Raw genomic sequence first — 69,285 nt, 5'->3', positions numbered from 1 at the left:
GTGTGGTGGTGCGTACCTGTAATCTCAGCTACTCGGAAGGCTAAGGCAGGAGGCAGGGATGCCTCCAAGTCCCTTGAACCTGGGAGGCAGAGGTTGCTGTGAACCAAGATTGCGCCATTGCACCCAGCCTGGGCAACAGAGCAAGACTCCATCTCAAAAAAAAAAAAAAAAAAAGAAGAAGGGGGGTGGCGGGAGCAGTGGCTCACACCTGTAATCCTAGCACTTTGGGAGGCCGAGGCAGGTGGACCACCTGAGGTCAGGAGTTTGAGACCAGCCTGACCAACAAGGTGAAACCCCGCCTCTAATAAAAATACAAAAATTAGCTAGGCATAATGGCTGGTGCCTGTAGTCCCAGCTACTTGGGAGGCTGAGGCAGAAGAATGGCATGAACCAATGGGAGAAGGATGGGAAAACCAATGGCGTGAAGAATGGGAGGTGGAGCTTGCAGTGAGCTGAAATTGCACCACTGCACTCGAGCCTGGACAACAGAGAGAGACTCCGTCTCAAAATAAATAAATAAATAAATAAATAAATAAATAAATATAAAAATAAGTTAGCCACGTATGGTGGCACACGCCTGTGGTTCCAGTTACTTCAGAGGCTGAGGCAAGAAGATCACTTGAGCCCAGGAGGGAGATGCTGCAGTGAGCCATGTTTGAGCCACTGCACTCCATCCTGGTCAATGGAGTGAGACCCTATCTCAAAAAAAAAAAAAAAAATTGCTGGGCATGGTGGTTCATGCCTGTAATCCTAGCACTTTGGGAGGCCAAGGCAGTCGGATCACTTGAGTCCAGGAGTTTGAGACCACCCTGGGCAATATGGTGAAACCCTGTCTCTACTAAAAATGCAAAAATTAGCCAGGCATGGTGGCACGTGCCTATGGTCCCAGCTACTCAGGAGGCTGAGGCACGAGAATCGTTTGAACCCAGGAGGTGGAGGTTGCAGTGAACCAAGGTCTCACCACTGCACTCCAGCCTGGGCAACAGAGTGAAACTCTGTCAAAAAAAAAAAAAAAGAAAGAAGAAAGGAAAGAAAGAAAGAAAGAGAGAAGGAAGGAAGGAAGGAAGGAAGGAAGGAAGGAAGGAAGGAAGGAAAGAAGCCTTATGAATTCTAACAGTATTAAAAGAAAAGTACACCTATGCCCATCAGAGTAAAATGGCCAAAAACCAAAGACAATTTTGTTTTTTGTTTTTTTTTGAGACAGAGTCTCACTCTGTTGCCCAGGCTGGAGTGCAGTGGTACAGTCGTGGCTCACTGCAGCCTCCACCTCCCAGACTCATGTGATCCTCCCACCTCAGCCTCCTGAGTAGCTGGGACTACAGGGACATGCCGCCACGCCTGGCTAATTTTTTTTTGTGCTCCACATCCGGCTAATTTTTTTTGTATTTTTTGTACAGACAGGTTTTCAACATGTTGCCCAGGCTGATCTTGAACTCCTGGGCACAAGCCATCCACCTGCCTTAGCCTCCCAAAGTGCTGAGATTACAGGCTTGAGCCACCACGCCTGGCTGGCTGAAATCTTAAAGGCAGTCAGAGAAAAGGGCAGTTTTACCTTCAAAGGAAGACTAGACTAACAGTTGATTTCTCAGGAAAAATAATGCAAGCCAGGAGACATTGAACAATATACAGTTGTCCCTCAGTATGTGTGGGGGATTTGTTTCAGAACAAATTTTATATAAGGGACTTGATCATCCATGGATACCAAAATCTTGATATGTTGCCCAGGCTGGTCTCAAACTCCTGGGCTCAAATGATTCTCCTGTCTCAGCCTCCCAGAGTGCTGGGATTATAGGCGTGAACCACTACACCCAGATTGTGTTGTGTTTTTTATTTATATTATTTTTTATTGTTGTATTGTTATTTTTTAAAATTATTTTTCCCTGAATTTTTTTTTTTTGAGATGGAGTCTTGCTCTGTTGCCCAGGCTGGAGTGCAGTGGTGCCTTTGTTCACTGCAACCTCCACCTCCCCGGTTCAAGCAATTCTCCTGCCTCAGTCTCCCAAGCAGCTAGGATTACAGGCGCCCGCCACCACCCCCAGCTAATTTTTGTATTTTTAGTAGAGACAAGGTTTCACCATGTTGGCCAGGCTGGCTGGTCTCGAACTCCTGACCTCAGGTGATCTGCCCACCTTGGCCTACCAAAGTGTTGGGATTACAGGTGTGAACCACTGTGCCTGGCCTCTCCAAATATTTTTGATCCATGGTTGGTTGAATCCATAGATGCAGAATCCTGATAGAGAGGGCCAACTGTACTCAAAGGGCTTAAAGAAAATCTCTGCCTGTCTAGAACTCTATACTCAGCAAAAATATCCTTTAAAAATTAAGGTAACATAAGGCTTTTTCAGACAAAAAATTAAAAAGATAGTTCTTTCCAGCAGCCCTATATTGAAGGAAATACCATAAGGTGCTTTTCTGTCAGAAAGAAAATAACCCCAGATGGAAGCTCAAAAATGTAAGAACAACTAAAAAACAATGAAAATGGCTGGCTGCGGTGGCTCACACCTGTAACCCCAGCACTTTGGGAAGCCTAGGTGGGTGGATCACCTGAGGCCAGGATTTCGAGACCAGCCTGGCCAACATGATGAAACCCCATCTCTACTAAAAATACAAAAATTAGCCGGGCATGGTGGTGGATGCCTATAATCCCAGTTACCCGGGAGGCTGAGGCAGGAGAATCCCTGGAACCCAGGAGGCAGAGGCTGCAGTGAGTCAAGATCATGCCACTGCACTCCAGCCTGGGTAACAGAGCGAGACTCCGTCTCAACAACAACAAAAAATAGATCTAGATGTGTATGTGTCTGAACACACACATTGATGTATTTCCTTGTTCTGTCTGCTGAGGCTGCCTGGAATCGGTGGCACTCTGGCAGCACTGAGCATCTTTGGCGCCCATTATAGATGGCATTCTCCAGTGCTGGACTAGGGCTCCTCGTCGAAATGGCTGACTGCAGGGCTGGAGCAAGAAATGTACAAGATGAACCTAGAATACCTTGCTGTGCCAGAAAATAAAGAAATACTTAAAGAATTATGAAGACACACTAAAGGGCGCAGCTGCCAACTTGAAGCATCTTCCACTGGCCAAATCTAACATAGTATGACCTTCAAAATAGATATCAAGTAATGGGTTGTAGTTCGTTGAGAAAAATAGGAATCCAGGTGTTTATATTATATAAATAGATAAATGAATAAATACATTGGGGAGAACGGAAAGCTCTATTTCGTCATAGAATAAGAATATTAACTAATAAATGTAGAAAAACGATGGAATTAGAAAACTCTTGGCCTAGAGCAGCGGTTCACACCTATTAATCTCAGCACTTTGGGAGGCCGAGATGGGTGGATCATCTGAGGTCAGGAGTTCGAGACCAGCCTGACCAATATGGTGAAACCCCGTCTCTACTAAAAATACAAAAATTAGCTGGCCGTGGTGGTGGGTGCCTGTAATCCCAGCTACTTGGGAGGCTAAGGCAGGAAGATTGCTTGAACCCGAGAGGCAGAGGTTGCAGTGAGCCGAGATTGTGCTACTGCACTCCAGCCTGGGCAACAGAGCGAGACTCTGTCTCAAAAAAATAAATATTAAAAAAAAGAAAAATCTTCACTTGGCAACCATCGTAGTAATAATTGATTTAGGTTGAAACTGAGTGAAGCAACTTTGATATGGAACAGGATATTTTTATAGTCTCAAAACATCTCCCCCATGAAATATTTATTCATTACTCATCACTTAACAAGTACTAAATACTGTTAACTTTCCAGTGGAGAAACCCGGCAGACATCATCTTAGCCAAGTGGTAAACATTAACATCAGCAGTAATGGGACAAGTTGACATTGTGTGACTCCTAATATGGTACACTGAGAAGAACATCGCATCGTTTCTGTGGGATTCCTACCAAAGATGCATAAATCATGAGGAAACAGCAGACAAATCCAAACTGAAGACAACCTACAAAGTCACTGACCTGTATTTTTCAAAAATCATGGCCGGAGAAGGGAAGCCTGAAGAATTGTTCTAGAATAAATTAGACTGAAGAGACTCCTTGGAGGAGACTGAATTGGATCCTGGGCCTGTTAAGGTAATTTGGGGGACAATTAGTGTAATTTGTTGTTGTTGTTGTTGCTTGCTTTTTGGGTTTTTTTGAGACAGGAACTCACTCTGTCACCCAGGCTGGAGTGCAGTGGTGTGATCTTGGCTCACTGCAACCTCTGCTTCCTGGGCTCAAGCGATCCTCCCATCTCAGCCTCCCAAGTAGCTGGGACTACAGGTGTGCACCACCATGTCCAGCTAATTTTTCTGTATTCTTTGTAGAGACAGTGTTTTACCATGTCTCCCAGGTTGGTCTTGAACTCCTAGGCTCAAGTGATCCGCCTGCCTTGGCCTCCCAAAGTGCTGGGCTTACAGGCATAAGTCACCACGCCCAGCCAATTGGTGTAATTTGAATGGAGTTAATGCATTAGTTTATATGGTTAACTAGTAGTATTTTATCAGTATTAATTTTCTGGTTCTGATTTTGTAAGGGTAATGTAGGAGAGTATAATTTTTTTTTGAAATACATACTGAAATATTAAGAGTAATGGGGCATAATATATACAATTTACTTTCAAATGGGTTAGAAAAATTATATATACTAATATAATATATATTATATATAAGAGATAGATAGATAGAGAGAATAAGGCAAATGGGTAATCTAAGGGAAGAGTGTATGGATGGTCTTAGAACTATTTCAAAACTTCTGCAAGTTTGAAATTATTTCAAACTAAAAAGTTTATAAGAAAGTGAATCGATAAAAAAGATATGCAAATACCAACCAAACAATGTTGTTATAACTATATTAATATCAGAAAAAGTAGACTCTAAGGCAAAAGTAATTATTAGACATAAAGAAAGCCAGGTGCAGTGGCTCACGCGTGTAATCCCAGCACTTTGGGAGGCCGAGGCAGGTGGATCACGAGGTCAGGAGTTCCAGACCAGCCTAGCCAACACAGTGAAACCCTGTCTCTGCTAAAAATACAGAAATTAGCTGGGTGTGGTGGCAGGCACCTATAATCCCAGCTACTCAAGAGGCTGAGGCAGAAGAATCACTTGAACCCGGGAGGTGGAGGATGCAGTGACCTGAGATTGCACCACTGCACTCCAGCACTCTGTTGCACTCCAGGCAACAGAGCAAGACCCCGTCTTAGAAAAAAAACCAAAAAACCAAAAAAACAAACAAAAAAAACCTTATCAAAGGATTGCTTGTTGGGGAGAAATATAACCTTATTTGCATTTGAAAACAAGTACCCCTGCAACTATCTCCTAACTCCTCTCCCTCCACACAGTCTCATCTCCTGCCAATGAATAGTGCAAAGTTCCAGAGAAGCTTGGAGGGATGGAATTCTGAGCACAGAAGGAGCATCTTTCAACAGGGGGAAGGAAAGGAGGATTAGGCAGCTATAACATTAGGTGATCTGCTGAGAGTGAGGAGCTAGAAGGGAAGCTTGAAGTCTGAGGACAGTGCAACTAAACATCAAAATGCACTGGAATTGTCTAACGGCATTGAGGCTGGTGACTGAATTTATAGTGTTACTTACACCCCCAGTAGTTCTTAAAAAATGCTTCCTGACCTGGCTATAAGCATAAAGGAGATGCATAGTTAGGTTCACCTAGAGTTTGGAGGGTTCGTTTTGTTTTGTTTCCTGAAACAGAGTCTCGCTCTGTTGCCCAGGCTGGAATGCAGTGGTGCAATCATAGCTCACTGCAGCCTCGATCTCCAGCGCTCAAGAGATCCTCCCACCTCAGCCTCCTGAGTAGCTGGGACTACAGGTTCACACCACTATATCTGGCTATTTTTTTTTTTTCCCCAGTACAGGTGAGGTCTCTTTGTGTTACTCAGGCTGGCCTCCAACTCCTGAGCTCAAGTGATCCTCCCGCGCTGGACTCGGTGCTGGGATTACAGGCGTGAGCCACCATGCCCAAACAAGTTTGGAGTTTTGATAGGTTGGTGCTGAGGACAAAGGGAGAGCCAAGGATTTTAGGATGTTTGCGAGGAAGTGATTGAAATGATGGAACATGACATTTAAGCTGGTTAAAGAGGAAAATGAAGGCAGAAATGAGTTGATGGATAGGGAGAAATTGAGGGAGGTCTTGAGGAGGCCCAGAAAGAGAAGTGGCTTGATTGGTGGAGCAAGCAAGCAGGAAGGACATGAATTTGTGGGCCCAACAGTAGTCCAGGGTTTTGACTAGTTGCAGAGGGTTGTCAGGGACATCGGGGCACGGTGAAGTGGGGAAGGATGGCATTGTGATGGGGAGATAAGGAACTGAAAAGCTGGGGGTAGGAGGGGCAGAGCCATGGACAATGGTCCTGGACCTTTCTTTGTAGATTGAAACTTTTCAGGTGATCTTGGCAGCACTTGTGTGGGGAATGCGTGGAAGAACAAGGTTTCATGTTTTGTTTATATTAAAATTTTGGAGACTCATGTTCACCTTGGAGTGGACACTTTTTTTTTTTTTTGAGACAGACCCTTGCCCAGGTTGGAGTGCAATGGCGCGATCTCGGCTCACTGCAACCTCTGCCTCCCGGGTTCAAGTGATTCTCCTGCCTCGGCCTCCCAAGTAGCTGGGATTACAGGTGTGCACTACCACACCCGGCTAATTTTTGTATTTTTAGTAGAGACAGGGTTTTGCCATGTTGGCCAGGCTGGTCTCAAACTCCTGACCTCAAGTGATCTTCCCACCTCAGCCTCCCCAAAGTGCTGGGATTACAGGCATAAGCCACTGCGCTCAGCCTATAATTTTGTATCTTATTGCCACAAAAATCTGTTCTGTCAGTCTTATGATCTCTGCTTTAACATCAATGCTGGTCAGCTGTGGTGTCTAAACTACAAAGGGGACCTCCTGTCCTGCCATGGCTGGAAACTCCATTCCTAAGTTTTTTCTAGTGTCCCCTTGCCAAGGGGGGGTCCATTCAGTCAGTGGGGGACTTAGGATTTTATTTTTCGTTTACAGTAGGTAACTTTTCGTGGAGGAGGAAGTCATAAAGAAATTTGAGAAATATTTACTTCTGGATAATGGAAAAACTACATTAAAGTTTGTTGGGCACAGCTTAGCTGGGTTTTAGCAGCACTTAGAGACAAATTTATATATTTAAATACATTTAGTGGGAAGCAATACATGTAAAAATAAACAAGCCCCCAAGAGAATGCCAATGAAAAGGAGCAAAATACTGCCACATGATACAACATAGATTAATCCTCAATAACATTAAGTGCACAAAATGCCACATATCGGGGCAAGCCAATGCCCACACCTGCCTCAGGAGGCCCTCTTCCTTTGGAAGACGGTTTTACTCATTCATTGCGTAAATCAATTTTTATGAAATGTCCAGGAAAGGCAAATCTATATATAAAGTAGATTAGTGGTTGCCTAAGGCTGGGGGCAGGAAAGGGGATAAACTGTAAATGGGTGTGGTATTTCTTTTTTGGGTGATTAAAATATTCTAAAATTATATTTTGATGATGGTTGCATAACTTTGTAACTGTACTAAAAATCATTGAATAGTACCCTCAAAGCAGGTGAATTTTATGGTGTGTAAATTATACCTCAATAAAACTGTTAAGGTGACCATTCAGTTTAAATTGGTGAAAAAAGAGCAATAAAACAAATACCTAAGCAGAAAGAAAGGACATAATAAAGTCAGAAACCAAAGAAAGAGAATAAAAGAAAGAAATATATTTTAAGCTTTTTTTTAAGAAAAATTAATAAAATACATAAGGCTGTTGAGTTTATTTATCCACAGGTGAGATAATTATCCCAGGGACTATGAGTTCATTTACAGCTGAAGTAAACAACTCTGGTTTCCAGTAACAGACATGTCATCTAAGCTTGCAGTCATTACATTCTTCACTGATGACAGGACTTGCCATCCCCATTCTAGGATCTGCCTTCTGTTGAGTGGCTAGTACCCATCCCATCCAAGCACTTTGCATGTATTATCTCCTTGCCTCCTCACAACTGCCCAAAGATGTAGGTATTATAATCATTCCTATGTAACCTATGGGAACTGGGGCTCAGAGGGATGGGTGCCTTGGCAGAGGTCACACAGTGTCGGGGTCATCTCTCCCCGGGTGCTAGGCTGCCGGTGTCCACCAGGGGGCAGAGAGAGAGGCTGGGAATTTGGAGGAGCCCCACGTTTTCCTGCGCTTCCCTTAGCCTTGGCTGTGGTTAGAGATCTTGGTGATCAAGGGGTCTGACACCCTAGTTCTCACTTTACCATAGGGTAAGCTAAGGCCCATGGAGGGACAGTGACCAGCTCAGGTGGTAGAACCAATCAGAGGCGGACGTGGGCCAGAGCCCAAGACTCTAACCCCCCAGCAGCTTAGACTCCAGCCCTGGATCAGGTCACCCCAGCACCTGGGGGGTGGCAGCGGCGACGGGGGCGATGGATTCCGACCCCAGCCTGTGAACTCCACAGACACCGCGGCTCCACACAACCCACACCCCACTGCACGCAGAAAGGACATGGCTGCCGCTTCCTGAGCAAGGCTGGTTGTCACAAAGTCACTGGTGAAACGGGGAGAGCGCCCCTGGTGAGATGGTGTGAGGATTCATGCAAAGCACGTGACAGAAGGAGTTTCCGGAAGTGAAGCTGTCCTGTGGTTGCTGCTGTTTTATTAGTAATAGCAAGCTGCCTGGGCCCACAAGAGGCAGGTGTGTCTCATGCGTGTTTTACAGGAGAGGAAGTGAGGCTCAGAGGCCCAAGCCAGGAGTGGAGGAGCTGCGACTCCAGGCTGCGGTGCCCATGCCCACATCTGCCTCGGGAGGCCCTCTTCCTTTGGAAGATGGTTTTACTCATTCATTGCGTGAGCATGGGCCCTGTGTAATGCTGTTACCCTAGCTCTCTAGGCAGGTACAATTATGATCCCATCCAACACACAAGGAGTCAGAGGCCCAGAGAGGTTCCAGGTCACACAGCCCATGTGGAGCTTTGATGTGAACCCCTGTCTGTGTGACTGCAAAGCAGGTGCTCTTTTTTTTTTTTTTTTTTCCCAGACAGAGTCTTGCTCTGTCACCCAGGCTGGAGTGCAGTGGCACCATCCACTGCAACCTCCTCCTGCTGGGTTCAAGCAATTCTCCTGCCTCACCCTCCCAAGTAGCTGGTGTTACAGGCATGCACCACCATGCCTGGCTAATTTTTGTATTTTTAGTAGAGACGGGGTTTTGCCATGTTGGCCAGGCTGGTCTTGAACTCCTGACCTCGTGATCCACCCCCCCTCGGCCTCTCAAAATGCTGGGATTACAGATGTTAGTCACCATGCCTGGCCACAGCAGGTGGTCTTGACTTAACCATTGCTTCACCCTCAACCATCCACCACCCTCTGCCACAGGAGGGGTAGAAGGAATGAACAAAGGCTTCTGGTCACTAGGATGTGTCCATGTGCATAGTTATTGGACCGTAAGATGTCAGAGGTGCACTGTACCTGCGCCTGCACTCTGCTTGGTCCATTCTAGAGAGTGATTTGAGTACAAATCAAGGCCAAGCTTGTCCAACCCGAGGCTCACAGGCCACATGCAGCCCAGGACAGCTTTGAATGTGGCCCAACACAAATTCAGAAACTTCCTTAAAGACCATGAGGTTTTTTTGCAATTTTTTTCTAAGCTCATCAGCTATCATTAGTGTTAGTGTATTTTATGTGTGGGCCAAGAAAATTCTTCTTCCAGTGTGGCCGAGGGAAGCCAAAAGATTGGACATCCCTGGTAGGCATTACTCTTGGTCTTCTTCTTTTTTTTTTTTTTTTTTTGATATAGGGTCTTGCTTTGTCACCCAGGCTGGGGGGCAGTGGCATGATCATAGCTCACCATAATCTTGAACTCCTGGGTTCAAGCGATCCTCCCAGCTCAGCCTCCCTATAGTCACGTCCCACCATGCCCAGCTAATTAAAAAAATATATATATTTTTTTGTAGAGATGGAGTTTTGCTATGTTGCCCAAGCTGTTCTCGAATTCCTGGCCTCAAGTGATCCTCCCACCTCAGGCTTCCAAAGCACCGGGATTACAGCACTTAAAAAAATTATGAGTCAAGCACAGTGGTCCATGCCTGTAATCTCAGCATTTTGGGAGGTTGAGGCAGGAGAATTGCTTGAGCTCAGGAATTCAAGACCAGCCTGAGCAACGTAGTAAGACCTCATCTCTACTAAAAATAAAATTAAAAAAAAAATTAGCCAGGCCTGGTGGCATAGCTGTAGTCCCAGCTAATCAGGAGGCTGAGGCAGGAGGATTGCTTTAGCCTTGGAGATAGAGGCTGCAATAAGCTATGATTGCACTCCAGCCTGGGTGACAGAGTGAGACTCTGTCTCAAAAAAAAATTATAGCAAAATATATAATTACAATTTTAACTATTTTGGGGTGTACAGTTCACGGCATTAAGTTCATTCACATTGTCTGCAGCCATCACCTTGTCCATCTCTAGAACTCTTTCATCTCTCCAAACTGAAACTGTGTATCTATTAAACAGTAAGTCCCCATTCTCCCCTTTCTCTAGCCACTGGCAACCACCATTCTATACTTTCTGTCTCTATGAATATAACTACTTTAAGTACCTCACGTGAGTGGAATCATACAATATTTGTCCTTTTGTGTCTGGCTTCTTTTATTTAGTATAATGTCTTCAGGGTTCATCCATGTTGTAGTGTGTCTCAGATTTTCATTTCTTTTTTAAGGCTGAATAATATTCTCTTGTATAGCCATACAATATGTATTTATCCATTCATCTGTTGATGGACATTTAGGCTGTTTCTACCTTTTGGCTACTGTCAATAGTGCTGCTATGAACATGGATGTGTAAATATTTGTTCTTTTTGATTCCCTCCCTTCCATTCTTGTAAGGCAAATCTATAAAGAAAGTATCTACTATATATAGTATACCCAATGGTGAAACTGCTGGATCTTATAGTAATTCTATATTTAATTTTTTTTTGAGACAGAGTCTCACTCTGTCGCCCAGGCTGGAGTGCAGTGGCACGATCTCAGCTCACTGCAACCACCGCCTCCCAGGTTCAAGTGATTCTCTTGCCTCAGCCTCCCAAGTAGCTGGGATTACAGGCATGTGCCACTACGCCCAGCTAGTTTTGTATTTTTAGTAGAGATGGGGTTTTGCCATGTTGGCCAGGCTGGTTTCGAACTCCTGACCTCAGGTGATCCACCCACCTCGGCCTCCCAAAGTGCTAGGATTACAAGCATGAGTCACTGCAACCGGCCCTATATTTAATTTTTTGAGGAGCTGCCATCCTGTTTTCCACAGCAGCTGCACTATTTTACGTTTCCACCAGCAATGCACAAGGGTTCCAATTTCTCCACATTCTCACCAACACTTGCTACTTTCTGTTTTTTTTTTAAAAAAAATAGCCATCCTAATGATTATGAAGAGGTATCATTGTGGTTTTCATTTGCATTTCCCTAATAATTAGTGAGATTAAACATCTTTTTATGTGCTTATTGGCCATCTGTAGATCTTTTTTGGGGGGATTTTTAAAGTATTTTGCCTATTTAAAACTGAGTTGTTTATTTTATTGTTGTTGAGTTGTATGAGGTTTTAAAATATATATTCTGAAAAAAATAAACATATATATTCTGGATATTAATCACTTATCAGATATATGATTTGCAACTATTTTCTCCCATTCTTTGGGTTGCCTTTCACTCTGTTGATAGTGTCATTCATGAGGCGGGCGGATCACAAGGTCAGGAGATTGAGACATTCCTGGCTAACTAAGTGAAATGCTGTCTCTACTAAAAATACAAAAAAAAAAAAAAAAATTAGCTGGGGGTGGTGGCAGGCACCTGTAGTCCCAGCTACTCGGGAGGCTGAGGCAGGAGAATCATTTGAACCTGGGAGGCAGAGGTTGCAGTGAGCCGAGATCATGCCACTGCACTCCAGCCTGGCGAAAGAGCGAGACTGTATCTCAAAAGAAAAAGAAAACAAAAAATGGGTCCCTAAAAACAGTGGACTATGTGTGCTTTTCTTAGGCAGCACAAGTTGGAGGAGGCCCTGCTGTTTTGGGGCCAGTTCATGGATGATTTGCAGGCCTTGGAAGACTAGTTGTACAAGTTGAAGCTGCAGCTGGCTGAGAACCAGGCTGTGTATGGGGACTTTGACCTAGGTATGAACTTCAAGGATGCCCCTACAATGAGGGGCGGACTCTGGGCTGCATGGAGGGAAGGGCTGCTTGGTTGCATACTTAAGTGTGCCTTCTGCTCTGTTAATCCTCTAGGGGATAAAGGATGCCATGAAAGATCCTGTATGCTGCTGCTCAGAGAGGAGGCTCCTTACTCTGTGTGTTTAAACAAATTGTTGCTGGGATTCTGCATTGCTCACAAAGATTTTACCAAAATTGTTTTGATTTGATTCAGATTTGGCAATGTGTAAATTTCACTTTGAGGTTCTCTCCACTCCCAGTCCTGCCCCACCACCCCTGATCTATTCTCATTTGGTTCACAAAATACATTTTTTTTTTTTTTTTTTGAGACAGAGTTTCACTCAGTCACCCAGGCTGGAGTGCAGTGGTGCAGTCTTGGCTCACTGCAACCTCTGCCTCTCGAGTTCAGGCAATTCTCCTGCCTCAGCCTCCCGAGTAGCTGGAACTACAGGCACATGCTACCATCCCCGACTAATTTTTGTATTTTTAGTAGAGACAGGGTGTCATCATGTTGACCAAGCTGGTCTCGAACTCCTGACCTCAAGTGATCTTCCTGCCTCAGCCTTCTACAGTGCTGGGATTACAGGTGCGTCACAAAATAAATTTAATTTCAGGTAGAAATCTTCAAAAAATACCCATTTCCACTGGCTTTTAAAATAAGTGTGAGAACTTTGAAACCACTTTTAAACCATACACAACAATATGTAGTGAACTCTGGGCCTGTCATGTTGTGCTACGTAATGTCCTCCTGTTTCAGTAGTATGCATTCTGATGCAATGAATCCATCTTTATCTCTGCTAATGTTCTTTATGTTGAAGTCTAGTTTACCTGATACTAATCTAGCCACTCTGGGCTTATTTCTCCTTTATTTGCATGATATATCTTTTTCAACTCATTTACTTTCAACCTATCTGTGTTTTTATATTTACAGAACATCTCTTATAGAGAGCATGTCACTTGTTCTTGCCTTTTTTTCATTACATCATCTGACAATTTCTGACTTTTAAAAAAAACCGGGTCTTGCTGTGTTGCCCAGGATGGTCTGAACACTTGGGCTCAAGTGATTCTCCCAACTCTCTCTCCCAAGGAGCTGAGATTATAGGCACATGCCACCTCATCCATCTTCTGACTTTTTTTTTTTTTTTTTTTTAAGATGGAGTCTTGCTCTGTTGCCCATGCTGGAGTGCAGTGGTGTGATCTCGGCTCACTGCAACCTCCGCCTCCTGGGTTCAAGTGATTCTCCTGTCTCAGCCTCCCCAGTAGCTGGGACTACAAATGCACGCCACCTTGCCCAGCTAATTTTTGTATTTTTGGTAGAGATGAGGTTTCAGGCTGGTCTTGAACTCTTGACTTCCGGTGATCTGGCCCCCCTTGGCTTCTCAAAGTCCTGATATTACAGCAGTGAGCCACCATGCTGGCCCGTCTTCTGACTTTTTTTTTTTTTTTTTTGAGACGGAGTCTCGCCCGGTCGCCCAGGCTGGAGGGCAGTGGCGCAATCTTGGCTCACTGCAAGCTCCGCCTCCCAGGTTCACACCATTCTCGTGCCTCAGCCTCCCGAGTAGCTGGGACTATAGGTGCCCACCACCACGCCCGGCTAATTTTTTGTATTTTAAGTAGAGACAGGGTTTCACCATGTTAGCCAGGATGGTCTCGATCTCCTGACTTCGTGATCCGCCCACCTCGGCCTCTCAAAGTGCTGGGATTACAGGCGTGAGCCACCGTGCCCGGCCCTGACTTTTAATTGAAGCATTTAGTCTACTAACAGAAGGTGACCTGACCCATTGACTAAAGACTCCCCCATGAAGACAGGACTGCCTTGTTATGTTTATTTGTTTCTTTATGACGTGTAAGCACACCCTGGGAACATGATGAACTGGAATTTTCCCAGCAGCACCCAGCCGGGAAGGCAAGTGAGACACCCTTTGGGCCCTCAGCAGTCATTTAATGAGGCGTTACAATGCACCAACCTCATGGTGGCCTCTGAAGCTGACACAGGCATGACCTAGGACCTCACTATAGGATCCTGTAATAGAATTAAAAGGTCCTCAGATCACAAATGCAAAGGTTAAATGTGTCGCTGTTAACATGAGATAATCTCCATTCCTGTAGCATGTTTCTCTTTCCTTCCTTCTTTTCTTTTCTTTTCTTGTCCCTCCCTTCCTCCCTCCCTCCCTTCCTTCCTTTTTTTTTTTTTTGAGACAGAGTTTCACTCTGTCACTCAGGCTGGAGTGCAGAGGCACGATCTCGGCTCACTGCAACCTCCGCCTTCCGAGTTCAAGCGATTCTCCTGGCTCAGCCTTCCAAGTATCTGGGATTACAGGCGCCACCACCACGCCCAGCTAGTTTTTGCATTTTTAGTAGATACGGGTTTTCACCACGTTGGCCAGGCTGGTTTCGAACTCCTGCCCTCAGGTGATCTGCCCGCCTCAGCCTCCCAAACTGCTGGGATTACAGGCGTTAGCCACTGCACTCAGCCTTTCCTGTAGTATCTTTCTTATGGAAAACTTTTCTCTGCTTTTTAAAATTGTTTCTTTCCGTATTCTATATGCAGTAGGTATTAACAGTCATAAATTTAAGCTTATGGTTTCAGTCATGAAAATTCATGGATTTGCATTTGTGGCTGGTGTGCAAGAGAGCTGGTCACACAGCGAGAAAGTGCGCCTCACTGGCCACTGACTCCTCACTTTAACACAGCTTGGTGCTTCTGTTCTTCATCCCCATGAAATAATGAGCACTTCTTAATGGAAGCACTTCTTAGTGAGTTCATGAAGGTTGCGAGATCCATTCCTTGGAACTGTTGAGAGACTATTGTTTTCAGAGGCCATTTCAGAGAAACAGAGGCTACTCTGTTTCACAGATATTTACTGAAACCCTAAATGCAAGCCTCACACTGGGATCCGAAGGTAAGTTAAGATGATGGTCCCTGCCTGCAGAAGCTCTCAGCCTAGTGCAGGGAACAAACATGTGAATACATGCCCTTCTATTTTGTAAAAGGAGTGGTTGAGAGAGTGAGGAAGGAAGAAATGGCTCTGCTCATGAAGGTGAAGAAGGCATCAGGAAAAGGAGGTGTTGCTTCAACTGCATCTTAAAGGGAGGTAACACCTGACCAGACAGGGAAAGGGGTTTCCCTTCTTGGTACAGGAAATCACATGTTCAGGTGAACAGAAGTGTCAACAGCAGGGCAGGTAGGAGGACCACAAGTATTCCCATGGGACTGCAGCCAAGTATATGGAGTTAGCAGCCAGATAAGACTGTGGAGATTGGCCAGTCGCGGTGGCTCACGCCTGTAATCCCAGCACTTTGGGAGGCCGAGGCGGGTGGATCATGAGGTCAGGAGCTCGAGACCATCCTGGCTAACACAGTGAAACTCCGTCTCTACTAAAAATGCAAAAAAAAAAAAATTAGCCAGGCATGGTGGCGGGCGCCTGTAGTCCCAGCTACTAGGGAGGCTGAGGCAGGAGAATGGTGCGAACCCGGTAGGCGGAGCTTGCAGTGAGCTGAGATCTCGCCACTGCCCTCCAGCCTGGGCAACAGAGTGAAACTCCGTCTCAAAAAAAAAAAAAAAAAAAAAGACTATGGAGATGGGTCAGCAGCAGGGGCCAGGTGATGATGCCAGACCACTGGGTCCTGGGCACTTATCACATTGTGCCTTGCTGGTCCCCAAGATGTGGTCCTCAAAAAACTAAAAAGCTATAGTCACATGCATTTGGAAGAAGCCAAGTTAAGGCTAAACAGGTTTTTATTTATTTATTTATTTAATTTACTTATTTATTTATTTTTACTGCAGGACTTCTAGAGCTTACAAAGTGCTAAGTGCATGAGGGCTCTACCAAGGGGGAAATATATAGTGCAGTGTGTACTGAACCCTTTTTGTAGGAAAGCCCTCACAATCCTCACCTGGGGAAATTCTGCTATAAGCAATTAAAGGCCACAGAAGGATTCAGATTTTCATTTGGAAATATGCATTCTGTGGAATGAGTGAGGGCTGGGTGGGGTGGGTGGTGGGATGAGAAATAAGGAGACCAGTGGGGAGGAGGTGCTGCATGAAACACCTGAGTGCAAGGGGGAGTGCACAGGCTCAGGGATTCAAGAGGCATTTGAAGGTAGAATCAACAGACTGAACTGCCCACGGGAGGGAGGGACATGTCTGCGCCAGGGTTTTGGCTTCTGGCTCTGGTCATGTCTTATCAGTCATTGGATATAGCTTCTGGCATCTAGCAGGAAGGCCTGCCCTGCTAATATATTTGGAGTTGGGTGTGACTGTATGGCGGCACTGAAGCCAGAGTGGATGAGCTCATCACCAGGCCAAATCTAAGGGGAGAATGGGACTGTGGACAGACCCAGCGGACATCCATGTTTTAGAAGTGGGCAGGGAGGAGTGGTCAGCAAGGGAGCAGACTTCCTTGAAGCCAGGGGAGGACAGGGTTTCAAAACAAGGGAGCAGTGTGTAGTAACCCTCCACACGCAAGTTACAACAGCAGAGAAGTTTTCATCTATCGAACCAGCAGAGATTGATTTATTTGTGTATTTAACAGTTATATCTAGTGTTGGTAAGGGTGATAGAAAATAAGCACCCTCATGCTATTGAGGCAACAGATAATACGTATCAAAAACCATAAAAAATGTATATGCTCTTTGATTCAAATATTCCATCTCTACACGCCTATAATCCCAACACTTTGGGAAGCTGGGGTGGATAGATCACCTGAGCCCAGGAGTTCGAGACTAGCCTGTCCAACATGGCAAAACCTGTGTATACTAAAAATACAAAAATTAGCCAAGCATGGTGGCGCACGCCTGTAATCCCAGCTACTCAGGGGGCTGAGGCACAAAGACCGCTTGAACCCGGGAGGCGGAGGCTGCAGTGAGCCAAGATCATACCATTGCACTCCAGCCTGGGTGACAGAGCAAGACTCCGTCTCAAAAAAAAAAAAAAAACAAAAATCCATCTCTAGAAATTCATCCTAAAGAAATCACCATGGATGTGCACAGATTATTCTACGAGATTGTTCATAACAACATTTTATATAATATATAAATATAAATATATTATCCCATAACATAAGCTTGATTAAATAAATTATGATAGCAATATGATGAAAAAATACCACGAAGCCAGTAAAAAAAAGTGTGCAATAATTAATGGCATAGTGAAATATTGCAATATAACGTGAAGCAAATAAAGCAAGTAAGATCCTGTTTTTTGTATTAAAAAATACACATACGTGTAAGAAAAAGAGACATCAAATATTACCAGTAGTTATCTCTGGAAACAGGGATTTGGGTGATTTTAAAATTTGTTGGGGGTAATATTTTTACTTTTCTGTACTGACCTGGTGTAAGTCCCTTAACCGCTGTGTGCCTCACTTTCCTCATTTGTTAAAAGAGGAGGTTCCAATGGTAGGTACCCCCTGACGATGTGCAAGCATCACAGAAATGACACGAGACACACACTCAGAACATGCCTTGCGCGTGGCAAGTGCTGACTGTTACCTGCCATTATTAGGCTCCCCCGCCGGGGTCTCAGGGCCTTGGCACAAACTCTTCCCTCTGCTTGGAGCACTTCCCTCCACTGACCTTTCCTGGCGCTCCAGGTCAACTCCAGGGGCCTTCCCAGTGCAGTCTAGGTGCCTTCCCCTTCTGCAGCGCCTGAACCACGCAGGAATAAGTAAGGCGACAGCGCGCCCAGGGAAGAGCAGAGTGTGCAGAAAGGGGCTGAGTTAGTCGAGGCACTTCCGCGGGGATCCTTCTCCTGCCAGGCCTGCACCGGGGCTGTGGCGACTGAGAAGATGTGCGCACACAGGTAGCTCCCGGGTGCTCCGGAAGGGCCCCAGAGCTCCTGGCCCGGCTAAAGGCAAGAGGCGGGTGCGCGTCTCCCCCGCAAAGCTGGATCAGTACTGGGGGCGCAGGGGGCGCAGGCCGCGCAGCAAGGGCTGGCGAGGGGGCCCCTCCTGGGGCGCTGCCCGGGTGCGCGCGGGAGCCAGGTGGGGGCGCAGGGAGGAGCAGCTGAGCAGGTGCCGGGAAGGAGGCGCCTGCAGCACGCCACGGCGACCCCCGCATGCCACTGCGGGGCGGCCGGGCAGCGCCGGCCGGGGCCGCACCACTAGCGGGACAGGAACGGCGCCGCGGCCCTAGGATCTCTGCGCCGAGGCCCGCGGCGGGAGCCACGACGGCCATGACCACGCTGACGCCCAGGCTGCGAGCCCCTCGCCCGGGCCGCCCGCCCACCCGCCACGCCGAGGTAGCACCTCGGGGTCTTACCACCCGCTCACCGGCCGCAGCCCCGGGCCCCCTCGCGGGCGTGGCCCCCGGGCCCAGGCCCCGCCCCTGCCCCCTCATTGGTCAGTCCCGGGGTGGGGGCGGGCGACGCCGACCGCTGGGCAAGGCAGGGACTCGCGGGAATCGCACCGCGAGGGTGGCTGCAGGAGCTCCCCCATCGCCCCTGCGCTGCTCGGACCGCGGACACAGCCGGACTGGCGGGCACGACGGCGACAGACGGATTGGCCGACAGTCCCAGTCCGCAGAGTAGCCCCGGCCTCGAGGCGGTGGCGTCCGCGTCCTCTCGTCCAGGAGCCAGGACAGGTGCCGCGCGGGAGGCGCTCCAGGGACCGCGCTGAGGCCGCAGTCGCCGCCCGCCCCGCCGAGCCCAGCCTCCTTGCCGTCCGGGCGTCCCCAGGCCCAGGGGCGGCCGCGGAGCCGATGCGCGCCCGCTGAGCGCCCCCGGCCCGCCATGGCCGCGCTCCCGGGCCCGCTCTGGCTCCTGGGCCTGGCGCTGTGCGCGCTGGGCGGGGGCGGCCCCGGCCTGCGACCCCCGCCCGGCTGTCCCCAGCGACGTCTGGGCGCGCGCGAGCGCCGGGACGTGCAGCGCGAGATCCTGGCGGTGCTCGGGCTGCCTGGGCGGCCCCGGCCCCGCGCGCCACCCGCCGCCTCCCGGCTGCCCGCGTCCGCGCCGCTCTTCATGCTGGACCTGTACCACGCCATGGCCGGCGACGACGACGACGAGGACGGCGCGTCCGCGGAGCAGCGCCTGGGCCGCGCCGACCTGGTCATGAGCTTCGTCAACATGGGTGAGTGCGGCCGCCAGCGCGGAGACCCTCGGAGTAAACTGGCTGCAGGGGAGGGGCGCGCCTCCGCGGGCGGTGCCGGGCCCTGGCAGAACGGGAAATCACAGACGGTGGACGCGAACCACAGGGGAGTGGGACCGCCGTGGTTAGGGAAGGTCTAAGGGTCATGGGGCCCCCTGGGCTGCGGGGTGGTCAAGAGCAGGGTGTGGGAGACTGTGGACTCCCAGGCGCTGCCTTCACCCTGCCCCAAACGCACCCAGGAGTAAGAATCAAATGATGTCTTTGCCCACCTGGGCTGCCCGGGGAAGACATCCTGGTCCTGGGGAGACAGGTGAGTAAACAGAGGCCAGGATGCTGTCACTGTGATAAGGGCAGTACTGAGGAGAGGGACAAAGTTCAGCGTAGAAACCTGTGGTCACATCATCAGAGTGACCAGAGCTGAGTCGCGTGCCCTGAGTCCACAGCAGGCTCTTCCCTGTGCGGAGCCTGGGTGGGGTGTGGCTGTCAGGGGAGCGGCTGGGGAAGAAGCAAACTCAGCTCGCTGGGGCAGGGACTGTGGCCTTGTCGCCCTGGGCCCAACACCTGGGATGTGATCTGGTATGGGGTGAGTGTCCGGTCCTGTGGAATGGTCCAGTGGGCAGCTGGACCCACTTTGTTCTCCCGGGCGAAGCCCAGCTTTTCCTGTCTGCAAATGTCTTGTATGAAACCCTGGAGCTATTTATTCCTTAAGATCTCAGAGATTTTTTTTCCAGTACTAAACTCTTTGGCCTATGGTCGTGTAGTTACTGTTGGTCAGGTCCCCCATCTGCTTTGCCTCCTGTCTGTGGCTAGTGACAGGCCAGGGTCTGGGGAACCAAGGACGACAGATCAGCCCAAAGTCAGGGAGCTGTGGGGCTGAGAGGAGGGAGGGGGTCCCTGGCCCCGGCCATCAGCTTCGCTCCACAGACAGCATCATTAATTCGTCATCCTCCCGACAACCCTGATAGCAGCCACGGTCTTCATCCCTATCTCCCAGATGAGGACAGTGAGGCTCAGAGAGGCAGCGCCATGCCTAGGACAGCGCAGCCTCTACGCCGCTGAGCCAGGACAGGCCCAGGAAGCCTGACTGTACATCCAGGGCTCCATGAGATGACATTTCTGTTGTCAGGTCAGGCTTTCAGGGTGCAGAGAGCTTTCTGAGGAGTCTGGGCTGAGGAACACAGGGAACTGAGCCACAGCAGGTTTTGTGGGGCCATCAGCCATTTGCTTTCTACACTAGGGTAGAAGAGGGCATGGCCAAGCCTCTGCCTCCCGAAACCCAGAGCTGGTGGTGGGGGTGAGCAGCAGGAGGCAGCCGTTCACCATCGCTGAACGCCCAGTGTCAGACACAGGACTCTGGCCGGTGGGATCTGGATGCTGCTTTTGTAGTTAGAGGACAGGGTGGGGATGTGGGACAGAGGAGACCATCTGTGAAGCTGGGGCTGGGGCTCTGTCATCAGGACAGGCTGACACTGGGCTCAGGACCAAGAAGAGTTGTCCAAGAATGTCCCCGGGGGAGTCGCCCATCAGAATGAGTCACCACCACCCAGCCCACATCCCACCTCCCCTGGCATCTCCTGGGTCAAGGCATGCACAGCCTGGTAGCGCTGTTGCTGTGAATTGGGCAGGGCCTACCCCTCTGTGTGACCTTAGGGAAGTTCCTCACCCTCTCAGCCTTGGTTGCTCCTTGTAAAATGAGGTGCCTGGTGATCTGTCCTCAGGGTTGTTGTGTGATTGGTAGAGGGGCAGGAGTAGAAAGTCTGTGCTGCTCCCCTCAGAGGGTGAACCTGGACCTGGGCACTGTTGGCCTCCCAGCTGTGGCCCAGCCTTAGTGTGGAGGTGACAGGAACATCTCCACATGTCTTGTACACATGTAAAACCTAGAAATGGATTATAAAAGCCAACCAAAAAGTGTTTGTACCTGTTTTTAGAATGAAAAGTAGCATGTGAACTTTCACAGCCTTACAATTCCTCAATTAATTCATGTGAGACTGTTTTGCCAGCCCTGTTTCATGGGCTCAGAGAGGTTAAATAGCCAGCCCAGGGCCACACAGCACATCCAAGGTGGCATCCACGGCTGTGGATTCCAAATCCCAGCTTCTTCCCGCACCAGCTCTGAGCACTTCATGAAGACTCGGGGCGTCCAGCGCTGTGGGATTAACAAGCAGATCGTTGTTAGTGGAAGCCCAGGCTGCGGGTGGGCGCAGCCAGCTGTCAGAAAGGCCTTCTTTATTCTGCTGTGCTAACTGCACTAGTAGAACTCTCTCAGAGTAGCTTTAACTGGTAATTACTGAGGCTGGGTGGGGCGGCGGGGGGGCATGGATTAGACACATACCAGGATGCTCTGCATGTTTGGAGGCCCCTGGAGGTTGGTGGCCCTTCTCCTGCCTCAGCCTCCCTAGTAGCTGAGATTATAGGCATGCAGGCAGAGGCCACCAAGGGATCTAATAGCAGGGTCGCTGTGGTGTCACCGCCCACACCCAGGCTCCCACACCTGCTCCCGCCAGCTCCACCTCTCCTATCAGCTTCATCTGACTCCTGAAAAGCCAGGCCTGGTGCCCCTAGGGCCCAACTCTTGATGGCAGCCTGTGGGACCCAGGGGGCGGGGCTGTCACAGGCCTCCCACCATGGCTCAGGCCTCTGTGCAGAGCAGGTGCTTTAGGAAGCCAAGCCTGTGTCGTGATGTTCAGAGCCTGCACTGGGAGGCCAGGGCTGGGGTCAGAGCCGGGGCCCTGCCTGGCCTGTCATCCATATCAGCCTGTAGACCTGGGCTCTCTTGGGCAGGACAGTGATGGAGCGGCTGGATTCTGTCCCTGGTCTCTCTGTGCTCAGGGAGGGGAGAGCCCTGAGCTGGGAGGCAGGACCCAGGTTCTTGTGCTGCCTGGGCCCACCATTAACTCCTGCATGTCCTGAGCCACGGCCCTTCCCTTCCCTAGACCTCTGCTTTCTCGTCCATTCTACGGTGATGGCATCAGAAAAGCAAGGTGCCTCCCAGCCCTGACCCTGTGGCTCTGTGGCAGAGGCGCCTTCCCACAACACCGCCATGCCTTGGCCCCAGTGCCTCAGGCCGGCCCGGCCCCTCCTGAGGGAGGAAGGATGGCAGGAAGGACCACCTCTGCACACTCCTTCTGAATCCTTCTCCACCCACGTCAGCAGAGAGGCAGGTGCCCATGTTCCAGATTGAGAAACTGAGGCATAAGCAGGACTAGCAGGCAGAAGTCCAGCCAGGATCAGAATGCAGGCAGCTTCGTTTTTGTCCTGATCCCTTCCTGAACCAGACAGATTTGCTCATGTGGTCTCCAGTGGCCATGGACAGGGGTGTTGATGAACAGAGCCCTCTGGATTTGGGAGAAGCAGGACTGAGTGGGAATTCAGGACCTGGCCCTGGTCCTGCTCTGCCCTTGCCAGCCATGTGACCTGGAAGGGTGGCACCATCTCCATGGGCCCCAGGGCCACTTCCTTTGGTTCTTTACTAGGGACCTCTTTCATTTTCTCATTCATTCATTCAACAAATAGTTATGAAGCACCTACCACGGACCAGGCACAGTTCTAGTCGCTGGGGATATAACAATGAGAAAAGTAAAGTCCCTGCCCTCAGGGAGATGACTTTCTAGTGCGAGAGACACATAATACATACATGAGCCCTAAAGGTAATTGTCGGGTGTGCTAGACAGCAACGCCCCATCTGGAAACAGGAGGGGCTGAACAATGGCAGGACAGACAGGGCTAGATTGGGGGTTTCTGACCTGAGACCCACACACACGGAATTTGCATCCTGACACTGACACCTGATCTCAGTGTGATCTGGGCTTTCCAGTCACCCTCCCCAAGCCTCAGTTTCCTCCTCTGTAAAATGGAGATACTCATCTTATGGGGCTGTTGCGGGCTTGTATGAGATGATACCCAGCGATGCCCACGTGCCTAGAACCTCTTCCTTCATTGGTATCTCACAATTGCCATCACATCTGTGTTTGAAAGAGAGGAGAGAGAGGCTCAGAGCAGGTAGGTGGTTTTCCTAAGGCCACACAGCAGGTTATCTCCCTGCCTCCACATCCTCTGCTCTTCTCCAAAATAGCAGCTGTCTCTCCACGCAGCCCAGGGCCTGGCCCACCGTTAAATGCAGTGTGTGCTGCTGAAGTGGACGTGTTGAATGGGAACGTGTGATGTAAACTGAGACTACTGCTTAAAAAATATGTTTTTATTTTCAGAGACAGGGTCTTGCTCTTTCACCCAGGCTGGAATGCAGCGGCATGATCATAGCTTACTGCAGCTGCAAACTCACATGATCATAGCTTACTGCAGCTGCAAACTCACATGATCATAGCTTCCTGCAGCTGCAAACTCCTGGCCTCAAGCAATGTTCTCACCTCGGCCTCCTGAATGGCTAGAACTACAGGTGGGCACCACCATGTCCAAGTAATTGCTTTAAATCTTTTGTAGAGGCGGGATCTCATTATATTGCCCAGGCTGGTCTCAAACTCCTGGCCTCAACTGATCCTCCTGCCTCAGCCTCCCAAAGTGCTGGGATTACAGGCATGAACCACTGTGCCCAGCGTTTTCTTTTCTTTCTTTTTTTTAACTGCATGCATTAATGCTCACTGTTTTGCAACTTTGTTGTTTTTCATTTAACAATAAATCTTTTATCCATCTTAAAAGTCAACTATTAGGGTGACTGTATGCCCAAAGGTATTTGTCCTTGCAATAATTGAAGGTGGATCCCTTTTCCCCAAAGTTCTGTCTGGCCACCAGAATGGTGCACCCTTTCGATCCCTAGTGACTGGTCCTACCCATTTCTGCAGTGTTTTCTCACCCCTGGAGTAAATGATTATGACTGCCCTCATTCACAGAGGAGGAAGCTGAGTCTCAAAGAGTGTAAGTGACTGGCCCCGGGTCCTGGATGCACAGACCCACAGGAGCAGATATGAAAGGTAGATCACAGCTGTAGGAGGGTAGGCCCTGGAAGTGGGGCAGCAGAGTGGTGGTTAGTGACCCTAGAGTGGGGCTCACTGGCTTTCAATTCTGGGTCTACTGCATAAGAGCTATGAGCTGTTGAACAGGTCATTTAAAGTCTCGGCATCTCAGTTTCCTCATCTTTAAAACTGGGATAATAATGCCTGTATCCGGCCAGGTGTGGTGGTGTGTGCCTGTAATCCCAGCACTTTGGGAGGCTGTGGCGGGTGGATCACTTGAGGTCAGGAGTTCAAGACCAGCCTGGCCAACATGGTGAAACCTTGTCTCTACTAAAAATACAAAAAAAATTAGCCGGGCATGGTGGCGCAGGCCTGTAGTCCCAACTACTCGGGCGGCTGAGGCAAGAGAATTGCTGGAACCCGGGAGATGGAGGTTGCCTGGGAGACAGAGCGAGACTCTGTCTAAATAATAATAATGATGCCTGTATCATAATACAATGATTAAATAGGTTAAGGCACGTAAAAACTTAGCAAGTGTCTGGCCAGGCACGGTGGCTCATGCCGATTCCAGCACTTTGGGAGGCCAAGCGGGGGTGGATCACCTGAGGTCAGGAGTTAAAGACCAGCCTGGACAACATGGTGAAACCCCGTCTCTACTAAAAATACAAAAATTAGCTGGGTGTGGTGGCGGGCGCTTGTAATCCCAGCTACTTGGGAGGCTGAGGCAGGAGAATCGCTTGAATCCAAGAGGTGGACTTTGCAGTGAGCCGAGATCGCGCCGTTGCACTCCAGCCTGAGCAACGGGAGCGAAACTCCGTCTCAAAAAAAACAAAAACAAAAACGAAACTTAGCAAGTGTCTGGCACTGCTGAATAAGTGGCTGTGGGTATTATGAGGGAAGGGCCTGTGGGATTATGCCCTACCCCCCAGTCATTTACTTAGGGACCTAGAGCAGAGCAGTAAAAAGCATAGCTCCAGGATCTGACCAGGCTGCCTGGGTGAGATCCTCATTCCACCTAGGCCTCCTTGTACTGGATGCTGTGGGGGGCTTCCCAGAGCTTCTCTTCAGCATTGAGTCCCTCATGACCCAGCTGCCTGGAGTGCTGGCTGTTGACAGCTCACAGGGGAGTCCTTCTCTAGGTTTTTTTTTTTTTTTGAGATGGAGTTTCGCTCTTGTCACCCATGCTGGAGTGCAATGGCGCGATCTTGGCTCACTGCAACCTCCTTGGGTTCAAGCAATTCTCCTGCCTCACCCTCCCAAGTAGCTGGGATTATAGGCACCCACCACCACAAACGGCTAATTTTGTATTTTTAGTAGAGATGGGGTTTCATCATGTTAGTCAGGCTGGTCTCGAACTCCTGACCTCAGGTGATCCACCCGCCTCGGCCTCCCAAAGTGCTGGGATTACAGGCGATAGCCACCGTGCCCTACCCTTCTGTAGGTATTGCTTGACTGGGCCCAAAGAACTGCCCAAGGTTAGGCACCATCCCTGGGGACACCCAACACCCAACAGCTGGTCTATGGCAGTACCAGTGCCCAGCCCCCTTGCCTTAAGGAGAGACAACTCTAAAGGGCCACCAGCCCCAGAGCTCCCCGTGCAGTCTCAGTTATCTGAGGCCTTTGTTGTGGTTGCATCCAAAACTTGCTCCCTTCATTCACTACAAAAAGCAGTAAACTTTCCAGTTTCCGCAGTAAACTTTCTGACCCAGTGTCTGTTGCCCAGAGAGCCTAACCTAAGATACAGTTTATACGATTATAGTCTAATTTATTTAATGCTCTGAGCCTCAGTTTCCTCATCTGTAAAATGGGAGAGCTACTTCATCAGATGATTAGGAGTATTAAATGAGTTAATCTGTGTAAAATTATGAACAGAGTGGCTGGTCAGTGCTCATTAAATGTCAGCTTTATTTGTTTTTAGCCCAAGGCCAGCTGGTTAGTGGCAAGACCAGAAGCAAAAGTTGGTGATTTCCTTTAACTGATGGCTCTATCTTGAGTAGCAGCAGTTCCTTCTGAATAGTCCTGGACCCTGCACACATCAGGGTTCTGGGGAAGTTGATGGCTGCAAGACCTGGGTATGGAGAAAGTTGACTCGTTCAGGGCTTTAAGAGCAGTCTATGAACACTCCTTAGCAAGCACTGCTGCAAACCTACTGTGTGCTGTTCCTTTTCCTGTTTATCTTGGGGGCTAATAAAAGCATAGCCCCAGCCCAACCCAAAGTCTGCTCATTTACTGAGAAAGAGAAGCCCAAAGACAACTCAATGTAAATGATCCCCAAATGGGAGAAATGTCCATTCACCCGCTTGGCAAACATGGGTGTGAGGGTTCAACATCGCAGAAGACCGACAAGATCCTTCTCGCGTTTTCTGGGAGACAAACAAGGCCGAAGGAGAGGAGGCATGGCTCCCGGCTGGAGATGGGGTCTCGCCGTGTCACCCAGGCTGGAGTGCAGTGGTGCGATCACAGCTTGCTGCAGCCTCAACCTCCCAGGCTCAAGTGATCCTCCCACCTCAGCCTCCCAAGTAGCTGGGGAGTGCAGGTGCCCACCACCATGCCCAGCTAATTTTTAAACATTTTTTTATAGAGACGAGGTCTCATGATGTTGCCCAGGCTGGTCTTCAGCTCCTGGGCTCAAGCCATCCACCCACATCAGCCTCCCAAAGTGCTGAGATGACAGGCATGAGCCACTGCGCCTGGCCTCTTTCATGTTCCTGAAATGCCAGTTCCTGAAGTGAGAATCCCATCACGGCTTTTCCTGCTCAGGAGCTTCTGTGTGTCCCTTCAAGCCAGAATGGAATTCACGTTTCCCCAGCCTGGCATTCAGAGTTCAGCGTTCTAGTCAACTGCACCGCTTGGTGTTCCCTTGACGTATCTGCAGCTTGGAGAGGCTGTGGATGAGGAGAAATGAATGTAGACTTTGGAGTCCAGACAGACTTAGACCCAAATCCCGCCTTGGATGCTTCCAGTTGTGGCCTTATGCAAATCGGTTAACTTCTGGGATCTTTAGTGCTCTCATCTATAACCTGGGATGAATAATGTCCCCCACAGGGTTGTCATGGTGCCGCCTTCACCATGGCCCTCGATGGTCCCGCCTCCTGGGATGCACAGAGTTCTGTGTCCCCTCCGACACTGTGCCAGTGCTGGTCTGTGTGACCAATAGAATATGACACTAGTGGTGATAGGTCCCTGCCAGGATTAGTCTGTAAAAAACTGTGGCTTCCATCTCTCGGATGCCTCATTCTGGGGGAGGTCATGAGGTGAGCAGCCCTATGGAGAGGGCCACATGGTGTGCAGCTAAAGACAGAGTATGGAAGTGGATCCGTCAGCCCCAGCTAAGTCTTCAGAGACTGCAGCCCTAGCTGACAGCTTGCCTGTGACCTCATGAGAGACCCTGATCCAGACCTACCCAGCTAAGTTCCTGGATTATTGGCCCTAAGAACAATGTGCAACAATATGTGTTTGTTGTTTTAAACTGCTGCATTTGCATAATGAGTTACACAGCAACAGACAACTAACACAATCAGGTTAGCATGAACAGAAAGGACGTACCACGTGTGCCCAGCATGGTGTCTGACACACAGGTCAGTGCTTAAAAAGTGTGACCTGGCACAGCATCTCCCGCCTCTCAGCCTTTCCCTAGGTGACTCTTCAGTTCTCTTCCTCAGAGTTCTTCCACCCCTCTTGAATATGTTTTCAAAGAAAGTCTTCTCTGCCTCCTTCTTCCAAAGCCCTGTACGTGACTGTGACCGTCATTGGAGCACCTGTCCTGCATTGCGTGCACTTCTCTTAGGATTCCAGTCGCTTTCTGTCTGCGTGATGCAGGGGCCACCTAGCCCCTCTTTCTCCTCCTCCCCAGCAACCCCTAAACAACCTGAGCATAGGGACCAAGTCTGACTCTTCCTGGCACCCCTCATGGTGCACCCAGCCCCTGAGTGGCAGGAAATTGAGGGAAAGAGGAACCCAGCAGGAGGCAGGGAGTGCCAAGAGCAGGGAGGAGCCTGGGCCTGGTCAGGTGGGACAGAGTGGGGCCAGCCCTCCCTGTCTGTGTGGGGGCCAACAATGGGTGCCACAGCTCCCTGGGCCCTCCCCTGGGACCCCAAGTCGCCACAGAGCCCTGCCTGGAGGAAGGTGGCTTCACTTGCATTCTTGGGCGTCTGTTGATAGGAGGGCCTTGTTGACGGGTGACCCCCATCCCAATATGTCCCATTGAACTCCAGGGACACTCATTTCACACTGGCCCCAAGTGTGAACATCCACATCGCAGGCCTCTAATCTGACACGGGCCTCTAATCTAACCCTGGAAACCCTCTGCCCCTCCTTGGCCTCAGTTTCCCCATCTCTGCAGGGTTGCCTGAAGGCCTTTCCAGCTCTGACCAAAGAATGTGCCCACCCCCTGCCTGCTGATGGGGGCTCCTCCGGGCTGAGGCACAGGGTGGGGAGGTGCACCCAGCCCCCCTCCTCCCGGAACCTCTTTCCCACAGGCAAGAGAGGATGTGTCACCGTGACCACTTGTTTCTGGAAAATTCCCACAGTTCAGTTCTTTCCCGGGATTTCACTGGAGGAATTGCGTCTTTCTTGCTCACATCTCCTGGGATCTATTCTTGGCCTTGGCAGGCTTGATGTGGTGGCGTGTGTGGGTGTTCCCTTTTAATTTGGGGTCCAGAGCTGTCTGAGGCCTGGGCCGGTAATTATGAGAGCAGCACCATTTATGGAAACAGCCCTCAAAGCAAGCCAGTGATGAGACCCGGCTGGAAATACCTCAGCATGGAGCCCTGGGCCCGCCTCGAGGCGGTGCTGAGATTTCTGGGTGGGAGGAGCCCCTTCAGGACCCACAGGTCATGAGTCCCGCCCTCCCTTGGCCTGCAGAGGCTGTGGGGCCCAAGCCTTCTTTTGCGTCTGAAGTGCCCCTGCCCCCTGCCGTTGCTGCCTGTGGAACCAGCCAGGCAGGCCCGGCCCATGCGCCCCGGGCTCTGGGGGAGCCGCTGTCCACCCTCAGGGGCCAGGCCGGGAGAGGAGGCAGGTCCACAGCAATGGGAATGTCGGTGGCTTCTGATGGAGCCACACCCAGACTGGCAGTGATATGCAGCCCAAAGGGCTCTGAGTGCCGGACACTGAGCCGCTGTCCTGGGGACAAGAGGCCCTTGGGAAGAAGGGGCCGGGGCACCCCCGCTCTGGGGCCCTGGAACACGGCGGCCGATGAGCCGACATGCGAGCCTCCCATGTCCACCCACGTGGCTCCGTCCCGGCCCTCCAAGGGCTCGCTGCCCAGAGGAACAGCTGAACCAGAGACAGCAAGCCCTGGCATGGGGGCCGGGAGAGGCTGAAAGCCTGACCTGCCTGGGGTCTGAGGACTGGGAGGCTTCTCAGCCGGACTGAGAGGGACGGGGCCACCCGGGGAGAGCAGCTTCCAGGAGGGACTCTGGCGGAGGCGTCTGCAGGCAGAAGGCACAGAGGCCCGAGGGACAGATGGCAGGGCCAGCGCAGGGAGGGCCCTGGGACACTCTTCCTGTGGGGAGGGTCTGAGGGGAGGTGGGACGGGTCACAGGCCACAAGATTCTGCTCTGAGCTGGAGGATGAGGGTGTCTTTTGAAGTCCCATTTTTTGGTCAGAAATAAGACAGATTTAGGTTGTCTGGGTGAGACTAAATTGCCCAGGGCACAAAAATAGCCAGAGCCCTTGTTGATGTCGGGCTGAGGGTCGCAGGGTTTGGCATCTGGAGGCCTAGCCTGGAGTGGCAGGCACAGGGCCCCAGATGTGGCCAGTGGAAGCCACCTCCTGCCCACAGGGGCCTTTCCTGGAAGCGTGGGGTTGCTTCCGAAGTTTGCTTTATCCGAGGCTGGAGGAGGAGGCTGAGGATTCCATCAGCACAGGTTGGTGATTCATGATTGTTTATTTTCCCAGGAGTCACATTAAGGTGGTTTAGGTGGTTTAGAAAGCAAATTCATTTGCTGCTTCCCCAGACAGAAGCTGGTTCAGCGTTAGACCATTTGGGGCAGCTTTTATGATTTTGTAGAAAATAAACATTTAGAAGTGCTTGTGGAACCAGGTGTAGCTTGGTCTGTTTCCTGTGACCAACGAATTGCTCTCTGCATATGTCTTTTCATATTTTTGCCAATACGTCTTTGGAATTCTTGTGTCAAAGGGTAAATTCATATGTAATTTTGCTAGGTATTAAATTCCTTCTCTACATAGCATTCCTATCAGCAATGCCTGAGAAAATGTTCATGTCTGATCTTCATCGTTTTCCTTCTCAAAGGCCATATGGAGGGCCCTATGAAAAGCACCCATTACTCATGAGCCCATAACCTTTTCTGTTTCCTCCACAGCATTTACAGTAGAACAATAGAAATGACATCCCATATTTTCCTTGCTTTTTGTTTGTGTTTTATGTCTTCCGTTAGACCGTAAACTCCATGTGTGTGGAAAAAGTATCTCGTTTATTGTTGTATTGCGCAGAACAGTGTTGTACCCACAGTAAGAACTGGATAAATTTATTTCTAAATTAAACATGATGAACTTATTAGATGAGTGAAAGAATACATTTCTTTAGAAAAACTTAATTCAAAGTATTATTTCTCACCAAAAAGTAAGACTTCAAAAGACACCCTCGGGTGCTGTGGGACAAGGCAAGTTCATTTCTTCTCTGCCCTGGGCTGGGATGAGCGGCCACCTCCTCCTGCCCACACACGTCTGGCCCCGTCCCCTGCCCCGCACAGCTGTTCGCCTGCCCGTGGCTGGACCAGGTCCCCACCGCGAGGACAGGAAGTGCTCCCCACATCCGCCTCGGCCCGCACAGCCTGGTGCTTTTCCAAACCTGACTGTGGTCACTGAGCCCAGTAACCAGAGAGAATTTTTAAAAAGACTCTCAAACATATCATTGAAATCTCAGTGTTGGGTTTTGGGGAAGGCACTGGGCGGCTCCCACCCCTGCTTTCCGGAAACACAGATTTCTAGAGTTTGAAAGGGACGGGAGGCTAAAGTGAGACTGCCCTAAATATAGCGTCCTGGGTATTTCCGGATATTTCCGGACACCTGGGGAGATGTGGGCTTTATTCCGCAACTGCAGCCTTTGTTTGATTGGCAGCCCAGCCCCCGCCATGGGGCTCTGCTGCCCATCTCACTTCCAGCCCGGCCTCTACCCTCGCCTCCACCGTGTCTTCTAATTCCCCTCCACCCACACCGCCTCCCTGCTGCCCCCGTCCCCTGTGCTTCCCACTGGCCAGAGGCGCAGCCCAGGCTCCTGGCCCGGGATTCGCACCCTCAGCAGGCAGGCCGCAGCAGAGCTCATGTACCGTCTCCAACATCGCTGACCTGTGGGCACCTCCACCCTGCGCATGCGAGGTTCCCTCTACCTAGAGCACCCTCCCTGCCACCTTCTCCACCTACCAAGACACCATCTCACCCTTCAAAGTCAGTTCAGATGCCACCTGCTCAGATCCCACCACCCAGTGAGACCCTCCGACTTCCCCAGCACCTGACTGGCCTCTCTGGGAGTTGTCACTCCTGCCCTGGTTTTTCTTGTTCCTTTCCACGTTTCCCTCCTTCCTCGTCCACCTTGTTCCAGAAAGGAAACGTGGGTCTCCTGCCCTCTGCTGTTTCCTGGTGCTTGCTTTCCCTGCCCTGCCCTCAGGCCCCTCTGCTCTGGCCCTCTGCTTTGGCTGGCCGGCCCCTGCAAGGCCTGTCTCCCTGACACCATGGCAGATTTGCACTCATGCCTCCGCCCAGCTCAGCTGTCAGCCCTGAGCCCTCCCCTGCCGCACCTCCCATCCAGGCAGTGGGCAGGCTCTGGATGGCTTGTGTCCCCTGAGATGCCATCGGTTATGTCGGTTATGTCCCTGTCTACCAGGTTTCCCTGCAGGGCCGAGGGGACCTTTTCCGCCTTGGGTCCAATGTCCATCTTCCCTTTAGCCTGGAAGTTCCCAGAGGAGGCTCCCTCCTCTGTCTCATCTCTGAGTCCCAGGACCAGACGGGCCGAGAAGGGGCGCAACGGGAGTTCGGGGTTTGGAGCCTGGGGCCTGCTGAGCACCAGCCAGGTGCAGGGCTCAGGGTGAGCCTGGCTGCAGGGCCTCTCGGCCCTGTCTACACCCCAGGACCAAGCCTGGAACAAACGTTTGCACAAAAGGAAGCCGGCCCCACCCAGGCCTCTCTGGGTCCCCTCCACCTTGAGTGGGTGGCTGGGGGCGGTGGCTTACACCAGCTCTGCCCACTCCAGAGCCCGAGCCATTCTGACATTCCGAGTGCCAGCCCAGCTCTGCTGTGTCTTCTAGTGGAGCGAGACCGTGCCCTGGGCCACCAGGAGCCCCATTGGAAGGAGTTCCGCTTTGACCTGACCCAGATCCCGGCTGGGGAGGCGGTCACAGCTGCAGAGTTCCGGATCTACAAGGTGCCCAGCATCCACCTGCTCAACAGGACCCTCCACGTCAGCATGTTCCAGGTGGTCCAGGAGCAGTCCAACAGGTGCCTTCCCCTTGGCCCAGGTGCCCCCTGCCCCTGCCCACCTCACAGTCTCATGGTCAAGGCAGCCCAGCAGGGAGTCATGGCGGGCTGAAAGAGAGCCTCAAAGACAGGAAAGATGCTTGGCATGAGGCCCCTGCACTGCGGGAAGAGCCCCAGCGACAGTCCTGCCTTCAAGTCCCTGCTCTGCCATCCTGGCTGTGGGGACTTGGATGAGTCACTGAGCCACTGAGCCTCATTTTCCCCATGTGTACACCTCTGTGGGCTGAGGCAATGAGATGAGGCTCAGAACGGGTGCAGCCAGAGTCAGGTAGGAGACACTCCGGTGACAGCCCCCAGTGGGCCCTGGAGACACGGAGGCAGCGGTGCCGGCCGCCAGTTAATTGTTCTTTCATGTCCACAGGGAGTCTGACTTGTTCTTTTTGGATCTTCAGACGCTCCAAGCTGGAGACGAGGGCTGGCTGGTGCTGGATGTCACAGCAGCCAGTGACTGCTGGTTGCTGAAGCGTCACAAGGACCTGGGACTCCGCCTCTATGTGGAGACTGAGGATGGTGAGGCTGGGGGCTCTGCGGAGCAGCCCCTGGGGCTTCTCTGTGCCAGCACAGGCAGTGGTCATGGCTTCCTGTGGCCCTGGGTGCCCGGCTTCACCAGCTGTGCCCGCTGCAAGGGTCACTGAGGTCCAGGGCACAAGGTCTGGCCCAGTGGGGGTGCTCCCTCCTCTCCGTCTGCTTCCCAGGAAGCAGGCAGTTCTTCCCACGGAGCAGCCTCCACCTTGGGAGTTTCTGTCCTGGGAAGGGAAGGAGGGGAAGTGGCTGTACCCTCAGGCACTGAGGCCAGGAGGCTGGGTTTGAGGCCCAGCTCGGCAGTGCCCTGCCTCAGTGACCTTGGCTGGGACTTACCTTTCCAGACCCCGTCTTCTCTTCCGCAGGATGGGGATTCACGCCCTTGTTCATTCCACAGGTGACACTGGGGAGAGCCTCTTTTATGCCAGGCAGGAGGAATACAAAGGCCAAAGTGGGCACGAGATGGGTGTGTTTGAGGCCCGGCAAGGGGGCGCCATGGAGCAGTGGTGAGGGCGGGGATCCCAGGGGCCATTCTGAGAGTAAACCAGGGCCAAGTGCTGGGGTTCTTAGCGTCGTTTATTTTATTTAATAGCAGTGGAGGATGACAGGATCTGATTCAGGTTTTAAAAGAGAACCCTCTGAGATACCCCTTCTCGGGGTGGAGCAGAGCTCCCCACCCCTTCCGTGGGCTGCACCCAATGACTTGCTTCCCGAAAGTGCGGTGTGGACAGGGCGTGGGGGACCTGACGCGCAGCGCCTCAGCCAGGTGAGGAAGGCTCACTGCAGTGACAGGCACGGCGCCAGCATGTGCCCTGGGTGTAAGGGAAGGAGAAGGCCACTGAGCCTCAGAGGGCCCCCTCCGTGAACCCGAAACCCCAGTCCAGCCATGAGAAAACCGTCAAACCCAAAGAGAAGGGCTTTCCGCAGAATACCTGACAAGCGCTTCTCAAAACCGCCAAGCTCATCAAAAAAAGGGAAGGTTGGGAAATTGGAGGAGCCCAGAGGCACCTACGGAGACCAGCTCAGAGCATGTGGGGTCCTGGGTGGAGTCCTGGACCAGCAAAAGAGCATTAGGGAAAAGTTATGAAATCCAGATCAATCATGATGTTTACTTAATAATAAGATATCAGTACTGGTTCATTAGTTATGAGAAAGGTACCCTACTAGTGTAAAATGTTAACATTCCCCAGAGGAAACTGGGTCCAGGTGTATGGGAACTCCTTGTGTAGTTTTTTTTTCTTTGAGACAGGGTTTCACTCTGTTGCTCAGGCTGGATGGAGTGCAGTGGCGCAATCAGAGCTCACGGTAACCTCCAACTCCTGGGCTCGAGCGATCCTCCCACCTTAGCCTCTGTACCGTCTTCGCAAAGTTTTATGTAACTATCAACTGTTGTAAAATTCAAACTTAATATATGCATAAAGTAAAGAACCCCCTGACTTCAGTGGAGAGAGGAGACTGAGATGGACAAGAGTGAAGTCAGAGAGACGTGTGGGGGCCCCACAATGGTCCAGGTGGGTGCTGTGAGTGGCTTGTTGGTAGCAGTGGAGATGGAGAAAGATGAGTCGATTTCAGTGTCAGGACACGCTTATAGGTGGTGAGGAGGTGAGGGAATGGGAGGAAGCCTGAATGATGTGTGGTTGGAGCCAGTGGATTTTTTTCAATAGATTTTTCTTTTTGCAGAAAAGATAGATGAAGGGCAGGTTTGAGGTGGGTGGCCAAGGGTTCTCTTTTGGCTGGAATATTACTGAGCCCCTTGGGATGTTACTGAGATTACTGGTCCTCATGGAAATGCCATTCCAGGGACAGTTGAGCGTGAAGACCCAGGCGAGAGAAGTGCTGGCATGTAAGTGGGTTTAAAGCATGGGATGGATGGGACCAGGTCATCTAGGGAAGGAGGGTAGTGATGGAGAAGAAAGAGGGCCTGGCCAAGCGCCCTGGGACCTCCAACATCCAGAGACCTCACAAGGAGGGGCCACAGAGAGCCCACAGAGACCAGCCAGGGAGGGAGCAGGACACCTGGAGGATGAGGTGACCCAGACACCAGAGTAAAGTGTTTCCAGAAGCAAGGGTTTGTCGTTTGTGTCCTGCTGTGGGCGCTGAAGGCAAGAACAGAGAAGTGACCAAGGGTTTTGCCATCACAGAGGTTGTTGATGGCCCAAATATCCGTGGAGTGTGGGTCTGACTGAGGAGGTGGAGGGAGACAGGCAGTGGAGGCAGGAGACAGCTCTTTCCAGAACCTTTGCTGGGGAAGGGGAGCAGAGACATGGGCTGGGGCTGGAGACAACCCGGGACAAGGCAGGTCCTTTACAGGTGAGGAGATACCTGCACACTGCTGTGGTGATGGAGTGATTCTGTGCAGAGGGAAGAAAACTGCAAAATTCCGCACAAGTTGGAGCAGGGAGCTGGAGTGGGGGAGGTGGAGAGGGCGGGGGGATGCAGAGGACAAGCGGGGGGACTCTTCAGAGCAGGGACCCTTCCTGATGGAGGTGAGGGATAGTGTCCCCACTGTCGCAGTGAGGGGTGAACTTGAGCTCTGGGGGGCTGTAGTGGGGCAGGCACTCTCCGAGTTGTCACAGGATTAAAGGAGGGTGCTTGGCACAGAGATGCCCAGTGAAGGTGTTTATGAGCGTCGGTGTCACCCAGCGGCGCCTGCTCATTAGACACTTGGTATCTCTAATGAGCTGGGGAAGCTGCGGGGAAGCTTGGGCGGGGCGGTTGGAGTTTGTGTCTGAGGCTCCAGTGGGGCCAAAGGGATCTGGCCTGTGCCCTTCACGCGGAGCCTGACTTCAGCTCTGTCCTGCGCCCGGGGCCTGTGCGCTGGACACGGAGGACTGACTCGGGGCCCCCAGCCCAGGGCGGAGCGGGGGAGCGGCCCCCTCCCTGTCGTGGGTCGCGGTCCTGGCCTGGAGGCTGCGCCTGGCCGGGGAGACCTGCTGGGAGGGAGTGCGTCAGCGCGCGGGCGTCCTCCCTGCTTTGTGACGCGCGGCCCGAGGCGCACGCGGGGCTCACACCGCCTGTCCTGGCCTCCGACCCGGGCCGACTATGGCGGCGCTGCGGCTCCTGGCATCGGCGCTCCGGCGCGGGGTCCCCGCCGGCGGCTCAGGGCTCGCGCTGTCCCAGGGCTGCGCCCGCTGCTTTGCCACCAGCCCCCGGCCCCGCGCCAAGTTCTACACGGACCCGGTGGAGATGGTGAAGGACATCTCTGACGGGGCGACCGTCATGGTCGGGGGCTTCGGGCTCTGCGGGATCCCCGAGAACCTGATCGCCGCGCTGCTCAGGACCCGCGTGAAAGACCTGCAGGTGGTCAGCAGCAATGTGGGCGTGGAGGACTTCGGCCTGGGCCTCCTGCTGGCCGCCAGGCAGGTCCGCCGCATCGTCTGTTCCTACGTGGGCGAGAACACGCTGTGCGAGAGCCAGTACCTGGCGGGAGAGCTGGAGCTGGAGCTCACGCCCCAGGGCACCCTGGCCGAGCGCATCCGCGCGGGGGGCGCCGGGGTGCCCGCCTTCTACACCCCCACGGGCTACGGGACCCTGGTCCAGGAAGGGGGCGCCCCCATCCGCTACACCCCGGACGGCCACCTGGCACTCATGAGCCAGCCCCGAGAGGTGAGGGAGTTCAACGGCGACCACTTCCTTTTGGAGCGCGCCATCCGGGCGGACTTCGCCCTGGTGAAAGGGTGGAAGGCCGACCGGGCAGGAAACGTGGTCTTCAGGAGAAGCGCCCGCAATTTCAACGTGCCCATGTGCAAAGCTGCAGACGTCACGGCGGTGGAGGTGGAAGAGATCGTGGACGTGGGGGCTTTCCCCCCAGAAGATATCCACGTTCCTAACATTTATGTAGATCGCGTGATAAAGGGGCAGAAATACGAGAAACGAATTGAGCGCTTAACGATCCGGAAAGAGGAAGATGGAGACGCTGGAAAGGAAGAGGACGCCAGGACGCGCATCATCAGACGCGCAGCTCTGGAATTTGAGGACGGCATGTACGCCAATCTGGGCATAGGCATCCCCCTGCTGGCCAGCAACTTCATCAACCCCAGCATGACCGTCCATCTTCACAGTGAGAACGGGATCCTGGGCCTGGGCCCGTTTCCCACGGAAGACGAGGTGGATGCCGACCTCATCAATGCAGGCAAGCAGACGGTCACGGTGCTTCCCGGGGGCTGCTTCTTCGCCAGCGACGACTCCTTCGCCATGATCCGAGGGGGACACATCCAACTAACCATGCTCGGAGCCATGCAAGTTTCCAAATACGGCGACCTGGCGAACTGGATGATCCCTGGCAAGAAGGTGAAAGGCATGGGCGGTGCCATGGACTTGGTGTCCAGTCAGAAGACCAGAGTGGTGGTCACCATGCAGCACTGCACAAACGACAACACCCCCAAGATCCTGGAGAAATGCAGCATGCCGCTGACCGGGAAGGGGTGCGTGGACCGCATCATCACCGAGAAGGCCGTGTTCGACGTGCACAGGAAGAGAGGGCTGACGCTGACGGAGCTCTGGGAGGGCCTGACGGTGGACGACGTCAGAAAGAGCACGGGGTGTGCCTTTGCTGTGTCCCCGAACCTCAGGCCCATGCAGCAGGTGGCACCCTGACGGGACCCGGATCTGGGCGGGGTGGTGCGCTCCTCAGGGGATCCCACCGGGTTCCCCAGGGGAATACATTTCCCCAGCGCTGGGAGGGGTTTGCTACTGGCCTCCGACTTTCCTCCCTAGGTGGACAGTGCTCCTCTAGAGAGCTGCGACTTTAATTAAAAACAACAGGAAAACAGATCAGCTCCTCACTGTGTTCCTCGAGCACTGCAAGGCGCAGGTGTGCAGTGGTGAGGAACGGATGTCCTCTTTGCTCTGCGATGTTTACACAGAGCGTGCGCAGCTCCAGGGCATTCACAGCAAGTCTTCATTCAAGCGCCTCCCTGGTACTCGAACCATGAAATAGAAAAACTGACGAGGGAGAAAATCACTCCACCCAGAGTACACCTAAAGGGTCATTTTACTAGTGCAATGAGAAATAGGCGAGCAAAGATGTGAGTTTGTGATTGAAAGCCATGCTGTCTTCACGAGCTTGTTTTTTCTTTTTCCTTCTCTTTCTTTCTTTTTTCTTTTCTTTTTTTTTTTTTTTTTTTTGAGGCAGGGTCTGGCTCTGTCGCTCAGGCTGGAGTGCAATGGTGTGATCTCAATGCAGCCTCTGCCTCCTGGGCTCAAGCAATCCTCCCAACTCAGCCTCCTGAGTAGCTGGGACTACAGGCGCACATCACAATACCTGCTTATTTTTGTTTATTTTTATGTATGTATTTATTTATAGAAATGGAGTTTCACCATGTTGCCCAGGCTGGTCTTGAATGCTTGAGCTCAAGTGATCCACCTGCCTCAGCCTCCCAAAGTGCTGGGATTACAGACATGAGCCACTGAGTTGGGCCAATTAACCTTAGCTTACTGTAATTTTTTTTTCTTTTTTAGACAGAATCTCGCTCTGTCACCTAGGCTAGACTACAGTGGTCCAAACTCAGCTCACTGCAACCTCTGCTTCCCGGGTTCAAGCAATTCTCGTGTCTCAGCCTCTCAAGTAGCACAGATTACAGGCATGTGCCACCACGCCTAGCTAATTTTTGTATATATATTTTTAACAGTAGAGATGGGGTTTCCCCACATTGGCCAGGCTGGTTTCAAACTCTGGGCCTCAGGTGATCCACCTGCCTTGGCCTCCCAAAGTACAGGCTTGAGCCATTGCACCCAGCCTTCTTGAACGTTTTTATCCATTATCTGATATTTCTTCTGGGGCCTTTGTTGTTAAATTTTGTTTCCCTGAAGCCTCCCCTCGTCCTCCCACATCTCTCCTCCTGGGACCTTTGCGATGTCAAGCTTCTAGATGTCCGTAGAAGGAAAGCAGGACCATCTCCAAGGGAAGGGACAGGGTGATGGGAGAGACGGAGAGGGGAGAGGCTGCCAGTGCTGAAATCCACCAGGAAGCTTCCTCTATCTGTGGGTGGCCAAAGGCTACAGCCTAGGACGGGAGGAGTTCTAGAACCCTAACCAAGGGACTAGATGAGTTTTCTCAGCTTCGTTTGAATTGTTCCTGCGTCATTCACACCAGACACTTAGGCCCTCCTCTCTGGAATGGAGGCCCAAACTGGCCACTTGTGTGATGGTCCATTGTAACCCAAGAGGCTGTGAGGCATTTCCTCCTGAATCTATAGTCTCAAAAACTAAAATTAAGATTGTGTGTGTGTGTGTGTGTGTGTGTGTGTGCACGCACGCGTGTGCACATGCTGTTGACAACCAAGCCTGGCATGGTGCATGCATCGCATAAGTGTAGCTCTGGGGGTTCCCAGGCCAATGGGAGCATGTGGTCAGAGCAGTAAATTCTCACTGGTCAAGGACAGATTTTCCAAGGGGCCCATTGGAGCCTCACCCTGCAGGAAAGGCCAGATCCTGGGAAGGAGAGCGGGGCAGGGAGAGTTGGCGCTCATGGAGGGGACAGCCTGGGGGTGTGGAAAAGGGGCCAGGGACTATGGCTGGGGTTGGGGGCTTGAAATGAAATGTCATCTAGTGGGCAGTGGGGTGCCTTTTGGGGCTCCTGGAGAGGGGCACCTGATTTGCCCTGGGCATCAGTTTCCCAGGAGCAGTGTGGAAAAGGCTGAGGTATCTAGAAGCGGACAAGTGACCCTCTGGGCCTCCACCTCTGCCTTTCTGGAAGGGGTCTGCCCACAGCTGGGCAGCCTGAGAGCCCCCCACCTGGACTGCTTGGCCTTCCCTGCAGCCAGCTGGAGCCAGGGAGTCCTGCCCAAGAATGGGTGGGCAAGAAGCAGAGCCGACGGAGAAGGGAGGCTCTAGGCTCTGGAAGGAGAGGGCTGGGGGTGGGAGAGCTTCTTCAGGCCTGCCAGATGCAGGGCTCTGAACCGAGACCCGCTGTTAGTTCCCTTCACCACCCCCATCTCACCCAGCCACACCCAGCTGGGCCCTGCAGTTTGCTGGAAAGTATATGACAATCCTGGCCCTGACCCACCTTGCTCTGGGACCTTGGACAGTTGCTGCTCTCTCTGGGCCTTAGTTTCTGCTTCTGTAAAATGGGAACCCGGGATTAGTTGCTTCCAAGGGTCCCTAGTCAGGCTCACTTGGCCTGTGAGACCTACAGAGGGGTTCCCAGCACCCAAGGCAGGCCTGGCTCAGAGGGGTTCTGTGAGGGTCTGTGGTGTAACTGATCTAATGCGACATTCTATCCTGTGTCTGGGAGACCCCCCATAATACCCTTGAACACAGCTGCACAGAAGCAAATAGTGAGGAAAGCCTGCAGGACTGATGGCCTCCCAGGCCCCTTGGCAGGCAGGGCTCCCCAGGGAGTCACAGGACAGAGCTGCACGTGGGGCCAGGAGGGCTGCCTTGGGCCCCAGGCTGTCCCCATGTGTCAGCCAGTCTGCGGAGTGACACTCCAGTGCCCGGACTGGTGACCGTCACCACCCCACTCAGGCTGCTCTGTTCTCTCCCCGTTGTGACCTCACTTGCCTTTTCCTCTGTGCCTGGGCTCTGTTCCTTGTATTTCTGCTGCTTCCCCATAACCTTGACTCACCGTGACTCAAGCCCTGCCCAGTGGATTCTCTCTGGGCCTCCTTCCCATGTTAGCATCTGCACGTCACAGCCTCCCTGTCTCAGCAGCTCTTGTCCATGCTCGTGAGAGGGAGGGAGCCTCTCCTGCCTGTGCATTTGTTTGTGGCAGATGATGTCACAGGTCAAAGGTTGGTCTCTGGATTCACTGGTTGTTCAATCAAGTGGCCAAGGGACACCAGGGCTGAGGCACAGCTGCTTAAGGGCTGACCTTTGAGTGGGACTAAGGGTGGGGCAGGCAGTGTCCTTGACCTGTAGGGTGTACTGGAGAACTACGTAGGAATAAATACATCTGTATGTATAATGTCTGTCTAAGCGTATGTGCATCTGTGTGCTTGTACAAACATATGCATGTGTGTACATACATGTGTACATCTGTGCTTATAACGTGGAGGTGAAATGTACTCTCGTGTAAACTGAGCAACTGGCACTGTTTAAAGAGACATGAAAATGAGCTGGTAATCATGCTTCTGCAACTCAGTATCAGGAAATTTCACCCATGCACGGAGTGAAGAGGCTCCATTGCACTCCCATCTTTATCGTGAAAGCCAGGAAATAACCTACATGTCTAATGATGAGCCAGTATCAAGTAAATTACGGTGTACTGCTGCAAGGGATTTTATAAATTTGAAATGTTTATTGTGGAGACTTCTTTAAACAACCAGTAAAAGTTTTATGTTTTTTTTTTTTTTTTTTCTTGAAACACACTCACTCTGTCGCCCAGCTGGAGTGTGGTGACATAATCACACCTCACTGCAGCCTCAACCTCCCAGGTTCAAGCAGTCCTCCCACCTCAGCCTCCCGGGTAGTTCACCACCATGCCCAGCTAATTTTTGTTTTTATTTTTTTGTTGAGACAGGGTCTCACTATGTTGCCCAGGCTGGTCTCAAATGCCTAGGTTCAAGCAATCCTCCCACCTCGGCCTCCCAAAGTGCTGGGATTACAAGTGTGAGCCAACTTGTCTGGCCTCAAAATTTCTTTACTTAATTGTTTTTACAATAAAAAGGTTATTGAAATCCAAACAAGTACAGGATACACAGTTTTATTGGTGAGGCTTGGCATCTCCAGGGTTAGTTATCATGTTTTCAGCGGCATCCTCAGTCTGGAAGCGGCTGTGGGGGACAATCCCCTGTTTACAGGCGTCACTCCTCCTGGGTCTGAGGCCCAAGTCAGATCTCTGCTTCAGCCTTTTCTTTCTTTCTTTTCTGTCCATAAACCCAGCTCGTGCATAAGAACTTGGGCTCTGGAATGAGACTGCCGCAGGCTGAAACCTGGGCTCTGGGACTTGGTTCCAATGTCTCTGCTCTGCCTGGCATCTCCCTTGTGGGCATCAGGGAGACAGTTAGTGCCCTGCTCTTGGGCTGTGCCCAGCAGAACAAGCACTTGCTAAACCTGGCAGATGCTGCCATGAGCTGTCTCGGTGATAAATTTGACATCCACACTCCAGAAAGTGCGGGACAGAAGACAGAACACAGGCCTCGGGGTCCTCGGACCGAGGTGGGAGCACTGGTTCTCAGAGTCACTGGCAGTAGGACTCTGGGTCTCCTGTGAAGTAGGAGCTGCAGGGTTACTGTAAAGACCCAATGAGGTGATCCGTGGGAAAAATCTTCCAACTTGTAAAACACTTCACAAATGCCTGTGACACAGCTGTCACTAATAACACCACCTGCGGCTCACTGAGGCCCTCCACCCCCCCACCTCCTCCAAATCTGCCCCCAGGAGAGATGTGGACTGGCTGGGGCTGGACCAAGGACTCCAGGCTTCAGATGTGGAAACTGAGTCTCAGCAGGACCCCTTGGGTACTCAGCCTCCAAGCTCCTGGACCTGCCCAGGCCCCGGCAGAGAGACCCCGGCTGTGTCTGCTGCAGGGCCGCTGCCCGTGAGTGACCCTTCTTTCCTTTCTGTCTCAGGGCACAGCGTGGATCCTGGCCTGGCCGGCCTGCTGGGTCAACGGGCCCCGCGCTCCCAACAGCCTTTCGTGGTCACTTTCTTCAGGGCCAGTCCGAGTCCCATCCGCACCCCTCGGGCAGTGAGGCCACTGAGGAGGAGGCAGCCGAAGAAAACCAACGAGCTGCCGCAGGCCAACCGACTCCCAGGGATCTTTGGTGAGGGTCGGGCAGGCTGGGGCCGAGGCCCTGCGGGCTTCTGGCTGAGGCAGGGCGAGAACCAAGTGGTGGCCCAGAGCCCTCAGGCTCAGGTCGGTTCAAGCTGACGGCCACTCTCCAGCCACCTTTCCTGACACCATCTTTGCCCTGATGCACCCTGGTGACCGGCACTCCAGAGGCCTGTCCTGGCTGTCCCTGCTGCCCAGAAGGCCCCCTCTCTCCCCCTGGCTCCTCCAGGTCTTTCTCAGGAGCCTCCATCAGAATCAGCTGCCCCTTCCCTGGGAGCCGCAGCCCCTCATGACCTGTGGTTGTGCCTGGGCACCCTGCAGGATCCTCGGTTGCTTATGCGAAGTTTTCTCCCCAATTGGGCCAAGCCCTTCAGGATCAGGGACAGGCCTGACCCAACCCCATACCCTCCTTCCCAGGGAGTCGGCCCTTGACTGGCCTGGTCGTGAGCCACTTGAACCTTGGGAATGGGTGTGGCAGGAGAGGGTGGGCTGGAGTCACAGGGGTCTCCAGAGAGGAGGAGGCACAGGATGGCTGAGGGTCCTGCTGGGCTGTTTACTGGAGCATAAAGACGCTCATAGGCTGAAGGACAGGGGAGGACTGGGCACAGTGTCACTCTAGCCACTGGGAGCCATGGCAGGCTCTTGAGCTGGGTCATGGCACAAGCAGAGTTCCAGGGATGGGCTTTATGAGACCAAATGGTTTCCTGTCATTCATTTATTTGACAAATGTGCTCATCGGGGCATCCCCCACCCTGGTACCCTGTAGTAGCCGCACAGAGCAGGAACCCCAGAAAAGACCTTGCCCCTCTTCTGTCCCTGCAGATGACATCCACGGCTCCCATGGCCGGCAGGTCTGCCGTCGGCACGAGCTCTACGTCAGCTTCCAGGACCTCGGCTGGCTGGTAATTGCTGACTCTCCTTGTTTCTGAAATGACAATCACCACCTGTAGATCAGAAGTGAATCTGTAGGGAGGACATAGAATCATGGGTGACTTCAATTTTCTTATGTATTTTTTTCTTCTGTGTTTTCCAAGTTTTCTAAAGTGAGAATATGGTGAGAAAGGGTTTTTTTTTAAACCATGAAAATGAAGACTGAATCAACCAGCTAAGCTGTCATTATTGCTGCAGGGTAACTGAGACCTCCCTGCATCGGCTGCGACTGCAGCTCTGGGAGGCGTGGGCAGGGGAGGGCCGGCTGGGGAGGGGATGCAAAGTGAAGATGGGGGATGTTGGGCCTGAGCTCCTGCCCAGCCTTGTCTGCTGGGGGTTCCTGGGTGGATTCAAGCCTCCTGGGGGAGACGGCCCTGCAGGGGTGGAGGATGGGTTTGGGCCCTGAGGCTCAGGGACGGGCACATGGATGGGACTCACCTTCTCCCTTGCCCCCCAGGACTGGGTCATCGCCCCCCAAGGCTACTCGGCCTATTACTGTGAGGGGGAGTGCTCCTTCCCGCTGGACTCCTGCATGAATGCCACCAACCACGCCATCCTGCAGTCCCTGGTCAGTACCGTGCCCATCCTGCCCAGCCCCCTGGGGTGGGGGGCCCTGCGGAGAGGGGTCTGGTCCAGCCGGCCGGAGGGGCAGTGAGGCCACCTGCTCCGCGTCTCAGGGGGCTTTGCACAGAGTCAGTAACGTCGCTAACTTCCCACAGCTCTGCAGGAGCTGGTCCTCATACAGCCACACTACTACACGGAGACTCCCACCCAAAACACGGACACACGTGAACAGTCGTGTATATGTGCCTGTTCTATGCACCGAACAAACTCCCGTGGGACACTTACGCACCTGCGTGCGGCGCTCAGAGGCACAGCACATGAAATAGATGTGTACACTGTGTGGGGCTGTGCGATCTTAACACACGGGCCCCCGAGTACGCTGGCAAGTCCGACCACCCATGATATGCGTGCACAGTGTGCGGGATGTGCGTGTGCACTCACCCACCTGTGCCGCACCGCAGGCAGGAAGCTTCTAGATGGTGTGGCTCTCAACCTTTTGGCTTTTCCCCCAGTTTCTCTCTTGGCCGTCTGTGTTTTCTCTGGATCCCCTGGCTTTTGATGCCTCGGTGTCTGGGGCAACCTTAAATGACGAAAACAGGCTTCTGATGGGATCACTGGTGCTGCTCACCGCTGAGTGCTCTGTGTGTTTGCAGATTCTGGCACCGAGGCTTCCTTCTAGAACTTTTTACCTAGAATCCCAGTTCCTGGTATCGCACAGCCTTGTTTTCCTCTTAGGAGGTTCAACGGTGATGCCTTGATCAGGCGCGGTGGCTCACCCTGTAATCGCAGCACACGAGCCCAGAAGTTCGAGACAAGCCTGGGCAACACAGCAAAACCCTGTCTCTAAAATACACACACACACACACACACACACACACACACACACACGTGCACACGCAATGCCTTGGTGTGAGAGGAAAGAAATTACCAAAAGCTGCTCTGAGCCTATGATAATGCTTCCTTTCTGGGCAGTCAAGTGGCGTTTGCTGGACACCTGGAGCCGCCTCCTTGGAAAGGCCCAGGGATGATGAGGACGTGTGGGGTGGCCCAGCCCAGCCACCCTTTATGCCGTGTGGTTCTCAAGGCTGCATGTGTGGGAGGCACGCGGGAAGGTGACTGTACCTGCAGCTCCCGGACTCCATCCCCTCTGCCCCTGCCCCTGCCCCTCAAGGGCTCAACTAAAGTGAGCGCTCACAACCTGCTGGGCAGCAAACAGACAGGCGCTGTGCTCTAGGGGAGGCTGTCAGTTTGTTGGTTTGTCCAAAGCAAAACAACTGTGGAGCTGATGCCTCCTGTGAGGAAGAGCAGAGCAGCTGCTCCAGCAGTGGAGAGAAACTGGGCCTGGCCTCTCCACAGAAGGAGGGGGCCAGTCAGCAGCTGGAGGAGGAATGTTCAGCAGAAGGAGCAATTCCAAGGCCCTAAGACAGGAGTGAGCTTGGCGGGTTCAGGGCCAGCAGGGAGAAGGGGCTGGGTGCAGTGAGTGGGAGGAGGGCAGAGAGAGGTGACACCAGGGTGGGCAGGGCCGGCTCCCCTAGGGCCTGGGGGTCTGAATGAAGGTGTTTTATTCCAAGTAACCCAAGAGGCTGTTGGAGCTCTTTAGCAAAGCAGTGTTCTGGTCCACGTCACCCTGCAGAAGGACCTCTCTCTGGCTGCTGGGGGAGGCTGGGATGGGGGGTGGGGGCGGTGGTGGAAGGTGGAGGAGCAGGGGACGAGTGAAGGCTGCTGTGGTCACCTGACAGGTGATGGCACCTGGACGGGGCAGGTAGTCCGAGGCAGCACAGAGGTGGAGGTTGAGCCAGGGGCTGCTCCCAGGGAAGGGAGGAGGCAAGAGGAGTAATCCAGGAGGCCTCCCAGGCGGGAGCTATGATGTCAGGGAGGGAGGAATTCTATGTTCCACTAAGGCCTCATTAGACCCCAAGTGCAGAAGTGGGAAGCAGAGCAGGATCCGCAAGTCTGGAGTTCAGAAGAGAGGTCCAAGCTGAGCCCGGGGAGTGGAGAGGTACGGGCACGTGCAGGACCTTGAAGTGCTGAGGGCGGATGCAGTCCTCTGGGAGAAGGAGCAGCCACAGGAGAGGGGCTGAGGCCTGGCCTCCCAGAGCCTGGGGAGGGAGGCCAGCGTGTGGGAGGCAGGGCCTCTGGGGGGTCTGAAGGGCCAAAAGAAGAAAGTGGTCCTTCCAGGCTCCCCCTCGGGGACCTCACTAAGGTACAAACCTGACCATGGGGTTCTCCTTCCCATTATCCCCAGGAGGAAGTCTGCGCCCTTGGCCTGGGACTCGAAGCCCCTCATTAGCGCCCTGCCCACCTGCCCCACACCCCCTGCCATGTGTCCCTCCCTGGGCACTGCGTGTTACTACGGCTCCCACTCCTGGAGCCCTGAGGGCTGCTCTTATTCCTGTTAATAGTTATTATTATTGTGCTGCTCCCATGTGGCCTGGAGATGGCCAGGGCGGGGAGCAGGTGGAGCTGGGGGGGGCTGGGTGAGTCCTTGGAGGAGGCCACTGGCCTCATGCCCCTGCCTGTGCCCCTTTCCTGGCCAGGTGCACCTGATGACGCCAGACGCAGTCCCCAAGGCGTGCTGTGCACCCACCAAGCTGAGCGCCACCTCTGTGCTCTACTATGACAGCAGCAACAACGTCATCCTGCGCAAGCATCGCAACATGGTGGTCAAGGCCTGTGGCTGCCACTGAGTCCGCCCGCCCAGCCCTATTGCAGCTGCCCTTCTCATCTGGATCGGGCCCCTCAGAAGCAGGAAACCCTCAAACCCAGCCAGACCCCAGGCCAGGGCATTGCCAGGGAGGACCCTCACAACCATGTACATGATCCTTTCTCCTTCATGCCAGGCTCCTATGCTCCCCTTGCCCTGCCAGGCATTTGTGTGACTGTCCTGTTTCCAGCCCAGGTGGTCTCAATCATCAGGCAGTGTTCTACCCAAACCCAAACCCCTCCCCTGGAGGCATGTCCTGGCCGGTTCTTTGGGGTTGGCACAGAAGTCCTGTCTGAGGTCCTATCCATGACCCTTACTGGCCCAGGTCGTGAGATAGATGTGGAATGACCTGAGAGGCACCTGGAGCCCACTGTTGGCCACCTTGAGCTCTTCACCGTCCATCGCAGGGTGTGGTATGTGTAGTCAGGGTCTGGTTGGCTCCCCATTGCCTGCCCTTCTGAGGTGCAAGGTGGGGTATAAAACTGGACACCCCTAAAGTATTGTATATTCATGGATCTGAAGCACCGATCCACTGGCCACAGGTAGACATGTGGAGTCAACTCAAGAAAAAGCTGAGTGAACAGCATGATTTAGGGCTAAAGCCAATGGCATTTATCTTCCCTTGTCTTCCTGCTTTGCATTTGCCTCTGCCATCTAGGAAAGACATATAAGTGCATGGACATTTTGCTTTGGAGAAACAGAAAAGTCTTGGGGCTTCCAATTGACCCATCTATCTGCCACTATGTTGCCCCATCAGGAGCTCAGCTCTGTGGAGTTTTCCCTTTGCTGAACAAGCATGCAGTTGCATTGGGTGGCCCAGGATGACAACGCACAGCACAGATGCCATCATTTCCCTTTCCCCTCTGCATGGCAGACATCAGTAATCAATCTGGAATGTTTTTCCTCCAAATCTGAATGGAATTTTCAAATGATCAGCACAGCCACTGCCAACAGATATGATGTAAAGTGAAACCTGGTTGCCATCTTCTGCCATGCTGAGGAGCAGTCCATCCCTGCCCGAGCATGTATCGGCAACATGGGCAGCCTGTGGCCAGGTCTGGGGTGAGGCCAGGGGCCATCAAAAACAGGCTGATCACCAAAGTCACTGTCACCCTGGGTGCCCAGCAGCCCTGCCCTGTGTCTTGGGCCTGTGAGTCAAAGAAAAGGTCCTTTTCAGGGAGTGACAAGTAGTAATTAGTCTGAGTTGGGTGGGGAGGTTTGTCTCAGCCTCTGCTGTTCTCGGAAACTGCTGTTCTCCTTGGAGCAGCCACTGGGAGTTGGAGTGTTTATTTGATTTCTGACTTGCTAAGCCTGTAATTTACCTGCTGGAACAGACAGAATCCAGTTGCCCAAACCGTGTCATTAAAAGCAGATCCTGGGCCCGCCCCATCCACAGGCACAGCCCAGCAGGGTGTTTCCACCTACCCATGGGCCCGAGGATGCGCCTCTCTGGAGTTCACATGCTGCACCCCCAGGGAGGGGCCTGGGGAGAGCTGGTCCCACAGCAGGGGTGGAGGCTGGGGCCACGCTGGGGGACAGCAGCCCCTCCACCTGGACCAGGGAGGGCCTCCATGTGCAAGCGCAGAGGAAGAGACCTTCTCATGTACACAAAGGGCGGCCCCAGGCTGTCTGGAAGTTGGAGAGTTCCCTATCAGCACAGGGATCTCAGCTCTGGCCTGGATGTGAGGAGACCTGCCTTGTAGGTGGCTTCCTTATCTGGGCCTCCATTTTCTATCTGCACTTTTTGATCTCCAAACAACCTTCAGCCAAAGAATCTGTCTACCAACTCCTCACAGTGAGCCAGAAGCAGCCTCATAACCCTGAATGTGGGGCTCTGGTGGCTGTCATGAAGCAGAGTTGGCACATAACATGGAACCTGGCCAGGCATGGTGGCTCACACGTGTAATCCCAGCACTTTGGGAGGCCAAGGCAGGCAGATCACCTGAAGTCAGGAGTTCAAGACCATCCTGGCCAACACAGTGAAACCCCGTCTGTACTAATAATACAAGATTACCTGGGCCTGGTGGTGCATGCCTGTAATCCCAGCTACTCAGGAGGCTGAGGAAGAATTGCTTGAACCTGGGAGGTGGAGATTGCAGCGAGCAGAGATCACAACATTGCACTCCAGCCTGGGTGACAAGAGCAAAACTGTTGTCTCAACAAAACGAAATTATGGAACCTGTTTGCCATCCTAGTATTTACTTAACAGTTCCTTCTTAACATCAAAGATGGTCTTCTAGGCAATTGTAAATTTTAAATTAGCCAGTTATTTTGACAACTAATTTTTTACTCCACCTGTATCTTTAGTGCCCAGCCAATGATCTGGCATAGTTAGGGGTGCACCAAGAATGTCTGTAAACTACCTGAAGGTTTGTAGATATGGAGTACACCTTACCCATTAGTCAAGCTGTGCATAGCAGGAACCAATACGAGCCGTGATCCTCCTGGTTCATACAGAACAATGGAAAAACATAAGGCTTTGTCTACCTAGTTGGCCATCAGACTTTCAGCAACTTTTATCATCCAGATAGTCACCAAATGAAATAAAACAGAAAAATCCCTTGAGCAATGAAACAATTGTGAATGAACACAAAGTCCATGAATTTAATCCTTATCTGTTTGCTGAGCCAAGCGTGTGCATCTGCAGCGGGTGGCCCAGGCTGGCAGCCCAGATACCACCATTTCCCTTTTCTTTGCTTAGGGCATGGCCTGTTTATCTCGTTGCACCAGATGAGGGTTGGAAGGATGACAGTGGTGGTTGTTTTAGATCTACTGACAGCAATGAGAAACCAATGACAGTTGACAGGAAGAGAGGACACATACAACAGGCGAAGGAGGAACGCCCAGCAGTCTTGGTCCTTGCAGTTCAATACTGGCCTTGAGGCCAAGTCAGCAGGGGATTCATAGTCACTAACTTCTAACTGAGGCAGGGAAGTAACATGTTCTGGAAAAGGTCCAAAGAAACAGGAATAGAGGCAGTGTAGCAAGAGGCAGATTTTTGGTGCCAAATAGATTTGAGTCCTAGTTCTGCTTCTTCCTTTGTAGAGTACGATATTGGTTCTTTCTTCCCAAAGCTATTATAAAAATTAAATATGTACACAAATCTTTGGGATGTCTGACATATAAATGCTTAACAATAGGTACTTGCTGGTATTATTACAAATGAATTTGCTTATTTTTGAGCCACTTCTATGTCTGTCCATTAAACCAAAATGTGTTCTGCAGGTGATGATGTATTTATTTCAGAGCTGTGCTTTTTCCTAAACAATCTACACATGACATCCCTCGGAGGGCAGGACTTGTATTCTTATAGCCTTTAAAGGCCTAGGAAGTGTCACTTGTGGCAGTGGCTGTGAAACTTTGCTCTTGTGTTCCCAGACACCGGGATCCCATGTCCTGATGAGAGGTCTGTACCCACCAGGTGTCTTGGGCAGCAATTTGCATGGGGGAACTGCCCATCCAGGTCAACTGCTTGGCCCCCTTTTTGAAAGGAACACTGGATGGGCACTTGACCCCCTTTTCAAAAAAGTCTTTCACTTCTCAAAAAAAAAATACAGTTTTGGAGGAAAGTGGGATATATAAAAAATAAAATACAATTCAAATCACCACAGTCCCACAATTAACACACTATTAATATTTTTGTGACTTTATTTCTAGGCTTTTTTTCTTAAGATATACAAATACCTATGCTTACATATTACAGATATTTTTACAAAATTGGGATCACACTGTACTATATATGTTTCTTTGTGATGTGCTTTTTCTACTTTAGTTTCCCATCACTGAACTCTACAAGACTCCATTCTCAACAATAAAAAGTTGGTTCTATAATTCCTTCTTCAGAGGTTGCTGTGAGGCTGCCATGACTGCAGCAGATGCTGGGAGCACCCGAAGGCGGCTGTCATGCTGTTGGAGAGGACACTCCAACAGCCACAGCACTGATCCTGGGCCTGCCATCCCTGGTTTCAGCCTTTGTAACTGTTTCAGGGCCAGCATGTGGGGACCCAGATGGGGCTCAACTCTTGAATGAGTTAGGGGGGAAATGAATCAGCAAAAGGAAGCCCTGTGCCCAGTCCTGGTGCTGGTCCAGCAATGGGAATGTGGAATGGGGAGGCCAGTTGGGACAGGAGCCACACAGTCCCAGGGAAAGCCGCTTTGCTCTCCAGGCTACAGGAAAGGACGCCCACAGAGCCACTGGGTCCACTTCCCAGAGAGGTCAGAGTTTTCCCAAGGCAGCCAGGCGCAGCTGCTGCATGGTGCGTAGCCGAAGCAGGTGGCCAGGCTGTGGGGCATGCCACTGCCCAGCGCTGGGGCTCCTCTCCCTTCTGGCCTGGAAGAGCAGGGTCTTGTCTCCTGTGTCTCTCCACAAAGGTCCTGGCCAATCATGGGGACCATGACTGTGTCACTCCCCAGGGCTGTGGACCCTGCCACCACAGATTGAGGCTAAAGCCTAGTAAACCTCCCAGGACTCCATTACTACTGAAGAGAGACAGGCTGGGCTTCTAATCCCGGCTCTGGCAAACCACCCTGGGTGACCTTTGGCAGTCACGCCACTAAAGCCTCAGTTTACCTGTGCAGGGTTCCAGTGTGCATTCAATAACATCTGTAGACACCCAGGTGGAACACTGGGAGAGGAGTCCATACCCAATGGCTCCAAACCTGCTGAGCTTCCAGAACTGCCCACTGGCCTCCACCTCCCCAGAGTATCAGGGAGGAACAGAGTGACAAGGTTGTCACAGAAGTCTGTCCTTTTATGGGAGGCTGGCTGTGCTTTTTCTACACACTCTCACTTGGTTCTCGTCCAAGCACTGAAGTCAGTGCTATCCATATCCCCCAGCTTCATATAGAATGCCCGCCCTAACCACCTGTGACTGGACCTCTGCATGGATGGCCATTATTTGCCACTCCAGAGAAGGGGCTGTGGCTTTGAGGGAGGGTTCGGAAGCTCTCTAGGTTGGATAGTTTCTGCTCCATTAGGGGTGAGGAGCCAGCTCCAAGAAGTGGCTGCACACAGGAGAACCAGACTGTGAGCTCAGCAGGGGTTGGGACCATTTGTTCTCTTCAGTGGCCGGCAATCCTGTCTTGTAAAAGCTCAGATAGTAGTATTTTAGGCCTTGGGACTGTGATGGTCTATTTTGTGTGTCAATTTGGCTAGGCCATGGTATCCAGTTTTTAGTCAAACACTAGTCTAGATGTCGCTGTGATGATGGTTTCTTTTTTTTAGAGACAGGGTCTCACTCTGTCACTCAGGCTGGAGTACAGTGGCATGACCATGGCTGACTGCAGCCTCAACCTCCCAGGATCAAGCGATCCTCCCACCTCAGCCTTCTGAGTAGCTGGGACTATAGGTGTGCACCACCATACCTGGCTTTTTTTTCCCCCTAGAGATAGGGGTCTCTACATTGCCCAGGCTGGTCTTGAACTCCTGGGCTCAAGGGATCCTCCTGCCTCAGCCTCCCAATAGTGCTGGAATTATAGGCATGAGCTATGCTGCTATTTTTTGGTTTTTTCTAGAAAAAAACCCTAATGGATAGCCAAAAAAAAAAAAAAAAAAATAGAAAACCCAAATCAGAGAACGACATAGCCTGTATTGGTGTCTATATCCCCCCCTACTCCAAACTCCTCCCTACATCCTAGCTCCTAGAAACCTACAACTCTGGCCACCACTGCAGTAAGAAACCACCATGGACAATATGTAAACAAATGGATGTGGCTGTGTTCCCATAAAACCTGATTCATAAAAACAGGCAGTGGGCTGGATTAGGCACATGTAGTTTGTTGGCCTCCTGTCTCCTGACAAATAGGCATAGTACTTGGCACAGAGAAGGCACTTTGAGTTATAAAAATTTCATTTTTTAAAATCTGTAGGGTGAAAGTGAACAAATAAACAAATGAACCACTGAGAGTACACTTGCTGGCTGTAAGACCGGCAGCTGGGTTTAGGAGCAGAGGCAGTAGAAGACCAGAACTTTCCACTGTCTTTAATTTCCATTGCCCTGACAAGGATGCCTGGTGTGAAGATACATCACCTGACATCTAAGGGGATCAGCCCAAGGGAGGAAATGAAAGCTGTGGAAAAGATGCTCTGCTCTCCTCACTCACCAGCCTGCCTCAGAGGTCCAGCTTAGCCACAGACACAATCTCTGACAACTCCCAAGAACTAGCAGCAGGAGCAGTATAAGAACTAGGGTTTATTTTAGCAAAGAAAACACGTAACAGCCACACTGGTAGTCCCAGGAGAGGCCCAGCAGCAAATGCTGAGAAAAGCCAGTGGCTTTTTGCACAGCCTGCCCATGGTGGAGGGGAGCACCTGCGCTGGCTCCTGGGCCCACAGCCACCCTTGGGAATAGTCCAGGCTGTGCCTGCAGAGGAGCTGCTCCAAGCGGACCCTGAGGAAGGGCTCATATCCCAAATGCTGCTTGCTTCAAACAGGCACCCTCGGTGCTGCGTCCTCTGAGGCTGGCAGTTCCTTCCTGGATGTGCAGGGACAAGAGTGGACGGGGAAGCAGAGAGAGTGCCGCCTCACACGTACTCCCCACAGTCGGCGATGATCACCTTTTGCTTTGGCTTCCCGTCCTTGCTGCCCTGGGCCTTTGTGGCAGAATAGAAGTCAGGGAGTAAGGCCGGAGACTAACAGTGGTTTAGGGATACCAACTCCTGCCTGCCCATTTGCCCACTTCCACCCCGGAACCTGGGCAGCAGCAGCCCCTCCCCCTGGACACAGCCCCTGGCCATCTCTCGCAGGCCACAGAGACTCTCCAGCCCTCCCACAGGGCCGCGCTCCAGTGGCCTGGGTGAGGAGGAGGCCCATTCCGGGCCACATACCTCAATTTGCCGCAAGACATCTAGGCCTTCGGTGACCTCTCCAAACACCACGTGCTTGCCATCCAGCCAGTCTGTCTTGTCACATGTCAGGAAGAACTGAGAGCCATTGGTGTTTGGGCCAGAGTTGGCCATGGAGAGTAGACCTGAGGGAGAGAACAACCATCAACTCCCCCAACCCTGGCTACCAGCCATTAAAGGACATCTGTGCAGGCTGTCGACAGCCCTTCAGCCAGTCAGGCTCAGACTCGGGGATGCACAGATCACATGCAAATGTGGCCGCCTTATCTTTGATTCAGTTAATAGTCAGTGAAATGGTAAGTGAGGTGTCTCAATCACTTTATACTGGTCTGTTCTTTCATTAATTCATTTATTTAACAATTAAGTGTCTGCTTGGCAACCAGGTCCCTGTTAAGCCCTGGGAACACTGATGAGCAGAACACAGTCCAAGCTCTGGTGGAGCTCACAATCAGTGGAAAAGAGCCATTCAAAATGACAGCTATGACACAGTGAGGTCTGGTAACATGGACATTTGTCACATAAGAGAATGTACATGTATACGTGTGTGTCTGTGTATGTGTACATGTATGTATGTGTGTCCACAATGACTAAGTTTCTGATCAAGCAGCTAAGTGGATGGTGGAGTCACTTGTTGAAACAGGGCAGAGGGGGAGGAAGAGTTTAGGGGAGAAGGCCAAGAGCTGTTTTAGGTATGTGAAGTGTGAGATGCTCGCGGGATATCCAGTGAAGACAACAGGCAGGCAGTTGGTTGGACAGGAGTCTGGAGCTCAGGGAGTCATCAGCATGCAGACGCCAATGTGCACAAGCTTAACTCAGAGATACTGCTGAAAGCTCTGGGACTGGGTGTGACTGCCTAGGGCACTGCTTCTCAGTGGGGTTGGTGTCCTGTCCCTAGGAAACCTTTGGAAATCTGAATTTATTTTTTTTTTTGAGATGGGGATCACTCTGTCACCCAGGCTGGAGGACAGTGGTGCAATCACAGCTCACTGCAGACTCAATCTCTGGGGCGCAAGCAATCCTCTCAGCTCCCAAGCAGCTGAGACTACAGGCGTGCACCACCACACCTGAATAATTTTTTTATTCTTTTTTCGGTAGGTACAGGGTCTCACTATGTTGCCCAGGCTGGTCTCGAACTCCTGAACTCAAGTGATCCTCTGGCTTTGGGCTGCCACTTCAGACTCCCAAAGTGTTGAGATTACAGGCGTGAGCTGCCATGCCTGGCTTGAAAGTGTTTTTGACTGTCTGAAATATTGTGGGGGTGCTACTGGCATTTAGCAGGTGGGGTCTGGAACGCTAGATGTTCTGCAATGTCTGGCGCAATGAATTGTCTCATATCCTCTTGGCCCTTAAAAACATCCTGCTAGAAGCTGGGCGCAGTGGCTAATGCCTGTAATCCCAGCACTTTGGGAGGCTGAAGTGGGAGGATCACTTGAAGCTAAGAGTTCCAGACTAGCCTGAGCAATATAATGAAACCCCGTCTCTACAAAAAACTTAAAAATTAGCCGGGCATTATGGATGGCATGCACCTGTAATCCCAGCTATTTGGGAGGCTGAGGCAGGAGGACTGCTTGAGCTGGAGAGGTTGAGGCTGCAGTGAGCCATCTTGCACCACTGCACTCCAGCCTGAGCAACAGCAAGAGACCCTGTCTCAAAAAAACAAAAACCAAACAACAACAAGACAACAAATATCCTGCCAGATATTGATGTAGGTAAAAAATGTGTTTATAGTTATCTGCACCTAAACCATAATTCCATTATACATATAAGCCCAAAGTTTTGGAAGTGCTTTTGATTTTGCATGGACTCTTCTAGGAATGTAACTGCTATGTAAATAAACAGATTATTCTTTACTTTGGACTCTAATCAACTTTATCTACCATTTCACAAAGCCGTATCCCCAATAGCATCACTGCTAGTGGTATCCAAGTTGCCAGTTGACACTCCCGTCTGCATTTCTAATTGCTGCATTTGAGTACAGGGGCAGACGCCTGAATAATTTACTTTGTGTTCTGACACAGCTGTACTTAAGCATGTACATCTGGAAACATATTCAATTATTATACAAATTCGTTTATTTCCTCTGATGTTCTTCCCTATTATAGTTACAGATGAATACTGATTTTTAAAATAACGATGTAGGTCAGTGGGCTATATCACCTACACATGTCAGTTTAGTATAGTAAAGGGGGGCCCTACAAACCACCAGTTAGAAAAAGGGAGCACAGGGTAACAGGCTTCTGGAGAACAAAAGAATGGGCTCTGAACCACTTCAGTGTTTAAGGGTCAGGAAAAGGAGACAGCAAAGACAGAAAAAGCAGCCATCTAGGTAAACGGAGACAAGAAGCGGCAGGAGTCCTGCCAGCCAAGTGAAGAAGGAGTCAAGGAGAACAGAGTTAGTACAGGCTGAGCATCCCAAATGTGAAAATCCAAAATCCAAAATGCTCCAAAATCTGAAACTTCATGAGCACTGACATGATACTCAAAGGAACTGCTCACTGGAGCATTTCAGATTTGAGATATTCAGATTTGGGATGCTCAACTGGTAAGTATAATGCAAATATTCCAAAATACAAAATACTTCTGGTCCCAAGCATTTCAGGAAAGGGACACTCAACCTGTAGTATGAAATGCTCCTGGGAGGTGGGATAACATCTGGGAGGTGGGATAAGATGATCGCCAAGAACTGGCTACTGGTATTTTTGGCAAGAGTGGTTTCAATGGCGAGATGGGACTAGATGTCTGCCTAGGAGGGATTAGAGAAAACGCAAAGGCAGCAAGTCTGTACCATGTTTTCAAGAAGTTATGCTTTTACTTCTTGAAAAAAGACGGGGGACCAGGGGCATGGGTGATAGCTGGAGAGGGAACAAGAGTACAAGGATGAAGATTTTTTTTTTTTTTTTTGAGACGGAGTTTCGCTCTTGTTGCCTAAGCTGGAGTGCAATGGCGCGATCTTGGCTCATCACAATCTCCGCCTCCCAGGTTCAAGTGATTCTCCTGCCTCAGCCTTCCGAGTAGCTGGGATTACAGACACGCACCACCACGCCCGGCTAATTTTGTATTTTTAGTAGAGACGGGGTTTCTCCATGTTAGTCAGGCTGGTCTCCAACTCCTGACCTCAGGTGATCCGCCTGCCTCTGCCTCCCAAAATGCTGGGATTACAGGAGTAAGCCACTGCACCCAGCAACTAGATGAAGATTTTTTTTAAAGGTTGATAACGGCATGCTTTCATGCTAATAGACTAATCTAACAGAGCAGGGGAAACAGATTACAAGAAGAGGACAACTTTAGAAGCCATGTTCCTAAGTAGAGGAGAGGGACAGGATCCAGTCCACAGGTGGAGGGGCTGGCCTAGGAGACAGCTCATCCCCTGTAATTGGAAGAAAGGGCATGCACGAGTGGAGAGATGCAGGAGGTGAAGCATTAGATGAGGTGGGAAGATGATGATATGAGGGCTTCAGAAGTGAAGACAGGCATGGACACATCATCTCTGGTTGGGACTGAGCATCAAGTAGGGAAATCTGGTCAGGCTGGCAAGGGCCCCCTTAAGAACTATAGTTATAAATTTCAAGTGGGATCGTTCAGTACAATTCTGTGTTTTTTCTCTAGTTGCTGGGGGACTAACCACCGAGATTTTACTGAGTAAATCTGATGGTGAGGGCAGGGAGAGCAGTGGGGTTGAGGGCATAAGAGCTTGCAACAGCAGGCCACAGAATCCAAGCTGGGCTAATAGGAAGTGTGGACACAGTTGGGGGATGGACAGTACCTGCATGTAAACAAGCCAACTCCACCCTAGCAAGGCTGCATGGTTCTCCTGTGTCTCATGGCTGGGTCTCCTCCAGACTCTTAGTCCGTCAGCCAGAACCACAACCTGTCCTTCCATCCTGCCTGGCCATCCCACCCTTGCCCAGCCTCCCTCGTCACCACATGACAACTGGCTCCTACCTGGTCCCGTGTGCTTGAGGATAAAGTTTTCATCGTCGAACTTCTTCCCATAAATGGACTTGCCCCCAGTGCCGTTGTGGTTTGTGAAATCACCGCCCTGGCACATGAACTGGGGGATGATGCGGTGGAAGCTGCTTCCCTTAAAGCCAAAGCCCTTTTCATGGGTGCACAGGCAGCGGAAATTCTCTGGAATTGAGAAAGGAAAAAGCTCTGGGGGTTAAAAAACAGAACAAAATAAAACAAAACCTCGAAAAAACTTTTGTTTAATGTTCGTATTTTTGTTTTAAAATAAGAGATAATCATTATAAACCTTTGTGATACTAACCTTGTAAGGACTATAAGGGATTCTTTTTCTTTGAGACAGAGTTTCACTTTTGTCGCCCAGGCTGGAGTGCAATGGCACAATCTCAGTTCATTGCAACCTCCACCTCCTGGGTTCAAGTCATTCCCCTGCCTCAGCCTCCCTAGTAGCTGGGACTACAGGCATGTGCCATACACCTGGCTAATTTTGTATTTTTAGTAGAGATGGGGTTTTACTCTGTTGGCCAAGCTGGTCTAGAACTCCTACCTCAGATGATCCGCCCACCTTGGCTTCCCAAAGTGCTGGGATTACAGGTGTGAGCCACCACACCCGGCCAGGACTATAGGAGATTCTGATGAAAGGGGATTGAATATACATGTTCTAGCTCTGTTCCCTTCCAAACCACACTAAAAATCAGGAAACTGATTTTTTAAAAGAAAAACCAAAGGATCTTAGAAGAAAACATAAGGGCAAATCTTCATGACTCTGGATTTGGTGATGGTTTCTTAAATGTCACACCAAAAGCAAAGGTAAAAGAAAAAATAATTAGATTTTATCAAAATTTAAGATGTGCATCAAAGAACCGTACCAATAGAGGGCAAAGCAACCCACAGAATGGGAGAATGCTTATTTGCAAATCATATTTAACATGGGTTTAATATTCAGAATATATAATGAACTGCTATAATTCAACAACAAAATGGCCAGGCATGATGTAATCCCAGTGCTTTGGGAGGTCAAGGCAGGAGGATCACTGGAGGTCAAGGGTTCAAAGCTACAGTAAGCCATGATCTCACCACTACACTCCAGCCTGGGAGACAGAGCAAGACCCTGTCTCTGAAAAACACAAAACAAACAATCCAGTTAATAAATAAGCCAAAGATTTGAAGAGATATTTCTCCAGAGAAGATATACAAATGGTCAACAAGCACATGAAAAGATGTTCAACATCATGAGTCAGTAGGGAATAAAAATAAAAACCACAGTGAGATGCCATTTCACACCTGTTAAGAGAAGATGTGGGCCAGGCACGGTGGCTCATGCCTGTAATCCCAGCACTACGGGAAGCCAAGGCGGTCGAATCACAAGGTCAGGAGTTTGAGACCAGCCTGGCCAACATGGTGAAACCTCGTCTCTACTAAAAATACAAAAAATTGGCTGGGCGTGGTGGCAGACGCCTGTAATCCCAGCCACTCGGGAGGCTGAGGCACGAGAATCACTTGAACCCCAGAGACGGAGGTTGCGGTGAGCCAATATCGCGCCACTGTACTCCAGCCCGCGCAACAGTGTGAGACTCTGTCTCAAAAAAAAAAAAGAGAAGATGTGGAAAAACTGAAACTCATACCTTGCTGGTAGAAATGTAAAATGGTCCAGCCACTGTGGAAAATAGTTTGGCATTTCCTCAAAAAGTTAAATACAGAGTTACCATGTGACTACGCATTTCCACTCCTAGGCATATATATCCAAAAGAATTGAAAACAGGGATTTAAACATGTACTTATATGTGGATATTCACACAGGCATTATTTACAATAGTCAAAAGGTGAAAACAATGTGCAAGTGAATCTTATTCATCAACAAATGAATAAGATATTTATCCAAATACAACAGAGTATTATTCAGCCACAAAAAGGAATGAGGCATTGATACATGGTACAAGGATGAAGCTTGAAGGCATTATGCTATGCAACATCAGCAAGGCGCGGAAAAGGACAACTACTGTATGATTCCACTTACATGAAAAATCTAGGATAGGCCAATTCATAGACACAAAGATTGGAGGTTATCAGAAGCTAAGGGGAGGAGAAAATGGGGAGTTATTATTTAATAGGTACCTTTAATAAGTGGTTTTGTTTAGGATGATTCAAAAATTTTGAACAGAGTAATTACTGCTAACAAACTGTACACTTTAAAATGGCTAAAATAGCCAAAAAATAAACTTAAAAAGCGGGGAGGAAGAGACAACAGCAACAAAATTTCTGAAGTTAGAAAACAAATAGATGAGTCCTAAATGACACAGCAGACCCGAGAAAGCTGAATCTTAAGCTGGTAATAGCCAAGAAGCAACTCAATTTGCACTCCAAAAGCTCAGAGGAAAGGGTGCAGGTAATCCTGGAGACAGTAAGTTTGGCTGAAAGCCCGTTTAAGAAAGTGGTTAATCTTTGGGATCCTCTCCCTGACTCTGCAGCTGGGGGCTACCCCTCCCCAACCTGGTAGCCAGCTGGGGGTCTAGTCTTTGGTAGGTTAAAGCAGAGGGTCTCTGGACTAGGACATCCTACACATAGTGAGGGCTGAGGTACCATAATGACAAATGGAGACTATGTGAAAGTTTATATACTGAATATTGAGGCATTCAGCCTTGCCCTCATCTCCCCTTAACAAGATGCAGACACCTGGATGCAAAGCCCCCAGCAGGAGAGTCTGGGAGAAAATCAGGAATGATTACATAGAAAACTATGCAAAAACAAGGCAATTATCAATTCCAAGCAAAACAAAATGCTGTGCATGAAAGGAAGTTATCACATGATGCTTACATTGTTAAAATAACTTAGGACCTAACCAAAATTATGGTACCTATACAGGGAAGATGAGGGGGCAGGGAAGGGGATTTTAAAAAACTAATTCTTTGTCCTCTGAAGTAGAAAATCAGAAGATAATGTTTAAAATGGAAAACAAGAAGTAGAAATATAAAACTGTTATCAACATGGAAATAAAAATCAAAACACCTAAGAGTTGAAATCCGCTCCTCTGAGCAGCAGCAAATGGTGTTGGCAGCAGGGCATAGGGACAGCACCAGGGGACAACTGTTTTTTCAAAACAAGCTTTGTGAAACTGAATTGACTCTTTGTATGTCTAGATAATAAAATTTAGATTAAAAAGAGAAGTCAATATTTAATAAATTACAAAGAATACTCAATAAAAGCACTAGTTACTTCTAGAATTCAGGACTGGATATAGAGAGGGGAAAATGAATTTTCAATTTATTGTCTTAAATATTATTTGAATATATGTATATGGTATTCTTTAAAAAAATGAATACATTATTTACTTGTGTTTTTAAAAAATGATTAAAAAACAGTAAGCCAGCACTTATAAAGCTTCAAAAACACCTGCTCTGACTTATCTGTTACTAGATCCCAGGATCTGAGATGCCTCAAATCAACTTAGGTCAGAAGCAATATCAAGGACACAAGAAGTGAAGCGGCAAGAACCTGGGAAAGGCTCACTGCTCAGCCACCAGCACCCCGCCGTTCTGACCACAGCGTCCTGCTCACCTGCTGTCATGGGCACGACATCGGAACGCAGGAGCATCTGGATGCGGCCGGCCGGCTTGTTCCCAATCTTGATGTCCATGTACACCTGAGGATTTGACCGGGCCTTTTTAGCAGCAGGCTCTCCCTAGGTGCAGAAGAAATTGCTAGTTAGAGAGAGCTCCCTGATGCCCTAAGTAGGAGTGCGAGTATTCTACACACCCACCCAGAACACAACTCCAGTGAGTAGGCTGGAGCAAGTGCTGACGGGGAAGGCCTTGGGCCCTGACAGGGCTGCAGGAGGCAGGAGCCACGGCCGTAGCACCCAGCTGGATGCGCAGCAACAGGAGGTCTCAGCACTGGCTAACCTGAGCCCCATACATGGGCGTGCTATCTCATCATGCTTGCCCTCAGATGCATCTGCTTCCTCCTCTTGCTTCACAGTCACAGAACAGCACTTTTCTGGTCCGTGATCCACAACTCTCAGTATCTTCAAATGCCAGTTCCAGCCCACCCACTGTCCTCTAGTTAGGCAGACCCATCCATGTACCACCACCTCCTCCCTCTGTGCTTGGCCCTGCATATACAATGGCTGGCTACATGGAAGCAAGGGGGCAGCCTCTTGCTCAGGCCTAAGTGCTCAGAAGACAGTGGAAGATGTTGGGCCTTGCTTTGTGCTCCAAGTAGATAAGACTAAGCAGAGGATACAGGATGATCCAGGGGGACTCCACTGACTGTGATGGCCACTTTATGAGTTCTGATTTGCATTCGAATTTCTGGCGTGGGTCAATGTGTGGATGAATGGTGGCAAATTAGCCAAGAGTGAGAACACACGAAGACAGGATTAGAGAAGCAGGGGAATCCATTTTAGGCAAACTTAAGCTGCCTATGAGACTTGCAGGCAGAAATATCTGAAGCTCAGGACTAGAAAGAGACCATGAAGGTCAACAGCATAAGAGAGGCTGCATAAAATTAGAGATAGACTGCTACTGTTTCAGCTGAGAGAAGAGAGAGAAACCATGAGCCAAGAAAGAAATATATAAGAATGTCAACATTCACAAAGTACCCAGAGGAGGGGATGCCCAGGAAGCAACTGTCAGAGACTATGCTGAGAATCAGGGGGAAGTGCCCCGGCAGGTTCTCATAGGACTGGAGAACCCTGAACCCACGTACAGGTTGAAGGAAGGGACCACTACCCTCTTCTGTCTCCCCTCCATTAGCACAGGAATAGGAAGACCATGACCCTCGTGGCAAACTCTTCAGTGAAGGAGGGGGACTGATCAGGAGGGGTGAAGAGGGGCACCTCAGCTTCCTCCCTGTCAGCTGACAATCACAAATCCACACCTGAGCGGAGCTGAGACACTCATCACATAGAACACAACATGGATGAGGGACCCAAAGCTTTGCCCTTGAATTCACTTGATATTGACTTTACCAAAGTACTAAGAACTCAACATTGACTTTACCAAAGTACTAAGAATTCATCATTCATTCCCTCCGCTTTGATATACATATTGGCAAATTTCCATTAAAACTTAAAAAAAAAAAGTCTCCTGTGGACAGTGCCGGCCTGTCCTCTGGAAGCAGGAGCTTCATTCTCACTTCCTGGGTCTCTGCTTTGGGAGGCTCTGACCCTTCTTCCTCTTTATTCTCTTCAAGCGTCTTCCCAGAAAACTTCTTCAACCAGTCATCATCTGACCAAACTGAAAGGAAAGAATCAAACAAATGTTCATTCAAGCGATCAGATCGAACTGAAAAGTAGCTGCTTTGGTCAGCAAAGTGGAAGATGCTATGTGGCCTGTATGCCAGACAGTTCCCCACCGAGAACTCCCAGGGGTAAGGAAAGTTCCCATACAGAATGTCGGCCCTGAAGTCCAGCTCTCAGTAGGGCTAAGGAAAATAGCTCTGCTGAAAGCAAAGGTGTAGCCTTTGCTGGTTTCAGCCCTTGATGGAGACCCCAGGAATGGAATATCAAGAAAACTGGGAAAGATGAGCTCAAGCAGGAATTTCTCTCATAACAGAAACAATCACTCTGGCTTTGCTGGGAAGCTCAAACTCACTTGTTTCTCTGCAAAGGTGGTGCATGCCCTTCCCAATGTGAACCATCATCTACTCCTGTCTACCAGGAAGCAGCATTTAGCATCTACTTCCAAGTAAATAGAGACAAAAAAATGCAACTAAGGCCAAACTGCAGAACATCACAGGGAATCTGGAAGTTGCTCCTACTCACCTGGCCTGGAAGAGCCTTCCTTAATTCTCATTGGTTTGGCCAAATTGACACGAATTGTACGTCCAAAAAGCTCAGATTCATTCTGAAAAGATTGAAAATCCAGCTGCTTAAACTCTCTTAGGTTAAAAGAGGGCCAGCCAGCTTTCCATTTACTTCTGAGATACACTCATGATTTGTCCTCCCTTAATCCCTGGGCCCCTACCAGTAAGCTATGCAGCCACCCCAAAGCCACCTGTGGGTTTCAGGGAACTCTAGAACCATCATACACACCCCTTTCTTTCAAGCAGCACACAAAGACCTGTATTACCAAAAGTAACTCTGGGTTCAGAACACTCCAAAATTACAAAAATAAATGCAGTTTCCCAGTATCTGAGTTCACCTTCAAAAGTCAAGATAAACTTTGAAATGAAAGAAAAATGATCTCTGACAGCTGAGGAATATGTCTGGTGAATGGATAACAGAACAACGAATAAAAGAACATCTCATTATCCAAAGATAATCGGTACCAGGAAAGGTCATTTAAGGTGACTCCACTTGAAGTGGTGATGAAGATTTCATGGTAAAGTGAAAAATCTTAAAAGGTTGACTGGGAAATTACTGTGATGAAACTAAAAATAATAAAAACAAGTTTCTTACAATTAATATTCAGGATTAACTATGCACTAATTGGTAGAAAGAAATGTAACTTGGTAGAAAAAAATGTAACAGGCAGCCCAGGTAGCCCTGTTGGCTTGAGCCTATAATTCCAGCTACTTGGGAAGCTGAGAAGTCTTGAACTCAGAAGTTCAAGACAGTTAAAAAGAAAGAAAGAAAGAAAAGTAACAGGCACTGAAGTATTATTTTTCCAACAAAATTCAATCGACAGTATGGTATCTTTGCACTTATTATCAGACATGAAAACTAAAAGGATCTCAAGGAGGGCACAAATACTAAAGAGCATCATCATTTTTCCCAAGGACCTTTCCAGAATATCCAAGTCATTTGTATCAGTGATTTGCACCTGCCATAATTAAATTTCTCTTCTCAATTGTAAATTGGTCTAATACTTCATGAAATCCTGCTGTTTTGCAAAATATGCAGTTACACTGTGCAATCAATTTGCACTGTGTCTGCAAATTATCCTAAACATGGGACAGCCAGTGAGAGACTGGTCAACAAGGATGATGAGGACTTACAATGATTGTTAAATGGGGAAGGAGTCTGAGTAAGAACTAATTTTATAAGTGATCAATTCACAGTGAATATTTTCACATGAGAATTTTTACCTCCCCATGCAACCTTGTAACTTTGGAAGTCCAGAACACTGATATATGACTCTGTGCCATCAAAAAGCAACTTTAGTTAGATTTAAGATTCCCAGCCATACCATGTTGTCGATAGCTGCTGCAGCATCCTGCCAAGGAAAGACAAAGATACAAGTTTAGGCTTGCAGCCAAATGCTTCTTATGGTGTCTAAACACATGCTCAGTAGCAAAAATCCAGAAAAATGCCACCTCTACATTTCTTGCCTAGGTTGTGTGTGTTTCTAACAAAGAGCACTTCCTGGCTGATTTTAGAGCTGGTGGTGCAACAATTTGCCATCTAGTTGAAGGCACAAGAAATCATCACTACTGCCAGGCAAGAACGCTCAATGAACAGGGGTGCAGGAGGTAGCTCCTCTGCAGGGCAAGAATGGGAGGGCCTGGCAGAAGGTCTGACATGTTATTCACAGTCCAGTCTGATTATGTGAGAGACGCTTTCCTTAGAACAGCGCTTACTTCTGATCTCTCTGGCAGCATCAGCCTAAAGCCCAACAACCTAACCAAACGGTGAAAAGCTTCCTTTGTAATCAGTAACGACATCACAAACCAAGGACTAGACACTAGTAACACAGACTCTCACCTCTGCCAGCTCAAATTCAACAAAAGCAAATCCTCGGTGCTTTTCTACAAAATGGAAAAACAAAAACAAGTAATTACTATGTGGGGTAGTGGGAAGAAACAGGATGGTCACAAAGTTAAGTCAGTTACATGTCGTATCCAAACACCAGAAGTTCTATCCAATCACCATTTAGGAAGAAGGAATCTCATTCTTTGATTCTTCTTATACAATATCTTAAGCAATAATAAACTTTGTTTTTTTAATGGACATAGCTGAATAATAAACTGTATTTTTAATTAATAAGTATTCAATTATTCTACGAAAGCCAAACTTAAAACCTTAACCATTGCATGCAAGGCAATTAGAAAAATAAAGTCATCTGACCTATCAATTATCTACCTAAATATATATTTTGCGCATCAACTGTGCATAAAGCATGAATCCTAAAACCTGATAAAGATGCTCAGTCTTTATCTTCAGGAAAATGCTGAACTAACTAGAAAGACCAAGCACAATAATGTTAATCATAGAACTCAGAGACTAGAAGGGCTCTTAGAAAGCCAATATAACCTTATCATTTTGCAAATAAAGATTCCCCAGGCCCAGAGAGTTTAAAGACCTTGCTAACAATCATATGCAAGGTTGATGATAAAACTAGGCCTAAAACTATAATCTTAAAAATGACAACAAAGGTAAAACAGAAAACTGAACTGTGATTGTGATACCAATCGATGGGAAACCCACCCAGGGGTGCAGAGGCCAAGAACCCCCGCCCTCGCCACCCCCATTATGGGGCTAGGCTTTCCTGCTGCCTCATTTAATAGCACAGCTGCCAAGAAGGAGCAGATGGGATGGGGTACCCATTAGGTAGATTAAAACAACATCCAAATCTCAATGTAGTTCAAACCTATCTCCCTACTGGTCTATTGAAAAATCTGTCTTATCTCAACCCAATAGCTGAAGACTCTGAAAAGCATTCAGAGTTCACAACCACATGGCCTCAGAACATTCCTTCTCCATCGAGATCACTGTCACCAGTCATCTTCCTGAACTTTCCTGTAGTGTATACTAAGCATATTTAGAATGCATATTTAGAATTGTGATGTGACTTTAATTTTTTAAGGTATTTTCCTAGTAAGAGGATTCTGAACATGAGAGACACTAACTCACCTGTTTCATAATCCAGAGGAATCTGAATATCTGTGATGTCTCCAAAAGGAATGAACGCAGCATGAAGAACTTTGTCGTCCACCTCCTCTGCCAGTCCACCTGCAAATAAGCCAAGGGCCTTCTGAGCCACTGATCTCCATACTCTTGCAGAAGTCCTTGCAGCCCAGTTAGCATGCTAGCCAGGGGACAGGATCCTTCCATTCAGTTCTTTGGGAACACAAACATCCCCCTCTCATCTCTGCCCACCCATACTTTGAAAAATATTCCTCTCTTCGCCCTTCTTTCAGACTCTCATCTAGTCCTGGGATTACTGCAATAGCTTCACAACTGACCTCCCTGCCTCCATTCCATCAACTCCACAAAGCCAACTAGAACGATCTTAGGAAAATGCAGATTTGAACCCGTAACTTTTCTGCTTAAACTCCTTCAAAGGCTTCCCACTGTCCTCAGGATAAAGGGCAAACTCCTTGGCAGTACCCACCTCTCTAGCTTTTTTGCTTTGCTTCCTAATTTCCTGGGTCTCCCGAATAATGACCCACTTGCCCCCAAGTGTCAGGCTATTTCACACCTTTGCGACTCCCTTGCAGTGATCAGCCTTGCCTCTGCTTCGGTTACGTAGCTAACTCCTGCTCATCAGCTCTGGCATCGCCGCATCCAGAATGTGCCCTCACTTCTCCAGATGGATGGGTCATTTGTCCCGTAGCCAGGCCCATATCATCATGATCCATCCTCACTACAGCGCTCATCAAAAGTGTGCTACTGAGGTAATTCCACTTTTTTTCTGGCTAGTCTGGGAACTTCTTCCTTTATGGCAGGGGCTGGGGCTGAGCCGTCGCTGCACTGAATGTTTGTAAAACAAATGAACGAGAGGATCTGGAGGGCCATAAGATTCCTTTACCGCTCCTCGGGGCCCGTTGGAGCTCAGCGGGCTAGGAAGGAAGTCAGAATAATCATTCCGTCTCGGGTTCACGCACCTGAGGTGTGTGGCAAGGCTGTTCACTGCAAGGGAGTCGCAAAAGCAGAGGCCCAAAGGTGTGAAATAACCTGACCCTTGGGGGCAAGTGGGTCATTTTTCGGGAGACCCAGCGAATTGGGAAGCAAAGCAAAGAAGCTGGAGAGGTGGCTACTGCTAAGGAGTCTGCACTTTTTCCTGAGGACAGTGGGAAACCTTTGCAGGAGTTTAAGCAGAGCCAGAGCTACCGCCAGCCCTACCGCCAGAGACCTGGCCTTGACAGCAGCACGCCGTCCTCTTGGTTCAGAGATACGTCCCACCCCACGCCTCGACCCTCTGGGGATCGCGTTCACTCAGACTCCGCCTAGCAACCCCGCCTGCTCACCCACGTACAAGACGCGCTTGGTGGTGGCCATCTTGCTCGCGCGCTTTTCCGCCGGAAGCCAGCACTCGGCCCGCCCTCTTCCCCACTGTCCCGCCCACTCTGGCCCCGCCCCGCCTACCCTCTCGTTGGTCCAACCCGCATCCCGCTACCCGGATGCACCGGGCGGCTTGTGCGGTGCGCAGTGGTAAACCACAAGGGACTTGGTCCTGGCGCTTTCCAGTGCTCACGGTGTCGGAGGAGGGAAACCTTGGTCGAATCAACCCGATTATTATGGGCAAACGATAAACTATGGTGCTTGGCCATCCTGCGCGTCTGTTTTTGGACAACCTGGGAACTAAGAATGAGTTTTACCTTTTGAAATAGTTGGAAAAACTTAAAACAAAAATATTTTCTTGGCTGGGCATGGTGGCTCATGCCTGTAGCCCCAGCACTTTGGGAGGCTGAGGCGGGAGGATCACCTGAAGTCAGGAGTTCGAGAGCAGCGTGGCCAACATGGTGAAACCCCGTCTCTACTAAAAATGCAAAAATTAGCCGGGCGTGGTAGCGGGCGTCTGTAATCTCAGATACTCAGGAGGCTGAGGCTGGAGAATCGCTTGAACCCAGGTGGCGGAGGTTGCAGTGAGCAGAGATCGCGCCGTTGCACTCCAGCCAGGGTAACAATAGCGAAACACCATCTCAAAAAATATATATATTTATTTTTTCTTAGCACATGAAAATTATGTGAAATTAAAATTTCAGTGTCCATAAAGAAAGCTTTATGGGGACACAGCCACGCTCATTCCTTTAAGTATGACTGTGGTTGCTTTCCTACTACAAGGGCAGAAGAGGTATAGCCTGCAAAGCCTACAATAATATTTACCATCTGGCTCTTCAGGAAGAACGTTTGTCGACTCGTGTTAGGTTTTGAAAAGAAGGCAAGGGTTAAAGAAAGACACACACACATACACACACAGAAAGAGGGCGACTCGACAGCAAATGCAGGCTTTATGTCCAGCATAATAACCTACAGAAGTGGGGAACCAGCCTAATGCCAGTGCCCACCACTGCTTACAGACTGGGCAATTTATAGGTATGGACGGTAGGGGTCTGGGCAGTGTGGCTTGCTGCCTAGCAGGATATTGATAAAAAGATGTTCTCATGATGAGGCGGTTTGGCCCTTGTTCCAGGGGGACGTCACCATGGTGTCCCTTGGACCTTTGCCCAGCAAGATATGAGAGGGATGTTTCTTTAGTTGGGCCTTTGTCTGCCTTGTGGTCAGG

General features: G+C 50.5%; 4 protein-coding genes across 7 annotated transcripts; 2 read left to right on the top strand and 2 right to left on the bottom strand.

Annotated features, from left to right (window-relative positions):
- Window positions 1-17,507: 17,507 nt before the first annotated feature.
- Window positions 17,508-18,448, bottom strand: LOC105740595 (skin secretory protein xP2). Its single transcript, XM_012511126.2, has one exon. The coding sequence runs from the start codon at window positions 18,347-18,349 to the stop codon at window positions 17,768-17,770; it is 582 nt and encodes a 193-aa protein (XP_012366580.1). The 5' UTR covers window positions 18,350-18,448; the 3' UTR covers window positions 17,508-17,767.
- Window positions 18,449-18,559: 111 nt separating this feature from the next.
- Window positions 18,560-50,316, top strand: BMP8B (bone morphogenetic protein 8b). 2 transcript variants are annotated; one of them, XM_003273313.2, is made up of 7 exons: window positions 18,560-19,239; window positions 32,429-32,618; window positions 33,019-33,167; window positions 42,692-42,886; window positions 43,717-43,796; window positions 44,282-44,392; window positions 46,926-50,316. In XM_003273313.2, exons 1-7 carry the CDS (start codon window positions 18,903-18,905, stop codon window positions 47,073-47,075), a joined length of 1,212 nt encoding a protein of 403 aa, XP_003273361.2. In that variant the 5' UTR covers window positions 18,560-18,902; the 3' UTR covers window positions 47,076-50,316. The 2 variants fall into 2 exon arrangements, with proteins under 2 accessions (XP_003273361.2, XP_030679392.1); XM_030823532.1 differs by lacking the exons at window positions 44,282-44,392; window positions 46,926-50,316 and adding an exon at window positions 42,501-42,660 and having other exon boundaries at window positions 18,576-19,239; window positions 42,777-42,886; window positions 43,717-43,958.
- OXCT2 (3-oxoacid CoA-transferase 2) lies at window positions 36,135-37,952 on the top strand. 2 transcript variants are annotated; one of them, XM_030823531.1, is made up of 2 exons: window positions 36,173-37,469; window positions 37,539-37,952. In XM_030823531.1, the coding sequence occupies exons 1-2, from the start codon at window positions 36,222-36,224 to the stop codon at window positions 37,773-37,775; spliced, it is 1,485 nt and encodes a 494-aa protein (XP_030679391.1). In that variant the 5' UTR covers window positions 36,173-36,221; the 3' UTR covers window positions 37,776-37,952. The 2 variants fall into 2 exon arrangements, with proteins under 2 accessions (XP_030679390.1, XP_030679391.1); XM_030823530.1 differs by having other exon boundaries at window positions 36,135-37,952.
- A 2,947-nt stretch (window positions 50,317-53,263) lies between the features above and the next one.
- Window positions 53,264-68,107, bottom strand: PPIE (peptidylprolyl isomerase E). 2 transcript variants are annotated; one of them, XM_003273314.4, is made up of 10 exons: window positions 68,027-68,107; window positions 66,690-66,788; window positions 65,541-65,584; window positions 65,026-65,052; window positions 63,660-63,741; window positions 63,032-63,132; window positions 61,454-61,577; window positions 57,878-58,063; window positions 53,918-54,060; window positions 53,264-53,683 (listed from the first exon to the last, which is right to left on the bottom strand). In XM_003273314.4, the coding sequence occupies exons 1-10, from the start codon at window positions 68,055-68,057 to the stop codon at window positions 53,615-53,617; spliced, it is 906 nt and encodes a 301-aa protein (XP_003273362.1). In that variant the 5' UTR covers window positions 68,058-68,107; the 3' UTR covers window positions 53,264-53,614. The 2 variants fall into 2 exon arrangements, with proteins under 2 accessions (XP_003273362.1, XP_012366895.1); XM_012511441.2 differs by having other exon boundaries at window positions 68,035-68,107.
- Window positions 68,108-69,285: the final 1,178 nt, after the last annotated feature.

Source organism: Nomascus leucogenys, chromosome 12 (genome assembly GCF_006542625.1).
Source record: "Nomascus leucogenys isolate Asia chromosome 12, Asia_NLE_v1, whole genome shotgun sequence".
Classification (NCBI taxonomy): Eukaryota; Metazoa; Chordata; class Mammalia; order Primates; family Hylobatidae; genus Nomascus; species Nomascus leucogenys.
Note: the sequence above shows the minus strand (reverse complement) of the source record. Positions and strands in the feature narration are given on the sequence as shown.

Coding starts and splice junctions, on each gene's coding strand:
- LOC105740595 (XM_012511126.2), bottom strand. CDS start 18,349: ATGGCCGTCGTGGCTCCCGCCGCGGGCCTCGGCGCAGAGATCCTAGGG.
- BMP8B (XM_003273313.2), top strand. CDS start 18,903: ATGGCCGCGCTCCCGGGCCCGCTCTGGCTCCTGGGCCTGGCGCTGTGC. Junction 32,619..33,018: donor GTCCAGGAGCAGTCCAACAG/GTGCCTTCCCCT, acceptor TCATGTCCACAG/GGAGTCTGACTTGTTCTTTT. Junction 33,168..42,691: donor CTATGTGGAGACTGAGGATG/GTGAGGCTGGGG, acceptor TTTCTGTCTCAG/GGCACAGCGTGGATCCTGGC.
- OXCT2 (XM_030823530.1), top strand. CDS start 36,222: ATGGCGGCGCTGCGGCTCCTGGCATCGGCGCTCCGGCGCGGGGTCCCC.
- PPIE (XM_003273314.4), bottom strand. CDS start 68,057: ATGGCCACCACCAAGCGCGTCTTGTACGTGG. Junction 61,578..63,031: donor CCAAAGCAGAGACCCAGGAA/GTGAGAATGAAG, acceptor TTCTGCACCTAG/GGAGAGCCTGCTGCTAAAAA. Junction 54,061..57,877: donor CCTCAAGCACACGGGACCAG/GTAGGAGCCAGT, acceptor TCTCTCCCTCAG/GTCTACTCTCCATGGCCAAC.